At 36.2% G+C, this 72,089-nt stretch overlaps 5 protein-coding genes across 6 annotated transcripts; 2 read left to right on the plus strand and 3 right to left on the minus strand.

The window, feature by feature from the left end:
• Window positions 1–21,458: 21,458 nt before the first annotated feature.
• Window positions 21,459–22,958, plus strand: PFD6 (prefoldin 6). The gene is made up of 5 exons (XM_079036250.1): window positions 21,459–21,648; window positions 21,737–21,807; window positions 22,077–22,201; window positions 22,369–22,429; window positions 22,728–22,958. The coding sequence occupies exons 1-5, from the start codon at window positions 21,567–21,569 to the stop codon at window positions 22,782–22,784; spliced, it is 396 nt and encodes a 131-aa protein (XP_078892376.1). The 5' UTR covers window positions 21,459–21,566; the 3' UTR covers window positions 22,785–22,958.
• Window positions 22,959–23,073: 115 nt separating this feature from the next.
• Window positions 23,074–30,139, minus strand: LOC145098610 (primase homolog protein-like). Of its 2 annotated transcripts, none has more exons than XM_079036246.1 (14): window positions 28,179–30,139; window positions 26,256–26,445; window positions 26,012–26,163; window positions 25,679–25,734; window positions 25,480–25,531; window positions 25,307–25,408; window positions 25,105–25,185; window positions 24,933–25,016; window positions 24,755–24,820; window positions 24,541–24,657; window positions 23,806–23,853; window positions 23,593–23,678; window positions 23,404–23,464; window positions 23,074–23,325 (listed from the first exon to the last, which is right to left on the minus strand). In XM_079036246.1, the coding sequence occupies exons 1-14, from the start codon at window positions 28,233–28,235 to the stop codon at window positions 23,236–23,238; spliced, it is 1,242 nt and encodes a 413-aa protein (XP_078892372.1). In that variant the 5' UTR covers window positions 28,236–30,139; the 3' UTR covers window positions 23,074–23,235. The 2 variants fall into 2 exon arrangements, with proteins under 2 accessions (XP_078892372.1, XP_078892365.1); XM_079036239.1 differs by having other exon boundaries at window positions 24,749–24,820.
• Window positions 30,140–30,470: 331 nt separating this feature from the next.
• On the minus strand, window positions 30,471–33,217 carry LOC145098631 (uncharacterized). The gene is made up of 7 exons (XM_079036256.1): window positions 32,865–33,217; window positions 32,366–32,513; window positions 32,096–32,287; window positions 31,874–32,002; window positions 31,288–31,457; window positions 30,970–31,100; window positions 30,471–30,707 (listed from the first exon to the last, which is right to left on the minus strand). Exons 1-7 carry the CDS (start codon window positions 33,103–33,105, stop codon window positions 30,630–30,632), a joined length of 1,089 nt encoding a protein of 362 aa, XP_078892382.1. The 5' UTR covers window positions 33,106–33,217; the 3' UTR covers window positions 30,471–30,629.
• Window positions 33,218–46,559: 13,342 nt separating this feature from the next.
• LOC145070903 (uncharacterized) lies at window positions 46,560–47,889 on the plus strand. The gene has a single exon (XM_079017858.1). The coding sequence runs from the start codon at window positions 46,585–46,587 to the stop codon at window positions 47,527–47,529; it is 945 nt and encodes a 314-aa protein (XP_078873984.1). The 5' UTR covers window positions 46,560–46,584; the 3' UTR covers window positions 47,530–47,889.
• A 101-nt stretch (window positions 47,890–47,990) lies between these two features.
• On the minus strand, window positions 47,991–55,270 carry LOC145098641 (toprim domain-containing protein). Its single transcript, XM_079036265.1, has 21 exons — window positions 54,825–55,270; window positions 54,495–54,640; window positions 54,284–54,339; window positions 54,148–54,205; window positions 53,952–54,062; window positions 53,446–53,529; window positions 53,282–53,362; window positions 53,134–53,199; window positions 52,918–53,034; window positions 52,457–52,504; window positions 52,282–52,367; window positions 51,781–51,841; window positions 51,117–51,299; window positions 50,882–51,013; window positions 50,122–50,183; window positions 49,932–50,015; window positions 49,624–49,755; window positions 48,879–48,975; window positions 48,609–48,743; window positions 48,457–48,524; window positions 47,991–48,194 (listed from the first exon to the last, which is right to left on the minus strand). Exons 1-21 carry the CDS (start codon window positions 55,081–55,083, stop codon window positions 48,146–48,148), a joined length of 2,115 nt encoding a protein of 704 aa, XP_078892391.1. The 5' UTR covers window positions 55,084–55,270; the 3' UTR covers window positions 47,991–48,145.
• Between the last annotated feature and the right edge of the window lie 16,819 nt (window positions 55,271–72,089).

The following is a 72,089-nucleotide window of genomic DNA, read 5'->3' on the forward strand; positions in this document are numbered from 1 at the left end:
GATGTAACATCTGACTTAAGCCGGAAGATTGAAATAAAAGATAATCAAAGTGGTCAGTAAAGGTATCGCGATAGTTGCTTGTAGCTAGAAATGCTACCTTTTAAGATGAGATTAGAACATGAAGGAAAGTATAGTCTGTTCTGAAAAACTCTAATAGACATGAGTCTAAGCATTGCAACATACGATGATAGGTCATTAGAATATGATACATCGTTCCATTGTAGTAATAAAGGAACTTATCTTAAGTTCGTATCTAGTGAGGATCGAGATTGTGACTTGAAGGACATAATTTGGAGTCTAACGTGAGATGGGGAGCAAGTGCAAGATCGAGCACCGCCTGCAGTCAAGGATTCCAAGAGTTAGATACTCATTCAAAGAAACAAGGAAGTTACGATTATTACCTAGGATGAAGAGATAACGTATGGAGTCATTATACTACCCTTGTTTCGTTGATGATTCTGGGACGTAATCATCCTAAAGGGGAGATAATTGTAACGCCCGCAGATCCGGGCTAGCTAATTTAGAGACAATAAGCGTCAAAAATGACTTTTTAATGGAAGAATATTTAGAAGGATTAATCTTAACCAAGTTGTAGAATATGTCTCAAGGGTTCCGTACCTATAAAGAACGCCAAAATCCGAGTTATAACGAAGAAGTTATGGTCCGTCGAAGTTTTACGGCAAAATCAGCACGACACCGGGAGACATAAATAGTGAATTTTTGATAAAGTACTTTTTAGCCTTAGTTATCTAAACAAAATTTGCATTATACGTTAAGCCGAGAACATACAAAAAAAACGCCCAAATCTGACTTCGTATGAGGAGTTATGAATTTTCTAAGCTTTGGCATAGCAGTGCACGCCCCGAAACTCGAATTTTAGATTGAGCGGTTTCTAGCCTACGAGACCTAAATGAGAATTGAAGATCTCATTAATAGGAACTCAACGGTAAAAAGACAGATGAAAACAGAGTCCGTATGTAGAAGTTATGAATTTTACGCGGACATTTAACAGTATAATCTCCTCGTAGTTTTAAATTTAAGATCGATCGAGAATTAGCCGACAGAGTCAAATGAAAGTTGTAGATCTTATTTTTACCTACGCGTGGATATAAAGAACGTCAAAAATGGAGGTCGTATGTGAAATTTACGGATTTTAGAAGTCGGAAGTGTGCTGTGCGAAAATGGGTGATGTGGCACACAATCTTGGCCATTTCTTTCTCCCCAAGTCTTGCCACTAGATGGTGACATGTCGCACCAAGTGATGGGTTTTGGTCATAAGACATCCTATGTGCTCATACAAACCCTAATTCTTGGATCTAGGTTTCTTTATTGTACATGCTTTGAATCCAAGACTATAAACCCTAATTCTAGCATATGGAAATCAATATTAACATATAAATGGGTTTAAGAACATACCTTGATTGTTATATTGCAATAACAATCATAATCCTCCTTGAATTGACTTTGGAAGGCTTAGAGTCACAAGTGTCACTCCTCTAATGGCTTACAAACACCATAAGCAAGTGGAGAAGGTATAAAGAGAGAGGAGAGAGGTAGGAATTCGTCCTTAGATGCTCTAGGGATCAAGTACACGAAATCCTAAGGCCTTAGGGGTCTTTATATAGGGTTGGGATTAGGGTTTCAGTCCTTATCATTATCTAGTTACTTGCCCATCAAGCAACCATAAGATAAGCCTTGAAAATCCCTATCTCTTGGACCTTGGACGATTTTAAGGATATCCTTATCCTTGAATTCGTCCATCCTTTAACAAGGATAACCATTGCCCTATTTTGCAACTATCACATAATTACAATTCAGCCCCTCTAATTTAATTAATTACACTTGATCACAAAATTAATTCTTAATTAATTATTGACCAATATTAATTAAACAAATATGATTTCTCCTTTAATATATTATTCTTATAACATATTAATAAATCATAATAACCTCTCTCTCTTTATTTATTTCTCCAGTCAAGTTGCTTTGGTGAAGGCAACCTAAAAGGACCATGCACCATCGGGTCAAGTACATACCAAAATAGTTATGGACTTAGACACTAATCCAACAGTCTCCCACTTGGATAAGTCTAATAACTATTATGCGTATGACTTCAGATCCTGATCTGCAATCGTAGCTTTCCAAAGCCGCTGTCAACTCTGATCATATCAGATACGCGTGTCCTTAGATAAGGGATCATATATTCCTCCATTCTAGATATCATATGATATATGATTTCAAATCATTCTCTTTGTACTATATCTCGATTTCCGATTTATGACGACTGACTAATTGAACAAATCAAATTAGCCCTAGCCCGGCCGAGCATTTACGTTTGTCATCACTAAACCATCGAGGGGCCCAAAGATATCGCTTTTATTCTACTTTGAATAAAAGGAATGGATAAACTTTGATACAATGCTCGCTTGCACTCACTAACCAAATCACACACAACAATATGTTTTATAACACCAAGTTACTAGTGCGTTTACATATTATCAATGTGCAACCGATTCGCAAGATACAACTCACACATCTCAGTTTCAAGAATATAAGATGTTATCGTCTCACTAATTACTCGTGATACAATTCATTGAGTGATCCAAGTGAGCATGGGTTTAAACCAATGCTCAAATCATATTCATAAGCACTCATGAACGTTGCAACAAACATTTGCTTATGTCTAATGCTCTTTAGACAATCCACACACCAATTCATGACAGTTGTAACGACCCGTTTCCGGTATGATGATTCCTTGGTATTTATTTTGAAGTTTTGTTAAAGGGACTCGGCGAGTTCATAGCCTGACTCGCCGAGTAGGGGCGGGATTTCGAGTACGTGTTAGTTGGCGACTCGGCGAGTCCATATTCTGGACTCGGCGAGTTTGTCCGTCTGGGAGAAACCCTAAACCCCCGGGTTGCCCACTATTTAAGCCACCTTATAGCCCCCAACCTCGCCTCCTTCACCCTCAAATGCTGTGAGAAAACCCTAATTCGTTCTTGAGTGATTCTAAGTGATTTTGTGTGTATTTGTGAAGGCTTGAAGAAGGAGAAGAAGAAAGGAGCAAGGAGTAGGATTGTAGAGCAGAGATTCAAGGGAAAGCAAGAGCTCTTTGAGGTATTCTTCAGATTTCCTTCCCTTTTATGCTTTAAAACCCTTTCTAGATCTTGTTAATGCCTTTCTCAAGCCTTATGTTGTGATGGAAACTCTATTATGCCGAGATATCCTTAGATTTGTTCATTTAGGAGTTGTAGAGCCCAGATCTATTGCCTTTATGGAGCTATTTTGCATATTAACCCTAGATCTACCCTTTTAAGTGCCTTTTTAGCCTTTATTCCCTTGTTCATATGTTTGTACACGTTAAGTTGGAAACTTTACGTGGTAAATCAGCTTATTGGACTCAGATCTATCATTTGTATGTTTTGGATTCGAGCAGAATCGAGTGTAGAATAATTGCATGGCGGTGACTCGGCGAGTCGGAAGAACGACTCGGCGAGTCGAGTCCCGAGTCCCCGATTTCTTCCTTTTGAGCGGTGTCGAGTGGGACCAGTGAGTAGTGGAGTGGACTCAGCGAGTTTGAGGGTAGACTCAGTAATGGAACGACTCGACGAGTTGATCATACAACTCGGCGAGTCCAAGGCAATCTCCTTAGACTCAAGAACAACTCGTCGAGTTGTTCATATGACTCGGCGAGTCGGTTGAAGATTGTCTGAGTACTTGGATCGAGGGGGTACTCGTCGAGTCGATGCCATACTCGACGAGTAGCAGCGAGTAGGGTCGAGGAGTGAGAATAGGGACTCGGCGAGTTGGCGGACCAACTCGGCGAGTCAGGTCAACTGAGAGTTGACTTTGACTGAGAGTTGACTTTGACCAAGGGTAAAAGAGTCATTTTACCCAGTTCAGTGTTTAGTATTTGATTGAGTGTGTTTATGGACTTGTAGCCGGGGAGATACCGGAGCAGTAGCAGTTAGCTTCCAGAGCCATACACTCAGCAGCCAGTTCACGAGGTGAGTTTCCTTTCGGTAGGAACGGGTTTACGGCCACAATGTCGGCCCGTTTAATTATCAGTAGTTCCGAACTTTGGTCTGATGCAGTAGTTAGAGTGCTTGATGTCTTTGTGATACAAGCATGTTTGTGTTATGTGTTCCGGACTCTGTTCCGATGCAGTATACAGTTTATGTGTTTATAATAGTTGTTATATTTTATGCTATGCCATGATCAGTCAGTTCCGGACTTCGGTCCGATGCAGTCAGTTCCGGACTTCGGTCTGATGCAGTTAGTTCCGGACTCCGGTCCGATGCAGTTAGTTCTGGACTTCGGTCCGATGCAGTCAGTTCCGGACTTCGGTCCGATGCAGTTAGTTCCGGACTCTGGTCCGATGCAGGGGACAAGGTCCCAGTCAGTTCCGGACTTCGGTCTGATGCAGTTAGTTCCAGACTTCGGTCTGATGCAGTGGGCAAGGCCCAGTATGTGCTTTATATATGTATTGTATGGTATGTGGTAGTTTGGGGGAGCTCACTAAGTTTCGTGCTTACAGTTTCAGTTTTGGTTTCAGGTACTTCTGCAAGAAGAGGGAAGAGCTCGGGATGATGGCATCGCACACACCACAACTTCAGCTTTTATCCTGGGAGTTGATTAGTTTTTGATTTTGATATGACATAGATATGATACAGTTTTTCCACACAGTGTTTTTATTATGTTGGGATACATCACGTATGGTTTTATGATATGAAACTCAGATTATGGTTTTCGATTATATTGAAAAATGAAATTTTTGGGTCGTATTTTTGGGTCGTTTCAAGTTGGTATCAGAGCCCTGGTTTGAGGGATTCGGATACACTTCCGGGTGTATCTGAACTCAAACTAAGGGGAAATAAAAAAGATTTTTAAAAGGAAAATGTTTTCTAAAAGAATTTTGAAAGCACTTAGAAAGAAAGAAATTTTTTAAAACGAGATAAGGTTGTGGTGCATGCGATCAGCCGAGCTCAAGTAAGTACTCCCAAATTACCCATACAAGTTATTTGTTCAGTTTTAGTTTCAGTAGAACAGCATGCTAGTATAGGACTAAGGATCTAGGAGGATGCCTTATGTGCCTGCTATATGTGTTACAGCTTTATGAGAATTGCATGCTAGCCTTGAGTAGACAGCAGTAGGATAGCCTATATAGGTTATGCCTGATAGTATGAGCTTAGCTTTGCATGCTAGTACAGTTTCTCGTTATGAGAATAGTTTTTCCTGAGTATGTTCCCTTTATCCGAATGCTGCTTGCTTTGTGCTTTGTGGGGTTCTGAGTGATGGGAGTTAGCCATTAGGTGAACACGTCACACCACATGTGATCAGGGTTGAATAATCCCAGAGTGCTGGAACTGGCCCTATTGCGCAGCTCTTGTCTGAGTCCAACCGTTATAGGGACGGGTCTTTTACTTGAAGGATTATCTGATCCTCGTCACATGTGATGGTGTTCAGGTGGTGGCTAATTAGCATTATAAGGAGACCTTCAGCAGCTGAGGACTAGTTGAGTTGAGTCTGAGGTTTCCCTAGGGCAAGCCTAGGATGAGAGTGGCGGAGATCAGTAGTAGTAGAAGTGACCTGGTGGAGTCAAGGCAGTTCTTGAAGAAAGTACGGATAGATGTGGAAGGTAGTATGGGCCCGTACTACTGAAAGCAGAGGATCCGTACTCGAATCAAGAAAGGCTGAGACAATACCAGGAAACTAGTTGTAGAATCAATGATCCCTTGAGATATTTCCGTTTTCTGATGTAGTTGTGATGTGTTTCAGAATGGTGGTTTTGCGTTCGAGACCAGCAGCCGGCAACGGAGGTGCCGGGGAGGGATCAGGTTCAGGCTCGGGGGATGAGCGCATGGATGAGCAGACCCGAGAGTTTCTTTCTTCGGAGATTACGCGCATCATTATAGAGCAGACTCATGTGATCTTCGGTTCGATCAAGGAGGGGATTCTAGAGCTCATGGATGAAAGATTGGGCACCTTCCGTGCCGAGGTGGCGGCCATGATGGGGTCGCGCACCCTTACATTCAGGGAGTTTAGGGCATGTGGAGCTCTGGACTATCATGGGGCGCGGGACCCCATAGCGAGTACTAGATGGTTGGCAGATGTGGCCAACGCTTTCCGCACTAGCAGGTGTCCCGACGGGGACAAGGTCAGATTGGCGTCCTGTCTTCTGAAGGACAGGGCACGGGATTGGTGGGACGAGGTCGGACATGCCATTGGAGATGATGCAACACTGGACACCATGACCTGGGCTGATTTCTCTACCAGGTTCAGGGCGGAGTTGGCACCGGTTATTGAGGTGCAGCAGCTAGCTAGGGAGTTTCAGGACCTCACCCAGACTACAGAGACAGTGGCGGAGATCACCGCCAAGTTCAGGGAGAGGGCTCTTCTCGTTCCTCAGTACGTGGCTGATGAGGAAATGAAGAAGGACCGTTATCATGAGATGTTGCGGAGCGATATCCGCCTGTTTGTGAGCCGGTCCAGCTGTAAAACGCTGGAAGATATGATTGCTAGGGCTCGGGAGAGGGAGATTGATCTCGAGATGGAGAAGAAGAGGAAACCGGAGGCGGTTTCGGGTTCAGGCGGTTCGGGCAAAAAGCCCAAGGTTTCAGATCACAGATCTAGGAGTCAGCAGAGTCACGGTCGATGTGGCAAGTGTGGGAGATTGCACGAGGGAGCAAGCAAGGCAGGGAGTTCCGGCTGCTACAAGTGCGGTCGGATTGGGCATTTGAGTAGGGATTGTACGGCCCCTGCTACTGCCGTTGCAGCATCAGATCTGATTTGCTTTCAGTGCAATCAGAGGGGACATAAAAAGTCCCAGTGCCCGGGTTTAGCTGCAGCAAGGAAGGTGGCTGCACCTGCCCCTGCTACCTTGAGGATTACAGATGGCCGGCAGGGCCGAGCTGATGCGCCAGTGGCGAAGAGTAGGGCGTTTCAGATGACAGTAGAGGAGGCGCGAGCGACTCCTGATGTGGTGACGGGTATGCATCTTCCCTTTATCTCTTTATTATTATTGATTGAATATTGCTTATGATTGTATGTTTTATTCATGGTCGTTCTCTGTGAACGACATTTCTGCTATGGTATTATTCGATTCGGGGGCTACCCGATCATTCGTATCGCTTGCGCTTAGTAAGAGATTTAGTAGAGCTCCAGGGGAGCTGGATTGTCCGTTAGAGGTTGAGATAGCAGATGACAGGACCGTGAGGGTCGACAGAGTGTTTAGAGGGTGTTCTCTTCAGTTATTTGATGAGCAGTTTTCAGTGGACCTGGTACCTATTCCCCTGCGAGGGAATAAGGTTATTGTGGGCATGGATTGGCTAAGCCCCAATGGGGCGGTGATTGATTGTGAGCTTCAGCTAGTGAGGGTTCGCACTCCCAGTGGGGGAGAGTTAGTGATTCAGGGCGAGAGGCCACAGCGCGGACCGACCTTTTGTTCCGCCGCAAGGGCGAGGCGCTATGTTCAGCAGGGTTGCGCCGGTTTTGTAGCTTACGTCTTGGATGCCCGGGAGAAGGGCAAGACGACAGTTGATGATGTTCCTATAGTGCGAGACTACCCGGATGTGTTACCCGAGGATTTGCCGGGGATACCTCCTGAGAGACAGGTTGAGTTCAGGATCGACCTAATTCCTGGTGCGGCTCCGATAGCCAAGGCACCGTATCGGCTAGCTCCCCCTGAGATGCAGGAGTTATCTACACAGCTGCAGGAGCTGTTAGACAAGGGTTTCATTCGGCCGAGCAGTTCGCCTTGGGGAGCGCCGATCCTGTTTGTGAGGAAGAAGGATGGGTCGCATCGTATGTGTATTGATTATCGGGAGTTGAATAAGGTAACGGTGAAGAACTGTTACCCACTTCCGAGGATAGATGATTTGTTTGATCAGCTTCAGGGAGCGTCTTGGTTCTCCAAGATCGATCTACGCTCCGGTTATCATCAGATGCGGGTGAGAGATGAGGACGTTCAGAAGACTGCTTTCAAGACCAGGTATGGTCATTATGAGTTTGTGGTGATGCCATTTGGGCTCACCAATGCTCCAGCCGCGTTCATGGATCTCATGAACCGTGTGTGCAGGCCGATGTTGGATCGGTCAGTGATAGTATTCATAGATGATATCTTGGTGTATTCCAAGACGCAGGAGCAACACGAGGAGCACCTGCGGGAGGTGTTGGAGGCCTTGAGGAGGGAGAGACTTTTCGCCAAGTTCTCCAAATGTGAGTTCTGGTTGCGCGAGGTGCAGTTCCTGGGTCACCTCGTCAACCAGAAGGGTATTTTGGTAGATCCGGCCAAGATAGAGGCCGTGATGCAGTGGGAGGTCCCGAAGTCTCCATCTGAGATTCGGAGCTTCCTAGGGTTGGCAGGGTATTATCGGAGATTTATTCAGGACTTCTCCAAGATAGCAGTGTCGCTCACCCGACTGACCAAGAAGTCGGTGGTATTTCGTTGGGGGCCTGAGCAGCAGGCAGCGTTCGAGACCCTCAGGCAGAGATTGTGCGAGGCTTCGATCCTTACCTTGCCAAAGGGAGTAGAGGACTTCGTAGTCTACTGTGATGCCTCGATCACAGGTATGGGAGCAGTATTGATGCAGCGAGGCCATGTGATAGCTTATGCCTCGAGACAGTTGAAGCCTCACGAGGCTAATTATCCTACCCATGATTTGGAGCTGGGGGCAGTTGTGTTTGCCCTCAAGATTTGGAGGCATTACCTTTATGGGGTCCGTTGTACTATTTACACGGATCACAAGAGTTTGAGGTACCTTATGGATCAGCCGAGTCTGAATATGAGGCAGAGGAGGTGGTTGGATGTGCTAAAGGATTACGATTGTGAGATCCTTTACCATCCAGGGAAGGCCAACGTGGTGGCCGACGCCCTAAGCCGCAAAGTGTCGGCGGCCCCTATCAGAGATCTGTGTTTGAGAATGACAGTGATCACTCCGTTGTTGGAGCGGATCAAGGAGGCTCAGGTGGAGGGCCTCAAGGAGGAGAGACAGAAGTGTGAGAGGATCGTGGGCCGAGTAGCCTCGTTTGATTATGATAGTCGGGGATTGCTGACGCTTCACGGGAGGGTATGGGTACCGTATTGGGGTGGAGTACGGCAAGTGTTGATGGATGAGGCTCATAAGTCTCGGTTTTCTATTCACCTAGGGGCGACGAAGATGTATCGAGATCTTCGACCTGATTATTGGTGGCCCTGCATGAAGCGGGACGTCGCCTGGTACGTTGAGAGATGCCTGACCTGCCGGAAGGTCAAGGCGGAGCACCAGAGACCTCACGGCAAGATGCAGCCGTTAGACATTCTCGTGTGGAAATGGGAGGACATCACCATGGATTTTGTCACCAAGCTCCCCAGGACCGCACGAGGAGTGGATTCGATATGGGTAGTAGTGGATCGGTTGACGAAGAGTGCCCATTTTATCCCGATCCAGGAGAGTATATCGGCGGAGAAGTTAGCCGATGTCTATGTACGAGAGATTGTGGCACGTCATGGAGTGCCGGTATCGGTGGTGTCAGACCGAGATGTCCGTTTCACATCCAGATTCTGGAAGCGGTTCCACGACGAGATGGGTACTCGTCTCCATTTCAGCACCGCTTTCCACCCTCAGACGGACGGGCAAAGCGAGAGGACGATTCAGACTCTCGAGGACATGCTTCGGGCATGTGTTCTAGATTTCGGTGGCAGTTGGGATATGTATCTTCCGTTAGCGGAATTCTCGTATAACAACAGTTATCATGCGAGCATTGATCGACCTCCTTTTGAGATGTTGTATGGGAGGAAGTGTAGGACCCCGATTTGTTGGGGCGAGGTCGGTCAGCGAGTCATCGGGAGCACAGAAGTGGTGCTCAAAACGACTGATTTGATCCAGCAGGTCCGTAGTAGACTGCAGACTGCGCAGAGTCGGCAGAAGAGCTACGCCGACAGGAGGCGTTCGGACTTGGAGTTCTAGGTGGGGGATATGGTCCTTCTGAAGGTCTCACCTTGGAAGGGTGTCATCAGGTTCCGGAAGAGGGGCAAGTTGGGCCCCAGATTTATTGGTCCTTTCAGGGTTTTGGCCCGGGTGGGTCGGGTTGCTTATCGGTTAGATCTTCCTGAGGAGCTTAGTCAGATCCACAACACCTTCCATGTGTCTCAGTTGAGGAAGTGTTTGGTGGATGAGTCAGCAGTCGTTCCCCTAGAGGATATTCAGGTTGATAGCAGCCTGAATTATATTGAGAGGCCGGTCGCGATTCTGGACCGGAAGACCAAGACCTTGAGGAACAAGGAAATTCAGTTAGTGAAGGTGCAATGGCAGCACCGAAAGGGATCGGAATGGACGTGGGAGGCTGAGGAGGAGATGAGAGAGCACTACCCAGAGATATTTGCAGATTCAGCCGTAGCAGACTTCGAGGACGAAGTCTGAGATAAGTGGGGGAGAATTGTAACGACCCGTTTCCGGTATGATGATTCCTTGGTATTTATTTTGAAGTTTTGTTAAAGGGACTCGGCGAGTTCATAGCCTGACTCGCCGAGTAGGGGCGGGATTTCGAGCACGTGTTAGTTGGCGACTCGGCGAGTCCATATTCTGGACTCGGCGAGTCTGTCCGTCTGGGAGAAACCCTAAACCCCCGGGTTGCCCACTATTTAAGCCACCTTATAGCCCCCAACCTCGCCTCCTTCACCCTCAAAAGCTGTGAGAAAACCCTAATTCGTTCTTGAGTGATTCTAAGTGATTTTGTGTGTATTTGTGAAGGCTTGAAGAAGGAGAAGAAGAAAGGAGCAAGGAGTAGGATTGTAGAGCAGAGATTCAAGGGAAAGCAAGAGCTCTTTGAGGTATTCTTCAGATTTCCTTCCCTTTTATGCTTTAAAACCCTTTCTAGATCTTGTTAATGCCTTTCTCAAGCCTTATGTTGTGATGGAAACTCTATTATGCCGAGATATCCTTAGATCTGTTCATTTAGGAGTTGTAGAGCCCAGATCTATTGCCTTTATGGAGCTATTTTGCATATTAACCCTAGATCTACCCTTTTAAGTGCCTTTTTAGCCTTTGTTCCCTTGTTCATATGTTTGTACACGTTAAGTTGGAAACTTTACGTGGTAAATCAGCTTATTGGACTCAGATCTATCATTTGTATGTTTTGGATTCGAGCAGAATCGAGTGTAGAATAATTGCATGGCGGTGACTCGGCGAGTCGGAAGAACGACTCGGCGAGTCGAGTCACGAGTCCCCGATTTCTTCCTTTTGAGCGGTGTCGAGTGGGACCAGTGAGTAGTGGAGTGGACTCAGCGAGTTTGAGGGTAGACTCAGTAATGGAGCGACTCGACGAGTTGATCATACAACTCGGCGAATCCAAGGCAATCTCCTTAGACTCAAGAACAACTCGTCGAGTTGTTCATATGACTCGGCGAGTCGGTTGAAGATTGTCTGAGTACTTGGATCGAGGGGGGTACTCGTCGAGTCGATGTCATACTCGACGAGTAGCAGCGAGTAGGGTCGAGGAGTGAGAATAGGGACTCGGCGAGTTGGCGGACCAACTCGGCGAGTCAGGTCAACTGAGAGTTGACTTTGACCGAGAGTTGACTTTGACCAAGGGTAAAAGAGTCATTTTACCCAGTTCAGTGTTTAGTATTTGATTGAGTGTGTTTATGGACTTGTAGCCGGGGAGATACCGGAGCAGTAGCAGTTAGCTTCCAGAGCCATACACTCAGCAGCCAGTTCACGAGGTGAGTTTCCTTTCGGTAGGAACGGGTCTACGGCCACAATGTCGGCCTGTTTAATTATCAATAGTTCCGGACTTTGGTCTGATGCAGTAGTTAGAGTGCTTGATGTCTTTGTGATACAAGCATGTTTGTGTTATGTGTTCCGGACTCTGTTCCGATGCAGTATACAGTTTATGTGTTTATAATAGTTATATTTTATGCTATGCCATGATCAGTCAGTTCCGGACTTCGGTCCGATGCAGTCAGTTCCGGACTTCGGTCCGATGCAGTTAGTTCCGGACTCCGGTCCGATGCAGTTAGTTCCGGACTTCGGTCCGATGCAGTTAGTTCCGGACTCTGGTCCGATGCAGGGGACAAGGTCCTAGTCAGTTCCGGACTTCGGTCCGATGCAGTTAGTTCCAGACTTCGGTCTGATGCAGTGGGCAGGCCCAATATGTGCTTTATATATGTATTGTATGGTATGTGGTAGTTTGGGGGAGCTCACTAAGCTTCGTGCTTACAGTTTCAGTTTTGGTTTCAGGTACTTCCGCAAGCAGAGGGAAGAGCTCGGGATGATGGCATCGCACACACCACAGCTTCAGCTTTTATCCTGGGAGTTGATTAGTTTTTGATTTTGATATGACATAGATATGATACAGTTTTTCCGCACAGTGTTTTTATTATGTTGGGATACATCACGTATGGTTTTATTATATGACACTCAGATTATGGTTTTCGATTATATTGAAAAATGAAATTTTTGGGTCGTATTTTTGGGTCGTTTCAACAGTCTTCATTCATATCTACTTCCAACATATGAATGACTGTGTCCCGTTCGAATAATTCGATTATTCTTAATAAACTCAATTATTCTGGAAGTCAAAACATGCAAATGTGAAACACAAGAATAATACTAATCCCATATGGCCTCAAACCTTTGAGTATAAATAAAACACATTTTATTTATCACCATATTGATTACTCATTATTTGTCGTTTCGGGTAATCAACTTCTTACTTGAATTCCAACACTTGTCCCATGCTCCTAGCATGCACACAATGTTTACCTATGGTTCTTACTTTTGTGAAATAGACAAATTGAACACATTTCCAATCATTCTCATTTTACAACTCCAAATCCTTTTTCATAAGAATATCAAATTCTTGCTACTTATAGAATATGCTAGATTCTAACACTTTATGCAACGATCCTTTCGTAATGTCACTACACCAAAGTCACAAAGACTATTGTCAATGATATTACAAAGTCCTCTATCGGAGATTGTTACAAGACAATTCCTTAGATATGATGTCTCTCTCTCAAAGTACATTCCTTTGAACATCCTTTTGCAGAAAAGTTAATCTAGACATAGATTTTCAATATTTACTTCCTAATATGAACACGCTTCCATATTTTCCTCATGACAACTCATTCTTAATAGAATCTTTTCTATTTTTAATGATGTCGATATGATCCATCCAATATGGAAACATTTCCATAATTTCCAATACTATACTTCCAACTACTCACAAGCGACCAATTCTCGTCGAACTTTGAATTGTCCTTTGATAGTTGTTTAATTATTTTAGTCAAAACCGATTCTAGTCCCTTTTCCCTCTAAATGCGCTAGACATTTGGAAAATTTTAGAATGGTCAAACATTAAAGCATTTGCAATCGATCCTATACCCGAAGCATATGGGACACGACGCATAATGCTATGTTCTCAAAATTCGAATTGTGAAGAGGAATGCCGTAATCATAATCGAAATTTTAAGAACACACTATGTACATTTGACTAAATTTATTAACATTCCACAACCTAATCCTTTAGATTTGAAATGAAGCATAATATTCTCTCCCTTAATTATAGCAAAACAACTATTCCATCCTTACGACTTTGCAAAGAATGACTCTTGTTTTCTATAATTAATATTGCCAACTTGCAATACTTTCCATAATAATCATACAATCATAACTTTTATGCTCCCACTATCATTATGATTACTATAAAACATAACACTTATGCTCCCACTAGCTTCCACTTGTATTCAAAACATCTTAACTTCTAGAAAAAAATACTTATTGAATTTCTTAAGTTCATGTTTCTAATACTTAGTGCTTTGATAATCTTTTATCAATGCTTTTTGAACTTATACACCTTTGCCTTAGATAGTTCATATGTGTGTCTAAACGATTAAGACTAATTGCCAAACCTCACAATTCAAATTATGGAAAGGGATACCGTAACCATAATCGAATTCGAGAATTCAATTTTACAATCACTATCTTCTTAAAATCTTTCTTAGTGAAAGCATTTCCTCACAATCATTTTCATGAAGGAGGAAATCTTATGACACTTAGATTTAAACGGTGTATGTGTTCCTATCCATGTGAATTTGTTAAAACCAAAGTTTACGACAAATTCAAACTCATATGGACCGAACCTTTTCTTAATCTTGATTTCTTGCCTTATGGTAGCACAGCTGCCCACCATGTCTTCCAAGTAGTTAAGCAGCTCACCTTTTCTTATCAATGTACCTTTCATTGATTAAGGTGTTTTGCCTTTTATGCATTCATATGAGAACTCATAGGACTCACATGCATAATTAACTCGATTGGATTGGCATAGAAACAAAATAATGTCAGACCTCGTGTGCTAGTGATGATCGATTAGGTTTATTTGATTTGTTCTTGAAACCTTTCAAGACCATTAAGACTCCCACTGACTCCTTGACATATAATATTCTCTTATCATTAACCATTTCTTGACAAACAAATATTCAAGAGTTAGTGTAGCTTTTATCAAAACACTTCATAAATTGGTCCTAGTTGGTCTTTGTCTTATCCAAGACATCACAACTTACCACATTTAATGAATGTTATAAACCTTCTTAATATTTATCACTCAATTTCACAATCTTAACTCTAAGACTTGTTTTGGAACGAAGTATGATTGTCTTCTTGATTTAACCATTTCTTCAATTCTTGATTCCTCTTCTTAGACATACAATTGTACTAAGACTCACTTAGAGGATCAATTGAGATATGGTTCTTAATCATTAAGACCTGTCATAAAGCATAATAGCTACTCTCCCTTCTTCTTAGAATGGAGAAACTTTTATCTTTCTGCCTACTTGATTCTTCTTATTCGTTTTGCTATTGATTTAAACTTTTTCAATCAATTCATAATCATATTTACTAAACCTTTAGTAAATCATGACGAATATCATTGTTACTCTTATGGTGGACTTGATCAACACGCAACTTTGTGTATTCGATTTCCAAGTCCTTCACTTGACACTTTGTCAATGAATTAGTCTAATTTCCAAATATGAAATTTCTCATTCATCGTGCAACCAAGATGCATGATTCCAAGTTTCTGTCCAATTGAAACTTGGGCGATGAGAAACTCTCCCTATTTGGTAAATTCTCGACTTTCCATAAATAACATAATAAGAACCAAATTCATTATTGCTAATAATAGAAACATTTTAACATCAATTTTTCATACACACCATTGTAAGGATAAATAAATAAAATTTAAAATCAAAATTTATTTTATTGCGGAAAATTTTTTCCTTACAATGTAACTCATTGAAAAACCTATGCTAATACATCTTTCTTAGCAATCCAATTCTAACTCTAAGTAGTAGCTCAAGAATCTAATCTTCGAGAAACGCGATCGAAATCCATTTCTTCACGGTTAGATTCTGCTCACTTCTTCCCTTAAGCTTCCTTTCTTTTCTTTGATCCTACAAAACATCAAATGTAATCTCATCACATTATGTATTAAGAATCTAGAATAGAAGCTTAAAAGAGTTAGTCAATGGATTTTACCTAAATTAGAGCCATACGTTTCGACTCTCCCATCTCTTAGATCTCTTAGGTAAATAGGGCAGCTTCGTCTCCAATGCCCTTTCTCTTGGAAATAAAAGCAGATCGACTCTTTTGGAACAACACATGGAACTACTTCAGACATTGCCTTTCTCTTATGATCAAACTTTTCGATCATAGCATGTCTTTCGTTGACATTGTCTATATCCATAGAGGTCTCGAAGGCAGATCCACCAATCAACTTTGCTTTTCTATTGCGCCAAATCATTGCTGATTCAGCAGCAATAAGCATATAGGTGAGATCTATAAGGGTCACGTCGTAGTTCATCATATAGTACTCTCTTACGAACTCACTATACGAGTTAGGAAGTGACTGAAGAACCCAATCAACAGCCATTTCCTCACAGACAACGGATCCCAACATTCTTAACCTATCAATGTGTGACTTCATCCCTAGGACGTGTGCACACACCGACTTTCCTTCTTTATGTTTACTTGCCAAAAGGGCTTGAGTGATCTTGAACTTTTCAAGCCTTTGAACTTGTAGGTTAGGGAGAATAATTGGAGGAGGAGGAGGAGGAGGAAGTGAAGCATGATCTCTTGTTCCTCGATCGAATCGTGGAATATCATCTTCATGTGGAAAGCTTGTTCCACGGGATTTGGGAAGACCATAGTTGTCAAACTTTGACATCTACAAAACGGGAGAAAACGAATTCAAGTTAGTTGATAGATTGAGTCCTTAGTAAATCACCCAAATGAAATACTAAGGCTAAGACCCAACACAATATTCTACAACTCGGGAGAGGGATGCCGTAACCCTAATTGAAGAATATTTGAAGGTAAGTGAATGACAATTCACTAATTTCCACCACGAAAAACGAAAAAGAAATTTAATTTTTAAATCTATGAAAACTCATAGATCCTTTGAGATTCATTGAACTTTCAATGGCATGTTTAAATCTCGATATGCCCCTCTTGTTTGTGACTGGGATGCCGAGGATCACAAAGCGGGTGTGAATAACCATGCAAACTTACATGGTGCCCTCACATGTTACAGTCACCTATTCGATGTGCCGGTAAACCACATACGCTCCACCGAACTATGACAAACATTGAGTCACCCTTTGCTACCTTTGCTTAGAACCAATTAGTGTGCTGGTAAACCACACACGCTCCACTAACGTCTTCGCAAGGGCACAAAGTGTAATTTCATGGAATTGCATCAATTCAGTTTTGCCTAAGTAACTAAGATTGGGAATTTTATGAAAACATTTAGTTACTTTTATACTTCATCATACTTATAATGGAAGGTTTCGTCCTATCCTACCCATTTGGCTAACGACCCTTCACTAGTCAAGAGTGCGGTGGGTAAGAGTGGATACCCATTCAATCGCCATTTTATAGGCAATTTCCTTAAACACCCCTTATAGACTAGCTTCGTGAATGAGGCCTACTAACGGTAAGACTGACTTTTACTCATACATATATATAATGTTAGACTTTTAATGTTACATATAGTATAGGGTGTATTTTATACTTTCAAAATACCAGGTGGTCTAATTTAACAATTATACTTTTAATTCAATTAAATTGTAAACCTAAACTTTTATGGATTTATTAAACTTCTTTTAATTATAAACCTTAATTAATAAAACCATAAGGGTGTGATTTGAACTTTTTCAAAACTATACTAGAGTTATAGAATTTAACATTCCTAATTAAACTTTTAATTAACTTTTAAATTCCAAAACTTGAGGGCAAGTTTTGAAACATTTCAACACATTAGGGTTTAGAATTTAAATATACATCAAAATTAAACCATTTAATCAAAATTTAAATTCCAAAACTTGAGGACAAGTTTTGAAACCTTTTTCAAAACATTAGGGTTTCAACTATTTAAATTTCAAAACTACGAAACTTTTGGGTTCAAATTTAAACTATAAAACCTAAAGGGCAAAATATGAAACTTTTCATAACAACAAGGATCAAATAACAAATAATTCAAATTAACATTTAATCACATAATTATTCATATTTGATTTATTTAATGATTTCTTGCAAAACAATTTATCAATTTACTCAAAATAATTAATCAATTATCACATAAAGAAACAATTATCTTATTAATTGATAAATATCTTCAATTAGATCAAAATTATAGTCAAATATATCATATGATCGGATTAATATTGATCTAACATGAGAAGGTAACTATCCATAAGCAAAAACAGCAAGAAATCCCGGAATACCCTCCATCTGACGATCCGACTCGTCGAGTCACCTTGGACTCGACGAGTTCATCTATGGACTCGGCGAGTCCAACCTCTAGAAACACAAAATTCGAAATTTTCAAACATATCAAGCATCAATACAATAGAAACCAATCAATGCTCTGATACCACTGATGGGTTTTGGTCATAAGACATCCTATGTGCTCATACAAACCTTAATGCTTGGATCTAGGTTTCTCTATTGTACATGCTTTGAATCCAAGACTATAAACCCTAATTCTAGCATATGGAAATCAATATTAACATATAAATGGGTTTAAGAACATACCTTGATTGTTATATAGCAATAACAATTCTAATCCTCCTTGAATTGACTTTGGAAGGCTTAGAGTCACAAGTGTCACTCCTCTAATGGCTTACAAACACCATAAGCAAGTGGAGAAGGTATAAAGAGAGAGGAGAGAGGTAGGAATTCGTCCTTAGATGCTCTAGGGATCAAGTGCACGAAATCCTAAGGCCTTAGGGGTCTTTATATAGGGTTGGGATTAGGGTTTCAGTCCTTATCCTTATCTAGTTACTTGCCCATCAAGCAACCATAAGATAAGCCTTGAAAATCCCTATCTCTTGGACCTTGGACGATTTTAAGGATATCCTTATCCTTGAATTCGTCCATCCTTTAACAAGGCTAACCATTGCCCTATTTTGCAACTATCACATAATTATAATTCAGCCCCTCTAGTTTAATTAATTACACTTGATCACAAAATTAATTCTTAATTAATTATTGACCAATATTAATTAAACAAATATGATTTCTCCTTTAATATATTATTCTTATAACATATTAATAAATCATAATAACCTCTCTCTCTTTATTTATTTCTCCAGTCAAGTTGCTTTGGTGAAGGCAACCCAAAAGGACCATGCACCATCGGGTCAAGTACATACCAAAATAGTTATGGACTTAGACACTAATCCAACACCAAGTTCATCCATTTTTCACCCTATAAATAGAACCTCTCCCACCCTCATTTTCTTCACACATTTCCCATTCTTTCTTCTCTTTCTCTAGAACCTCTCTCTAGCCCCCCCCCCCCCCCCCCCCCGAAAAGCCTAGGGAACCTCCCTAGCACGAGGCGGAAGTCCCGGAGTGCTCAACAGCTCCGAGAAGAAGAGCTTTTCGGCTCAGGAACGCTGCTCCAAGCAAAGCCCAGTTTTCTATAAAACCCATTGTAAGTGAGCTACGCCTACGCTATTCTTAATATAGCTTTTATTTAATTATAGTAACGTTATTAGAAACTTATAATAAGTACTTGGACTATTATTATGGGTTATATAAGTATTGTTTAATGCTTATATAATAGTAATAATAGCTAGACTATTAATTAGTCTCGACGAATAATAGACTAAACTCTAGTGGTAATAATACTAGGTTTCGTCAAAGCAAATTATTTTTAACAAGCGAAGCGCTGTCTGAGTTCGGAATCACCACATTTTCAAGTGAGTGCATGGTCCCTTTCATCTTACACATATATATGAAGTATTTTATATAAACTCCGTATTATGTGTGCATATTATATGTATACTTGCTCTCTATGTTGGATAAACGATTTTATACAAGTTTTATATGATTTAAACTGTATATATGTATTTATATCTACGTAATATGTTGGGTAAAACATGGGTAGATAAAATATGAGTTGGATGATGAGTTGAGAGGTGATATAGACCATGAGGTAAGGGTGAGAGGTGGACGATGTGAGAAGCCTTGTTCCTAAATGCTGGCCCCTTCATCTAGCAGAGTATGGATGACAACCACAGACTATTCTAGACAGTCCAGTGGAACACTAGCAGACTCGCAACCTGTAGGTGTTGTGAACGATGTGTTCACCGGTGTACTCTAAAAACTCATTGACATGTATTGCGAGTGGACTCTCGAAAACGATACTGTCAATAAACGAGATAACCTTAGCAACTGTGCTCGAAGGACAATACTGGCCGCTGCGCCTCACATAGAATGTCACAATTCTGGCAGCTGCGCCTAAGTGATAGAACTAGCAGCTGTGCTTGACAGCTGTGTCATTTGTGTATGTTGTGTCATTAATTTGTTAAAAGAGATACTCTGGTTTTTATAAAGCATAAACAAAATCGGTCTTTTCTGGCCGTGAAAATGGGGATGTCACATTTGTGTATGATGTTATGTCGTTCATTTTTCATGAGTTTTTCTTATCATGATAATATTAAATATAATAATACATAAATAACACGAGACAACTCAACTTCACAACTAACAAATTAAGCTAGGCATTGAACGTAGTGTAGAAATTTTATTGGTTCGAATTATCCTACTGTAGGAATTGAAAATTATACTTTTAAATAAAACGTGACTTAGTATGAATGGAGAATTAAACATTAAAATGAAGTGGTCGGTTGAATTGGATAATGTGGTTTATTGGGTTTAAGCACCCAACATAGGTTGGAGGAGGAAAAAGAAGGGAGTTTATAAGTGTGAAGGCTTCGAAGCATTGTAAGACTTATAACATCAATGCTCTCTTGTGCGTGCACAGAGGGATGCAAATATGAACAAAATTGGTTTGGGTCGTTGAACTTGTAAGCGAGCGCACGTTCTATGGACACACGAATGCGTCACCGGCGACCATAAAAGTTCATGGACTACAAACCAAAAATGAATTGGTTCAATTTGAGGATGCTCGCGTCCTGGCACCGATGCCATCGATCGATCAAGTTCATAGATTATAAAACTTGCATTCAACATAGATTCTCGGTTTTGGTTCGTGATCTATGAATGTCATCGATTATTCTTTGATACATAATTGATGTAAGTTGTGCCAAATCTCATATATGATTAGAGTTCACGATCATGTGGGTCTTGCATGACCTACAAGGTCTTCTACAACTTATCATCTCAATTAAGTTATGATACCATGAACGAAGAGGTGCATTCTCAAGAACATCCAAAAGAAAATTTTTTATTCTTTAAAAATTTAATCTCTAATTCTTATAAATGTTTCCAAACTCATAAATTCACTCTCAATAATTTAAAGACAACTTAGCCTATTTATAGTATGATTCCTAATGTAGCAAGAAAAAAAAGACCAACTAATGAAAACCCGAAAAACAACATAAAAATCACATATTTCTACTCAAAAGATATAGCAAAATATGGTCCACTTGACAATGATTGACCAACCAGTCTCATCGACCTTCACCGAACTTGTAGGCTCTTTGTTTATATCCATATAATCGACCAAAATACAATAAGTCATTACATGTGTGTTCAAAAGACCACTTTACCTGACCTCCCTCATCAGTATATCGGTTTGATTGAATGACCCGTCCCGATTAACTATCGTTCTATTCATCATTTGTTGGCCATCTTTTATTTTCTATGTCGTCCTTATTATTATAATGTATTTATAAGATTTAAAAAGTATTATATTATAATCAAATATATTTTTAAGTACATTATTTTAATAAAAAAACCAATACTGTAACATCATAAAAAAGAAAATTAAATCTACATTGTAATTGTAATGTAGTATGTAATTGTGTAATACACAAATGAACAGATATGAGTTGATATTTTTCTGTATTAAGCCCATTAAACCCATTGCCTATCCAGGCCCATCATCAATGCAGCCGATCCGTTTTAGCGAGGTCGCCAATTCGCCATGGCCGAATAATGAATGCCCAATTCCACCATTAAAACTAAACCCAGCTCTTTCACGCCTCTTCAGTCTTCTCCTCCTTCCCCCATCTATCCTCGTCTCCAACCTTACAACACTCCGAGGTAGACTCACTAATGGCTTCGTCATCGACTGCTGCGCGAGAACTACAGAAAGAGTTGGAGGGGAAAGCAAATGATCTCAGCAAAATCCAAAAGGGCAAGTCATCTCCTGCGATTCATCAACCTAACATCTATTACTGAATTAATCATAATATTTTGATTTTTGGTTTGTCTACATCCTACAGATATATCGAAGAACCACCAAGTCAGAAAGAAGTACACCATCCAACTTGGTGAAAACGAGCTTGTCCTCAAGGTCCCCCTCTTTCCCATTATCCCCCTTTACTTTTTTCAAATTCGGGTTTCGTTTTTCTTTAGGATCTCTTTTAGTTTTAGCAATTGACTCTATTGCGATGCCATGTCGAGAGATCAAGAATCGGAATATGGACTTTTGGGGCGAAATAAGGAGTAGCTTTAGATATCTGATACTTCATTTTACTTTCATTTTATCACTGTGATTTGTGAAAGTAATAATCTTGTTAATTACTTGTATTCAGATTTAATGATTCTGTTTTTTGTTTATAGGAATTGGATTTGTTGAATGAGGATGCAAATGTGTACAAATTAATCGGACCAGTGCTTGTAAAGCAGGATCTTGCTGAAGCAAATGCAAATGTTCGCAAGAGAATTGAATATATTTCAGCTGAATTGTAAGTTTATATATATATGTTTGTATAACTAATTTCTCTATTAAGTCATTATTAAGTCAAAAAGAAACACTCATATCATATATATAGCTTACTAGAATAAGTCTTATCCTTCTTAAGCTCATATCATAGCCTCAAATATGACATTTCTACATGATTCTTTATAACAGGAAACGTTTGGATTCAACTCTTCAGGATATGGAGGAAAAGCAAAATAGCAAGAAAGAAGCTGTTAGTGACCTTTTCTCTCTTCATCTTGTTATATAATTTTTTTCAGTTTTGTTTTGTGGCATTTGATGTCTATAAAAAGAGATATATTGTTGGTGATTGTATGTAGAAAAACTGCTAAATGTGCATAAAAACAACAAATTAGTGAAAACCTTGTAAAAGTGGTTAAATAAAGTTAGTGAAAAGCTATACAAAATGGAGTTACAAATTTATCACCATTACCTCATGAGTTTTTATAATTTATGTGACAATAATTATCTAAGAATTGACAAAAGGTTTTTTACTTTTATACTTTTTACAGATTTATAAGTTACAGCAAAGGATTCAATCTCTTCAAGCTGGAAAAGCCAAGGCTTAATTTGCATTATGACAACAAGTGTGCACGTGATTGAAATTTGTTTCATCTTTATTATCATGTAAAATCTAGAAAATGTTGCATGTAGTTTGAGATTCTCGTAGGGTTTTTGCATAATTATATTTGGAATTGTCATTGCGATTTTCACCACAATGTTATATTTTCCATTTTCTTAAATCATTTTTATAATTTCGTTCTTTTGTTCTTAATAGATTTATTTTCAATTTGGATCAACAATTTATTGGGTAGTAAATCAATAAAATGGTAAAAATACGTTGTAGTTTTCTATAAATTTTCCAAAAGTAAAACAACATTTTTAATTTTTAATGCAATATAAACTGAATAATCCAACTACATTTTCTACCTAGTTTCAAAATTCAATTGCATTCAGCAACATTCACTTTCCAAAAATAGCAAAATATTCAACAGATGAGCTGATTATTTTTTTTTTATTTTATAAAACCGCATAGATTTTTTGTTCTTCGTATAACTTGGCATTTTCCACAATGTGTCTCAATGCTTCTGCCCCCAAATGCACAAGAACCTATGTAACAAACCATATTAATTAGTTACTATGGAAAAAGACTATTTTAACCTTTACAGAGAAAAAGACGATTTTAACCTCATTTGCATCCTTGTAATGGCTGACCTCATCTTTCTTTGGCCAAGTTACAACCCAACATCTGAAAAATAATTGTAAAAAAAGTTGGTTTTTTTCCAAACACCATGAAATAGCAATATATTTTCATTTATTCATTTAATATAATAATAATAATAATAATAATAATAATAATAATAATAATAATAAAACCTTTGTTTTCCAAGGCGACATGAAAGCTCTTCAGCTAAGGCTTGACCAGGTCCATCACCATCTGTAGCCAATATAATTCGAGATGCCTACAATAAATAAATATAAAATAAAAATAAAAATTCTCATTTTTTTATTTTTTTATCAGCATTGACTTTGACTAACATAAATAAAAATTAAAAATAATAATAATAATAATAATAATAAATTACACACCTTATCAAGACACCCGTTGCAATCCGATAGGTATTTAAATCTAGCCTCCTGATCATAAAAATTATTTAATAACAAACACTTTAATATATATAATTGAGTGGTCGTTTTATTTTTATTAAAAAATAAATATACTTTTTTGGGTTAAATGCAATAAATAGCAATGTACTTTTATGCATACATTTATTATAGCGCCTTACTTTCATTTCTTCTGTATTTTGAAAAAGTGAAATTGTCAGAAAAATCCTAATATTTTCAGAAAAGTTTCACTTTAGTCCTAAAATTCTTTTTTTGAACAGAAAAGTCCTGATTATTTGATTTTACACAATAATGTCATTTCCTATTAAAAGAAAAAAAATTGTTAATTTGAGCCAAAATAAAATAATCGGGACTTTTATGTTCAAAAAAAATCGAGACAAAAATGAAACTTTCCGAAAATTTTGGGACTTTTCTGACACTTTACCTTTGAAAAATCTACCAAATTTCATCTCTATAATAAGATTCTTTCATTTTTTTGAAAATACACTTGGGTAGAGTAAATTACACAAATGGTCCCTATGGTTTGGAGTAATTTGCATGTTTGGTCCCTAACTTATTTTTTTAACTCTATAGTTTGGTTTTGTTTCGCATTAAATCCCTATCAAATCTGAAATTACTATACCCCCCTTGATTGTTTCTTTTTCGATTTAATTATTATTTATAATTAAAAAAAGGAGAAATAAATGCACTAAATTAAACCTGTTTTTTAGAGGGTGATGCTTTTATTGACACGTGTTGTGGTGCTCCATCAGGAACACTAACACAATTTATAATTCCAGCTTCTTCCATTGAAAGCTTATCAATTTCACCTTCAACCTACTATCACCATTAAATTAAATTCATATATTATATTATATATACATTAAACTATTAGAGTAATAGATCTAAAATTTGTTAAAAAAATTACTATTACTATAACAATGTCATGTCCTTCCTTTATGCCATCAAGTCCATACAATATCCTTTCTCCATGCTTCGCCTGAATTTTATAACAAAACCTCTTTATTCATATATTTTTATATTTATATATAAAAAGAAAATGATAATGATATTGGATATATATATTTATTAATTAAAAGTTTAAAACCAACCTGCCAAAACTTTCTGCTTGTTATGCTGCGAAATTTACAGTTAACAAGTTCACCATTTCTTCTATATGTATAAGCTATCACATTCTGTTTATACAATTAAAGAAATGTTCTTCAGAAAATGTAGTAAATTTAAGGGAATTCAATTCAACATACTTATATTATAGTATTATACCTTATCATCAATCATTTGCATAACAGCATTTTTCTTCAAAATCTCTTCTGATATTTTTCGTGTAGCAAAGTATTCAATCAACTGAAACATATATATAAAAAATTGGATCATTGTGTGTGTGTGTGTGTGTGTGTGAGAGAGAGAGAGAGAGAGAGAGAGAGAGAGAGAGAGAGAGAACAAATTATAAATTACTGTGAAGTACCTCATCACCAAGGGGCTCTAAACGCAAGGTCTCTTCACTTGGTTTTTTGGGAACATTGACTTTGTTGACTTCTTCTTGTATAGGACTCACATCTGCCAAAACCTGCAATAGGATTAATTACATGACAAATAATTTAATAAAAAAGTGGAGAAACATAATTCAAGTGTACATACATGACCAGATAATCCACATTCAAAATTAAAGCATCTCCACATTGCAACTTTCCTGAATACAAAGAGAAAAAATAAGTCATTCATGAAGTTTGAGTGGATATATAATCATGGAATCAAATACTCTCGGGTTCTTTTTGAATTAAATGAAGAAAGAAGTCAAGAACAACTTTAAATGAACTAAAGACATAAGAATTTTTACTCATTTTGGTTTTTATGGAATGAAAGAGTCCTCCCTTTGGATTGCCCACCTTTGCACTGTTTCAACAGAAGGTTAAATTAATTTATGCAAAAATTTGCAAACAAATTCAATATCTATTACTTCATCTCTTCAACATTAGGGTTACTTGTAGCATCTTCAAAGTTCAAATCAAAGTCACCATTTTTGAGATTAATAAACATGTCTGATCCCACTCCATGTTTTCCTCAAAATTGATGCAAATATTTAATTTCAAAACCAAAAGGTTTCGATGTATGATGTAAAATGTCAAAGTAATTGGGGAAAAAAAAACCTAACAAATCAAGATATTCATACCAGTGGACAAATTAGGAGAGTGTATTGGCCAGGCGTACATGAATCGAAATTTATCCCAATCTGCTCAACCTTAAGCTTCAAAGCTTTATTTCCTCGCCCTACTTCATAAACACCATGTGCTTCCTTCTCCTCTTCATTAAGTTTCGCGAAAACTGGAACAGAATGGCATACGATTAAGCAAATGAAATCGAAGTTAGAATAGAATACGAAATCATTGAAGATTAAAGAAGAAGTAAATAAAAACCTGAAGATTTTGGAGGAAGTTGACGACGCAGAGAGAGGAGCTTGTAACGTGGAAGCAAAAAAACGAGATGTGCTTGAAATCGGTGGAGACGAGGCTCGTAAATTGCTGTTTGAATTGATCGGAATAAGCCTTGATGCAGGGAAATCATTTCTTCACCAACGACGAATGCTGGATGATCTTCACCTTCTGTCTGTCACTCGAAACCGAAGATAAGGAGCATTAGTTTAGCGGGAATACCATTCTTGAGTTTTGGGGAAGTGAAAGGAAAGCGAGTGGTATTTTTTAAGAAAAAATTTAAAAGATAAGACTAATTGGGAGAAGATTTAATTTTCATTAACACAAAATTGCAAAATTTGTTTTTGTGGTGGTAAAAAATACGTGGTTTTGATTTTTTTTTTTTTTTTTTTTTAAATTACTCTATATGGTTGATACTTTTGATTAAAAAAAATGGTTTTTGTGGTGGTAAAAAATAGATGGTTTTGAATAAAAAAAAATTACTTTTTAAAATCGAATGTCTTCGCACTTCATCATCATCTCCATCATATACCAGCATAGCTGGTAATAAAGGGTAGATTGATTTTCTCCTAAACAGGAACCTAGGGATTAGGCTGAATGGATATTGGATAATGGGGGACTGAAAGTCGAGTTTGGTGGCGAGGATAATGAATTGAGGGAACATAAAAGTAACTTTAAGAGTGTATCATCACTAATGTACCACCAAATGTTTTTGGAAACCATAGCTTTTTTGACAATCACATTGACATTTTTGTAATTTTATATTATATTAATTTATGGGGTTTCTTAGCTATTAACTAAAATGATAATATCAACATTCTTGTTACCGAAAAAAAAAAAATAATAAATAACTAATCTAATTAACCCCAAGAAACAATGAAAAATGGTCTAATTACAACATCTACAAAATGATGATGTCATCATAGAAATGTTATGAGTCAACCAAAAACAAGTTTTTTTTTTTTTTTTTTTTTTTTTTTTTTTTTTTTTTTGTGAAGGAAAAAAAAAACATTTTTCTACAATTTCATAAAAAACAAGTTTTTTGTGTTTGAAATCTTCAAAAATGGCAAAAGAAAGTTTGATATTATAGCTTTGGAATGAGAAAATGACAAAAATAAAAAATTTTTTTTACCATCTTTGAAGGATTTTTTGGATGAATTCATGAGTCTTTTTTTATACACATAGATTAATCCTTTTCATTCATGGATAATTTTAAGTTGTTTATTGGCATTATCTTGCTCACTAAACAAATAAAAAACAACTCATGAATTCATGGATGTTTTAGTAAATCACAAGGAGATCACAACATATATTTAGATGTTAAAACATATGTTGTGATCTCCTATTATCCTTTTAGTTTACTAAAACATCCTATTTGTTAGCTAAGTTATGGCATCGCACTTGTTAGCTATATTGTTGGGAGATGTATGAACGTTTAGCAAACATGTAAAAATCTCTCTTGTTTCATTGTGCAATAGTGATGAAGTTATTGTGTATCTGGCTTCATTCAACTAAATTTCCATAAAACTTATCCTTAAAAAAAAACATTTTTTTTTCACAAGTCCGATGATGGAGAAGTAAAGAGACAACAATCATGAACTTTAACACAAAACACGTACATTTAACATCCGTAGAGACTACTATATGATAGGATAAGAAAATCTAAAAGGGTACCCAAAAGGAATCCAAAATATTTGGATTAGCACGTGACTATGAGATCGGTTGCAAAGCAGTTCACAGCTATCAAGTTTTACTTTTTCATTTGGTAGTTAATTTTTATTGTCCCTAGTTTATCTAAGACGTGATAGTAAAAGTAGGAGCAGTTTTTTTATCTCTTGTATTTTTGATTTGTTTGAATGGAGAAGAAGGCAGCGAAATTCTTAGTAACTTCTTGTGGTTTCTTCTTACCCAAAGTAGAACTTGTTTAATCCTCGTAAGTCGTAAGCTTTGACTGGGACCTAACATTGGTATCAGAGCTTCATCACATGGCTACAAATAAAGAACGAATTGAGAAATTGGAGACAACGCTTGGATCGGTTCAGGACGATCTGAGTAGAATTGAAGTCGGTATCATGTCAAAACTGCAACAACTAGAAACCATCGTGAGCAAGACGACTGTAGATGGTGGTTCTAGCCAGGGCGCCTCATCTAATGGACGACCATCAGCAAGGGTGATTCGTTATTGAAGCTGATGCATCAGGTACGGGTATTGGTGCAGTTCTAAGTCAACATGGGCAACCAATTGCATTTATGAGTAGAGCATTAGGTGTCTCCAAACTGCAATTGTCTGTGTATGAAAAAGAGATGCTTGCGATAATTCATGCGATTCGAATATGGCGGCCATATCTGATGGGAAAAAAGTTCTACATTCAAACGGATCAGAGAAGCCTCAAGTATCTACTGGAACAACGGATTGGCACACCAGAGCAACAAAAATGGGTCTCTAAATTATTGGGCTATCAGTATGAGATCAAATACAAGCCGGGTCGAGAAAACAATGCTGCTGATGCATTATCTCGGGTAACATGTAGTCCTACCCTCAATGCTTTGTATGTGTCGCACACCCAACTGTGGGATAAAATTCAAAATGATGTTGTTGGTAGTCCCTTCATGAAAAAAATTGCTAAGACTGATCCCGGTAATCCATATCATCAGCATAATGGGTTAATTTGTTACAAGAACAGGGTAGTGGTGCCTCCTGAGTCTGATGTTGTCAAACTACTTTTGAAAGAATTCCATGATTCCCCTGTTAACAGTTTTATTGGCCATCTATGTATCAAACAGTGAAGAATTATGTTTCTTCTTGTGATGTTTGCCAACGCACAAAGAATGACACTCTAGCCCCTGCTGGGCTTCTCCATCCCCTGCCAATCCCTAGTCATGTTTGGGAGGATATTACAATGGATTTTGTTGATGGACTTCCACCTTCAAATGGTAAGAATACAATCATGGTCGTGGTTGATCGCCTAAGCAAATCAGCACATTTTTTAGCTTTGTCTCACCTGTATACAGCGAAAATGGTGGCTGAGAAATTCATCGATGGTGTTGTTAAATTGCACGGCATGCCACGTACAATCATTAGCGACCGTGATCCAATATTCATCAGCAACTTTTGGCGTGAATTTTTCAAGTTGTCTGGTACTCAACTGAAAATGAGTTCGGCTTACCATCAGAAGTTGTCAATCGTTGCCTTGAGCAGTACCTTGGATGCTTCGTTCACCAGCAACCCCACAAGTGGCACTCTTTTCTTTCTTGGGTTGAGTTTTGGTATAATACTACGTACCATAACTCGACCGGGATGACTCCATTTGAAGCTCTCTATGGTCGACCCCCTCCCGTACATGAAGTTGACAAAAATTTAGCCACCAGGGATACTATATTGCGACATCTTAAAGAAAATTTACAGGCCTCAGTCAACAGCGAGGAGGGACATTGAATTCCATGTGGGAGATTTGGTGTTTCTGAAACTTCAGCCATACCGTCAACAGTCGATCTTCAAGAGAGCATACCAGAAAAGCTTGCAAGTAGGTTTTATGGGCCTTATCCCATAGAAGAGAAAATTAGCAAAGTGGCTTATAAGCTTAAGCTACCGTCTACTTCACAAATTCACCCGTGTATCTCTCCTCAAGAAAAAAATTGGTGATGATACTACTGTTTGCACTGAGTTACCACATGTAGCAGATGAAGGGAACTTACTACTGGAACCTGAGGCAATCTTAGACAACCGATGGATCCACCAAGGTTCAAAATTGATGGAAAGGGCTACCTTTTGATGATGCGACATGGGAAAATACCAAGGAACTACGTGAGAAATTCGTTAATCTTCACCTTGAGGACAAGGTTACAGTTCCAGGGGTGGGTGATGATAGGATAAGAAAATCTAAAAGGGTACCCAAAAGGAATCCAAAATATTTGGATTAGCACGTGACTATGACATCGGTTGCAAAGCAGTTCACAGCTGTCAAGTTTTACTTTTTCATTTGGTAGTTAATTTTTATTGTCCCTAGTTTATCTAAGACGTGATAGTAAAAGTAGGAGCAGTTTTTTATCTCTTGTATTTTTAATCTGTTTGAATGGAGAAGAAGGCAGCGAAATTCTTAGTAACTTCCTGTGGTTTGTTCTTACCCAAAGTAGAACTTGATTAATCCTCGTAAGCTTTCCAACTAATATCAATTAACAGTAGTAAATAAGCATAAAAAATAACAACAAAATCTATGCAAATTTGGTCATAAAATACTATACAAAAAAAAAAGGTACCATTACCACATAATAGATACAACAATGAGGTGGTTTAAGATGTGTATATATATGTATACTTTAGTTCAATTAAAATTTAATAAACTCAAGAAAATATTGTGATCATATAACCCCATTCCTCTCCTTTTCCTTCATGTAGAAATTGCACCCCAATAAAGCCGCCCCAACTGCAGGTTCTACCTGCAACACAAGACAGAACAGAACAAGTTATACTGTGTTTGATACGCATTGAACTAAACACTAGTCTTTGTGAAAAGACGTAAATACCCCTACATCAAGTATCCCTTATTTGACCAAACATGACTTATGACATTAAGTCGAAATTCTTGACATGTGATGTAAGGCAGCAACAGTTATAGCTACGAGAATAAGAGCTTCCTATAACAAGTGAAATGACGGTTTTGCCCTTGTGATATAAAATGAAATAGAAAAGAGAAGTTACCTTTGGTAGAACAGGGAAAGCACCAGGGTAGGTCTTGATAAGACGGTCAACAACCTTTTGACCGATATCCCAGTTTTTGTTAGGTATGAGGACCCCACCAACTAACACAACTGGAAATTCACCACTCCCATCTGCACCCAATCATTAATTTTTTTAAATAAAACACTTTCTTCTCAATTAAATAATTATTTACATTTCAGATAAACCAACCATTTTTATTGATTTAGCCACTGAAATATTAGTTTTTTTATATTGATTTAGCGAACAGAGTGTTATTATAATAAGCAAAAATGATTAATAATAAAGTGATACTCATACCTTGACCACATAGACCAAGTTTGTGAACAACTGCTTTGACAGTTAGAGCCAATTCTTCCACAGCATCATTTAATATCTGATTTGCCACGTCATCACCATCTTCTGCACATGTCACCACTACTGGAACCAGTGCTGCAATGCGGGCCCACGATGGATCTGCATATGTCCACCTTGTCACAACACAACACAACCACCACTTGTCAATCAAATCTTTATCTTTTTCCCCAGTCCCAGTCACAGTAGACAGTATACAGTTGACAGTTGACACAGACAATGACAGACTGTCATATGAGTATTATGGGCAAAGAAAGCCTTGTCACATCTTTATCTTTTCCCCACTAACAGTGACAGCAGACAGTAGACAGTGAACAGTTGACAGTGACACTGACAGTGACAGACTGTCATATAAGTATTATGGGCCAAGATGGATACTCGATTGAAAAGATAATGAATTATGATCTAATACTCGAGATTGATATGATTGATTTACTTTGTGATCTTTGTAAGAAATGTTAGCTAGAAGAAAAAAAAAATTAATTTAATGGTTTGAAAAACTAGTTACAAGGTTTTCATGAGAGAGATATACCCAATGAGTTCATCTGGAGAAGAAAGGTTGAGTGATTTCAAGATAGAATCTGTAAGCATTGTGTGAGGACCTCTGCCATCATGAGCTCTAATAACAGATGTCAATGCTTGAGCAGCAATTCCATAACCACTGTGTACATAACAACTCTCATTCATCACAACATGAAATATTATTGAAAGATTCAAATCAGATATGAAAGAGAGAAGAAACACAGAAGATTACCTTCCCCAATCACCCAAAACGGGCCCACCACCAGCTGCCCGAGCCTCCTTTCCATCTTCAGAAAAGCCATAAGCAATACTTCCTGTTCCTGCAATCAAAACACATCCATGAAGTTTCCCCATGGATCCACTTGCAAGAGCTGCTACTGCATCATTCTGAACATAAAGCTTCACATGCCTTGGAAATATCTCCCTGCATCATACAAAGGATTATAGAAATAGAAAGATTTTGGTGGATTAAGAGTGTCAAGGAACTAAAGATCATTCAAACCTCAGCCAATTTAGTATCCTTTCTTGATCATTTGGATGATTGACACCTGATACGCCTAAACAAACAGCTTGAACAGCGGATTTCTTTGAGCCTGACGTTGAAAGGGCTTCCATCATCACCTGTTCCAGTGTATCTCGGGCTAAGGTCTCTGTGACAGTGAATGCAGATAACACAGGAAAAAACAATGTTAGATTCCATAAATGAAGTATGTTTGTTGCTTATGGTGTTGCCTTCTAAAAAAAACGAAGTATTAAACCCTAGACACTAGAAACTGAGAATTGCCACTTTCAACGGACAATCAAACACCTAAAAGTAGGAAAAGTAACTCTAAAATGTTTGAATTCCGTATTAATCTTAACGAATTGAAAGGCAAGTTAATTGTTCAGAAGTGCGAGAGAACGTACCATAATGGAGTTAAATCAAAGAAAAATGACGAATAATTAGCATATACATAAGATCGACAAACACGAAATGTACGATTAATCGGAAATTGGGGTACCTCCGACGCTGTTATGATTGGAGCAACCAGCAATGGCGCGACCAAGAACAGGAAGGGGATCAGGAAGATGATTGTGGGAATTGGAAATACGAAGAAGAGGCATACAAACACATATGGTGGATGTAGTGCCGCCATCGACACCCAAGACTACTGGTTCTTCTTCGTTGCATTCCGAACCCAGATGAAGATCAAAACGATCAATCGAAACTTCACCATTTTGGAAGTTGTTGGTTGTTGACATTTGTATTTCGCCAATGTGTGGATGATGGGGTTGACTCTGTCCACGGAAGAGGTGATCGGAGTGCCCACTCTCTATTCATTTCGACTTTGCCGCCCAAGATTCACAATTTGGTATATGCATTCTTTACCTAATCCAATAATTATATATATCAAATTCCAAACATTCATCAAATAAATTTTCAAGAAAATTAGTATGGTTTATATATTAATTCTGTTTAATAAAATTTATCCAAATTTAATTATTTTTGTATGTCCACTACTTTTAATATGCTATGACTTCTTATATAGATTAATTGTTAAGATAAAAAAAAAAAAAAAATTCAATGATTTTAGTAGAATATTTATGGTCAAAAGTTTAAGAGGAAAAAAAAAACTACCACATACTACTTTAAATGATGATAATAAGGTGTTGTTTGTTTTCCTTAAAAAATCTCTTCAAAACTCTTATTGCTGTGCGGCGCAACACACGCGCAGTATTTTTTGTCCCGCAGTAGTTTGTTTTTCGGAAGTCTTCGGGGCTTAAAACCTCTGCCCGTGTGCTTCTTGGGGAAGCACTTGTTATACCTCTTCTCACCTCTTCTCACCCCTTCAAACCTAAACTAAAAAAATCCAACCCCAAAAAACCATCGGTGTTTCCATCGGTGTTTTTTTTGTTTCCAAAAATTGAACGTGTTTAATAATACATTTCTCCATGTAGTATATTTAAATTTACATTTATGGTCTTTTACTTATATATTAAATTCTATTTTCATCCCTTTAACATTTAATACATTAAATTTATATATCTTTAATTCTTTTCTCCCATTTAATTTACATAAGTTAATTAATTTTAATGTTGTTTTTTAAATAAGTGTCTAGAATTTCATTTTTTTATTTTCTTTTTAAATAAGTGTCTATTATTTAGTTTATTTTAATTTTTTAATGTCTGCAGCAGTCTGCAGATGTTAATAAAACCAAACACGTTTCTTATTACAGTCTGCAGCCGTTTGGTCCACCTCTTCTGCTGCAGAGGTTTGCAGAGGTGGTCCGCAGACTTTTTGAATTTTTGCTTCGAAAAAACAAACAGCACCTAAGTTTAAAAGTAGTCTTTGGCTTGGCTGCTCTCAAACCAAATATTTCACATAATGTTTTTTTGGAGAGAAAGTTTGATTTAATGATTTGTTATAAGATTAATAAATAGTAATAAATAATTTATTAAAATAATATATTAATTAGAAATAGTATTATTTAACTAATAACTAATAAGAAATTAATTGAAATTAATTTTTTGGATTTCCTGGATTAATTAAAAGTATAAGGACTAGATGTGATAATATTCAAAGTTAAGCATTGAAGGATTCCAAAACCTTCCCATATGAGGCGATAGTTTTGGAGGTTCCTAGGGCTTCTTGGGAGCCTTAAAGAACAAAAAAGGGGATAAGGGTTATCTATATAAACCTACCTTATCCAAGACTCCTTACTCACCTTAGAGCCGAAATTTCCATTCCCTCTCATCTTTCCTCTCAAGTCTTCAATTGCTAGGGTTTTGGTACAAACCATTAGAGGCATGAGATGTCTAGAGTTTGCTTTCTGAAGCTTGTTCAACAAGGAAGTGTTTGATTATTTACTACAACAATAAGTAGTGGCGGACGCCTTAAGGGCCAGGGGAGGCCATGGCCCCCCAATTTTTTTTGACTAAGAACAAGGAAGATGTGCTACTAGAAAATGATATCCTATAATATTACTGAAATATTTTAGATATTCTTTAGTTTTTAGGTGAAATATAAGATTGTACTTCTAGTTTTGAGAGGGAACCACTAAAAGTTTTTTAATCCGATAAAACTTACAAAAATAAGTAATTTAAATCTAAAAATCAAAACTTAACAAATCCTAATCCTCATTTAAACTCATCTTATTCAAAATTAAATCCCACGAATTCTCTTCAATCTAAATCGTTTATGGAAAACAAAGCTTGAAGGTAAAAACAAAAAAACCCTAGTCACGCCTCTCCAATCTATAGTCGTCGCTTTAGAGATGGCTATGGTTTCTGCCAGAAATCTTTGCTCCACTGTAACGTCCCAAAAATCAGGGGTAAAATTTTCATTTTTAATATAACTAAAACATTGATACCATTTAATTTAAACAATCAAATCATAGTCACTCAAATCGTTTATCAGAGTTTATCCCAAAATCATTCATTGTGGAAATCATAGGTGTGTGCACTGCGATCAACCCGAGCTCTTCCTTTCCAAAACGATGATACCTGAAACCATAAACAAACATGTAAGCACGAAGCTTAGTGAGTTTCCCAGAGCATACCATTCACACAAACCACATATCACATATCCTGTTGGCTATAAAAGCTACACATATATCATATATATTGTTAGCTATAAAAGCTACCACATATCACATAAGCCCTGCATACATAAAACCTGTAATAATGTCATGGGCTACCCCACATGGTCTTTACCTAGGACTGCCATGGGCTCCCCCACATGGTCTTACATCCAATGCCACTGGCTTCCCCCGGGGTCTTCCCTGCAAATACCATATATAACCAAGTAGCATATCATGCATCACATAATTATCTACACATAACACGTACATAAACCTGTAAGGATGTCGTGGCTACCCTAGGATCTTATATCACCGTGCCATCGGCTACCCCACATGGTCTTCCATGCAAGTATCACAAAGACAACTAGCATATCACATAATTACCAGCATACCCCATAGCATAAAGCTAACTATCATATCACACAACACAAGATGGGCCGACCTTGGTGCCTTAGACCCATTGGTATGGTGAGAAGACTCACTTGCAACTGTCGGCTGAAGAAATAAGATCACGCTGCTCCAACCACAAAGACGAACTCCTCCACTGGTCAACACCAAAAACTGAACTCAATAAATACCAATAATTACCAAAATACCCCTAGAAGTCAACTGGTCAACTCTTGGTCAAAGTCAACCTTCCAGGTTGACCCTACTCGCCAAGTCAGCCTACTGACTCACCGAGTTCATAAGCTCAGAAACCCCTTTCAATCGCGACTCGACTCGCCAAGTCAAACCATGACTCGCCCAGTCTACTGATTTCCGACTTCTGTCCTGACCAACTCACTGAGTTTTCACTCCACTCACTGATCCGAGTCTTAACTGGAAGGGTTTGGGGTTTCGCGACTTGACTCGCCGAGTACAAGAACAGACTCACCGAGTCCAAGGCAATCTTCAACAGACTCGCCGAGTTGTTCTTCTAACTCGTCAAGTTGCTGCCTAACTTCATCCAACTCGTCGGGTCCACCCATGTGACTCGTCGAGTTCCTATGTGACTCTAAGTCCGATATTTGGCCCGACTCGCCGAGTCATCTCCCAGACTCGCCGAGGCCTTACGTGTATTCTCATAATCTCGAGTCACAGAGCTACTCTTTTGCTCCAAACAATAGATCCGGGTTCCTAGAGCCCATTAGCAACATAAAGTTGCTACCTTTACGTGCTTCTTTCCTCATAATACCAAAAACCAAGCTAGAAAGGAGCTTAACTCATGGGGAATGGCTTTTGCATAGCAACTAACAGGGCTTTCTGCATCTATGATCCAAATACAACTCAGATCTAGAGTTTCAACTCCAGATCTAACTTGTGCACTAATTTCTCATCACATACTCCCAAAGAAACCCTAAAACTCCATGAAAGATGGATCTAGAAAGGAGAAAGCCAAAGATAACGATTCATTACCTCCAAATGCTCTAAAAAGTTCCACCAACTCTGGATCCAAGGCCTCCTCTTGCACCACTATGAATCTCTTCTCTTCCAAACTTCAAATTACTTCACCACGAGTAGATATTGCTCCAAAAACGGTTATGGTGGCTAGGGTTTGGTGTTATGGGTGAGAGGGACTGTAAAGGAACCCTAAGGAAGAGAATGAGACGTTTAAATAGTGCACAAAGTCCCGGATTTAGGGTTTTTCTCTTCAGACCAGACTCGCCGAGTCCACTTGCCGACTCGATGAGTTGGTCGCTTACTTTACACCCGGATCCTGCTCCGACTCGTCGAGTTCCTCCCTGGACTCGACGAGTCGACCATCTTTAACTTATGGTTTGCCTTTCCTTTCTTGACCTTTCTGATTTCGGGTGTTACATCCACCATGCCCCTGTGTAATTGACCGAGCGCCCCACTCGCCTATTTCGACTATGAGATCTCGTCATCACTGTATGTGCATTACTCATACTCTCTCTCTAACATTTTTGTTTTGCTTTTGCATCTATATTTGAATGTGCTTTTAGTATTTCTCACCAGATAATCCCTTGTTTTTTTGCTTATTTAAAATGCTCCAAAGATGTAGAAGGTAAAAGGTAAAAGGCTAAAAGCCTTTTCTGTTGTCAGCTTTTGTTTTTGTCACTATTAATATATTAGCAATTAAAAGGTGTTTGGTTTATTTTCTTGGTTAATGTGTTAGAAAAAAAAGGGTAAATAACACAAAAAACACTCTTTTTACACAGAAATTCGATTTTGACACCGTGTTTTTTTTTGTGTCAATTTTGACACTGTGTTTTCCAATTTGTTACAATTCTGACCACTTGACCGGTTAACCAGGTTACATGCTGACGTGGCATGATGACGTGTCAGTTTTGATGACATGACATGCTGACATGATATGCTGACGTGTCAAAATTGAATTTTTTTCTCACAAAAAACACTAAGTTTTCATTTTTTTTTTTTTATTTTGACACTAAATTTAATTTTTTCTTTCAACTTTGACACTATGTTTTTTTGTTCCAAATCGAACATCATTTTTTCCAATTTTGTTCAATATTGATAATTTTCTATTTGAAACCATATAAATATTTTTTTAATACATTTAAACCGTATAAATATTTTTTTTTCATTTAAAAACCATAGTTTTATACAAATACAATTTTTTTTGTACACTCAAACCATTTTTTTATATATAAATATGTATTAGTTATATAAAAATTATATTTTACATTAAATATGCAACTTAAAAATGTGTTTGGAGGTTTGGAGGCGTATAGTCGATCAAAACTCGGATATCAAGTTTGCAACTCATCAAATTCTTATATTTTATTAGAAGCTTATTGTTAGTTTGATTCTCATGATATAACTAATGCTTTGAATGTAATAAAAAAAACACCTTGTATTTAAATAAAAATGTGGGTTTTAAACCAAAAAATATATTTATACGGTTTAAAATGTAATAAAAAAAATATTTATACGGTTTCAAATGGAATATAGACAAAATTGAACAAAATTTGATAAATAATGTTCGATTGGAACAAAAAAAACATAGTGTCAAAATTGAAATAAAAAATTAAACTTAGTGTCAAAATCAAAAAAAAAAATGAAAATTTAGTGTTTTTTGTGAAAAAAAAAAATCAATTTTGACACGTCAGCATATCATGTCAGCATGCCACATGAGCATGTAACCTGGTTAACCGGTAAAGTGGTCAGAATTGTAACAAATTGGAAAACACAGTGTCAAAATTGACACAAAAAAAACACGGTGTCAAAATCGAATTTCTGTGTAAAAAGAGTGTTTTCTGTGTCATTTACCCTAAAAAAAAAATCAAAAAATATCAACAGCTTCTGATTTTTTTCTTTTACATAAATGTATCTCTACGAAAGAATATGACTTATTTGCTAAATTTATTTAGAATATGACTTATTTGCTAATTTTATTTAGTTTTTGTTTTATGTTAGGGTCTATATTATATACTAGGTGAATGTCCGCGCGTTGCGCAGAAACACCTATATAGTTAAAATCTTTACAAATATATGCTTTTTAGATATAATAATAACGTTGTTATTAAATTTGATATAATAATTCGTATACTAAATTGATATAATATATTGATTATTTGGAATTGTATGATAATATATACATCTATTATAACTACATAATCTCAACTGTTTGAATGACTTCTACACGCGAGATACTCATGAATAAAATTAAATATAATATATTGTTTAATGTTATTTATAGTTGTTGTTATTGTTAATTAATTTTTTGAAATTTATTTGTTTAATGTTTTAATTTCTATCATTATAATTATTTAAAACATCAAACATTTTCTTTTGATTTTAAAGGTAACAATATAATCATTTATATAGAGTTATATTTAACTATTGTAATTGTAAGTTATTTTAAGCTACTTATTTGAAAACTTTTAACGATTATACAAATATCTTTAGGAAATATTTTAGTTAAATTGAGATTATAATTCAGTTTTCACATTTAGCACTACAATTTATCACTTTTAACTATTCACAAAATATTCATTGGGTTTTTTAAGTGGAACTGAAATTTATATTTAAGTTGACACTGTAATGTTATATTATAAATTAACAATTTAAGTATTTTGTCGAAACTGTTCAAAAATTATAGCTTTAAATTGATAATGGTTTACATACGACAACATTTTAATCTAATAAATTAAGTATAATCTGTTCAAAATTAAAGACATAACTTTATAAGTAGAAGTAAAGATGTTATTTTAATATTAAAATTTAGATTATTTATGATTACACTTTAGGTTTGATATTAATTTAACTTTATTAACTAACTTATAATCATTATTAGAAAGACACTATAATTTATCGGTTTTAACTATTTATAAAATATTATTTGGGTTATTTAAGTTAAACTAAATTTATATTTAAGTTGATCATGTAGTGTTATATTTAAATTTATAATTTAAGTATTTTATACAAATTGTTCAAAAGTTGTAGCTTCAAAATGATAATGGTTTACACCCAATAATATATTAAAACTAATAAATTAAGTATAATATGTTAAAAGTTAAAAAACATAACTTTATAAGTAGAAGTAAAGATATTCTTTTAATATTGAAATTTAGTTTGTATGTGATTACACTTTATGTTTGATATTTATTTAATCTTATTAACCAACTTATAACCATTATTAGGAAGAAATTGAAAAGTTATGGGAGTTTCAAATGAATGTAGTGAAATGAAAAATGAATGGAAGTTTCAAATGAATGTGGTGAAAAAAAAATGCTAGTTTTATAAGATATATAGATAATATATATACTTGTAATGTAATTTAATTATTTTATAGATATTTTAAGATTTTGAATTACAATAAGTGTCCTTTTGAAAACTCATGTATTTCTGATTAAAAAAGGACTAATCAATAATATGGATGAATATAATATATGTTGACTGACTTCCAAAACTTCATAGATAATAATTGTAAAATATGATTTTGTTTCTCATTTCTAATAATAGCTTATTAGTAAAAGTATAATTTAGGTGTTGAAAAATCAAACAAATATCTAGTTTTAGTGTCCGTGTTCCGCCCGTGGTCAAAAGGTATGTAAACCCTAAAACCATTTATGAATTTCGATTATTGTAGGGTATTCATAAGGTTCTTGATGTTCAATTGTTTGTTGCAATCAATAGATTAAACTGAGATCCAATAGGTTGCATGTGAACTTAGGGCTAAGTTTTTCCACTACATATTTTTTTTGTAACCTATAAAACCTATCATATATAACTTTATAGACCTAGGTTTTGAGTCTGTGCTCTTTGTGACCATGTAAATGGATAAATTCTGAGACTTTATCCATTAAGACATCCATTTGGTGTAGAAATGAAAGTATAAGGATCTGATAACCTGTTTTAATGACTTAATGATTAAGATAAGTCATCAAGGAGCTACGTTGAGCATAATCTACCTTGTGTGGGGAGTAATCCTAATTTTTATCGTTTTACCGCCTTAAGCTCTACGCAGTACATGGAATTGTATGTTACACGGGGCGTAGGTTGACTGGAGTTGACCATTGACTTTTTGACAGTTGACCGTTGACTTTTACCAAGTTTGACTATAGGTCAAATTGAGTATTTTGAGTTGTAGATTGAGACTTGATCCCTATTTGTTGCGTAGGTGACCTGTAGAGGTGGTTATCAAATCAGTGATCATTATTGCTATCTTCTAGACTGCAATGTGAGTTTTCCTCACTATACTCGTGGGTCGAAGGAACCAAAACCGATCAACTAGATTGTATTATGTATCCTTGTATATAGGATGTTGTATTGTTGTAGTGATATGTTAGATTGGTATATCTGTATGATTAGTTCTACTTGTTGGTTATTATTTATCTGTTGCATATGTCGACATAGTGCAGTTGGATTGAGGCTTTAATGCTCTTTGATGTAAACCAACAAACACGGGGCAATCCAGTCCGATGACTATGGTTCGAGGGAAATCCAGCCCAATGAGTGTGGACTCAAGGGTAATCCAGTCCGATGATTGTGGACCTAGTGTGCATGCTTCCATATGCATTGTTGTATGGGGTATTTAGGGGAACTCACTAAGCTTTGGCTTACGGTTGTTGATTTCATTGCTTTCAAGTACTTCTGATGATCGGGGCAAGCCGAAGGTGTGATTGTACACATCCTCTAATGTTTTATGTCTTGAGAAATTGATTTGATACTTGATTTTATGGGATATAATTTGAAAACACTGGTTATGTATTTATGGTTATTCGGAAATGATTTTTATAAAAAATGAAAAAAATTATCATGGTTTTTGGGATGCTACATATTCATTTGAATGGAATGAGTAGGTTAAATAGTTTCACTCTACCTTTATGTTTAACTAATACAGTTAATCATAACTTCGAATTAAATCGAAGTCTTCTCATACAAACAACTGACCACATTTGGTAATTTCTTTATATCCCCCAACAATCCCCACAAAATTGTTTCCTTAGTTAATGATGGTGGTAGATGTGTGAAGAAAAGAGGAGGGGGGGTCTCTTGTACAAGAAAACGGAGAAGTTGGGAAGGCTAATACCTTGCCATAAGAAAAAAAGAGATATAATGGGGTGTGGAGTAGGGATGAGATTTAAAAACAGAAATCCAGATCGGAACCATTAGAATCGAAATATGTAGAACCACTATGGGTTTTAGGTTTAAAGAATGTTGATAGTTTCATTTTATTTACTTCTTTTTATAGTTTATTTTAGCATATTTCATCCATAATCTAGTTAATTTTCATGCATATTTTCCTTTTTGTTATTTTATGACTATTTCGGGCACTTTCTAGTTTCGTGAGCTTTATTGCAGATTTCATGGAGACTAGTGGAGCGGGAATGTTCGGGACGTATGGAAAGCGATGGGAATTGGTGGAAAACAAAGATCTTAGGCTTGATGGGTGGTGGAGATGATGCATGGAGCGAGCTTGATGATTATTTGAAGGCTTGGAGAGAAATAAACATTTAAATTTGCAAGATGCGGGAGTATATTCAAGCATGCATAGATTATTAATCGGGCGAGTTTGCGAGCTTTGGAGGATTTGGAGAGGTCAAATTGGGCTTAAAATAAAGAAAAACTTGAAGAAAATGGGCTAGGAGGTGATTGGATTCGATCTGGGCTAGTGGGATATGCTTTGGAGGCCCAAAATCTCAAAGAAGCCCATGTCAGGCACCACCCGCGCAACCCACCCGCGCAGCAGCACGCAGGTCGCGCAAGGCTCTGCAGGGGTAATTTCGGAAATCCATTTGGAAGGCTATTTGAGGAAGGTTGGTGCCCATCTTTTGGGGACTCTTGGACATCCGATTTTTGGACATTCTCTCTGGAGTTTTGAAGACTTTTGAAGGCCAAGAACACTAGAAGTACATCATATTTTTACCTCTTGATTCTTGCTTAATGTTTGGTACAATTTTCTCTAACTTTGTTTCTTTGGGTTTAGCCATGCTTGGCTAAACTAATCTTGGTTGACTTTTGGTTAATCCTTTGAACTTTTGTTGAATGTTGAAGAATCCATGAACATGTTCTTGAATCTTTATGGGAATGTTTTGTGTTTTAATATCTTATCATTACTTGTATGTTTTAGTTCATGAGTTTAAATGTGTTTGTGGTGATTAGTTGGCTAATTTCTTGATTAAGTAAAGGATCCTCAAATTAGCAAGCAACAAATGATTTTTGTGTTGTTTTTGCTTCACACAATCATAAAAACATTTCCTCCAACATGGTGGTGAAAGCATTTGACCCCTCTTGGATTTGGTGACTTTTTGGTTCTTAATGCTAGTTGACTTTCACTAATTACATGCTATTTGGAATTAGTGACTTTGACTAAGGAAATTGTTATGAGATTCTCTAGCCATTTCAACAATTAAGAAAAGTCTAGGTAATCTCAAGCTCCTTGGATTACTATAGCCAAATTAAGGATTAAAATCAAAGTATTGCACCATTGGATTCTAATGATATGTTCATCAAAAGTCAAAGTGAGGAAACTTTAAGTCAACCATCTCTCCCTTATTGATTTTACATCAAACTCTTATTTTTGTTGCATTTGTCTATTTAAATCATAGTTAATTCTAGTTTGTTTCAAGTATTTCAAAACACCAAAACCCCCCATTTTATTTTTATTGTCATTTTACAAGTATTTTTACAAAGAGATTTTTCATAGAGTTATAAATTGAACCAATCTCCGTGGACTCGATCCCTTTACCACTATACACTATTTTAGTGTGTAATATTTAGGGTTATTATTTGTGTTGGCCTCGACAACCACCAAATGTCTTTATCCGGGTTCCGAGTAACATGGTATTGGGTCTGGGTAAACCATGTTTAAGAACCGGAACTGGTTTTAGGGGTTGGAACTGATTTCTGTGAACAGTTTAGAACATACATATCTCATTCGTTTGAAGTCGGATTGGCATGAGGTTTTTTCTAGCGTATATTTTATAGTTTTTTGATGATTTTAGAGTATAATTTTTCATTTTTGGTTTAATATTCATTGACTTATAGTCCCCTAAATTCAGGATATGAAAGCAAGAAATTTTCTGTTATTTAGTTTTTTTTTTTTTATTATGTGAAAGTATTAAAACATACATATTGAATTCGTTTGAAGTCAGATTAGCATACATATTTTTCGAACATGTCTTTTAAAGTTTGTACATGATTTAAAGTATTATTTTGTCATTTTTGGTTTCACATTCATTGACTTACAGTCTTCCAAAGTCGGGATGTCAATGTCGGAAATTTTCTGCTTTTTTGTTTTTTTTTCTTTTTTTTGTATTCTTTGAAATTTTTAGAGCATACATATCTAACTCGTTTGAAGTAAGATTAGTATGCTGTTTTTTCCAACAAGTATTTTAGAGTTTGTACCTGATTTTAGACTATAATTTTGTCATTTTTGGTTTCATATTCAATGATTTATAGTCCTCTAAAGTCGGAATATCAAAATCGAACATTTTCAAAGTTCAACCCACTAAGTAATTACCAAAAACTTCCGGTTTTCCCGGATTTTTCGGCTCTAGACCCATTTTACCCGGTTTCACTAGACCCACTTTGACGTTTCCGGGTTTTTCGGTTCTACCCACTTTACCTGGTACCTTACCCAAACCGAACTGGAACCTACAAAATTTTGTTAACCGGTTCCCGGGTTTTCCAAGTCCAAGTCTATCCGAGTCGGGTTTGGACCCACTTTAATCCCTAATGTGGATGGCCTCACTTAATTAACAATAATATAATATTAATCAAATAATAATCAACGTTAAAAATGGCAAAATAGACATTTCACATCAACTTTAGACCAAACTCGAAACAAATGCCATAAGAGCATAAACAGAGGAGATGTTTTCCTTATTGGTAATTTTCGCAATGTGATTTAGACAAAACTAATAAACATAAGGGTATCACCCAAAATCTATATAAGTTAAAAAAGTCCAATACTTAATATTTTAGTTTTTGTATTAAAAACAAGGGTAATGACTTAAAAAAGGTAACTTATTTTTTGATTTGCACACATTTAGTCATTGAGTTTTTTTGTCCATATTTTTCCATTGAACTTGTTGAACCATTCAAAAAACATCCTTATGACCTTCAATCGTAGGTTTAGCCAATGTACAATGTATTTGACAACTCCGACGATGCCTCAGTCATCTTCTCCGATAAGACTCTAGCGTTCATGATTTTTTCGGCGATGATCCGATCTGTTATTGTTCTTGTGTGTTTATATGTATTCATTTGATAATAAAAACCCAAAAGTTCACGTTTGTATGCATTCATCTGTAAAAACACAAAAGTTCATGGATCTAGGTTTGTATATACAAGCAACCCTTCATAGTTACCTGCTACTACATGTTCATCAACTATCAGATGAACACAAACCAACGAGAGAAAATATGAGATCCAATCCACAATTTTCTCCCTTTTAAGTCATTCTTAGTAGCATGTTCATCAACTATCAGATGAACACAAACCAACGAGAGAAAATATGAGATCCAATCCACAATTTTCTCCCTTTTAAGTCATTCTTCATTTGCATCTTTTTTATAAGTTGTTTCTTCAATATCAGATGAACTCATAATCAAATTTGATGAAAACATAAACTCAAGAACCCCATATCAGATGAGAACACACACATATACACAATCTTCAACACAGACATAAAACCATACTATTACTCTGTATGTTTTCCTAAAACACAAAGACCAAAAATCGAACTCGTGAATAACCCTAAGTCGAGTTAGGGTTTTCAAACCCATAAATCGATTTCCAAGAACAAAGAAGACATTGATTTTGTGTGTGTGTTTGGATTCCTTGAAGATGAACACACTCACATGGGAAGTTTTCTCAAAATCGAGCTTGAAAGTTTGATGAGCTTGAAGATAAACTCGAGTTAGGGTTTTTAAAACCAGAAAATTGAGCTTGAAGATGAATTTGAATCCGGAATATATATGATTTGTGTTAATCTTTGTTAGAGAAAATAACACAAAAAGGGAAGGAGAGAATAAAAATATGAAAAATGTGTGTCATTCAAGAACTCATACCGTCAGAAAAATCATAATCACGTCGGAATTGTCAAATATGTCGAAAACAAGCTAAACTTACGATTGCATGTCATAAAGATGGATTTTGAACGGTTCAACTAGTTCAACGAGGACAAAAGAAATTCAGTGACTAAATCCTACCTAATAAATGAAAATAATTTTGTCACTTGTCAATCTCTCATGAATTTTGACACTTGTCATTTTATGATATTTTTGAAATATATAATAACCACATGTCAATTTCTAGGTTTTTTCAATTTTTAAAATTAAAAAATCCACTAAATACTTATGGACCTATATATATAAACTATTAAATTTAATAAATGTAATAGTAAATTGGAATTAATACGTTCATTTATTCCTTATTTCAAAATTTTATTTTAAAAATATTTATTTTTTACATTTTGATCTTTAATCTTTTTTTAATCATCCTGTGTATTTACGAGTTTTACACATAGTATATACAAATCGAAAAATAAGTTACTCTTTTAAGACATTATCTCTAAAAACAATACCATATGTTATAACTTATAAATTAATCAGAATTTATATTAAAAATTACATATTTTTGATAAAAAAAGAAATGATATGGTTATGATCTTAAAAATGATACAAATATCGCATCTATTTGTGTGATAAAACATGGGGCCCTAATTTAAACGAGTATAATACAAATACAAATGAGAATCTTGATTGGGCGGCAAACGCTTAATCCCTACTACCGTCTTGCTTACGTCATGTCAAAGTACGTTTCTCTATTCCTCCTCTTCACGGCGGTGGCGGCATTCAACACCACCGCCGTTACGGCCGCTGCTATTACTACAACTTCCACCAAGTCCCGCCACCTCTCCTCCATAAATTCCCCGTCGCCGGGACCTTCCCCATTGATTCAACCCCAACACCCTATCCCTCGTCCACCAATTTCACCACCACCACCACCGCCACCCATCTCTATACGATCACCGCCTCCTCCGCCTACACGACCGGAGTATATGCAGCAACAACAACTCAAGAACATAATCGACGCCCTAATCGGCGCCGGCGACTTCGCAGCGTGGGCAAATATCCTCTTTAATCCAAAGATAAATTCATCGATCCCCACTAGCACCACCGCCGCACTCATCCCAACCACCGCCACCATGTTTGTCCCCGGCAACGATGCTCTGTCCCACCTCTCGGCCTCCGCCACCGGCGCCTACAATTTCGACCCATTCATCATCCCTTACCACATCCTCCCACAACGACTCACGTTCTCGGAGCTTCAACTCTTCAAAACCCAAACTCGACTCCCCACACTATTGCCCTCAAAAACAATCATAATCACGAACAATACCCCTTCCAATTTCACCATTGATGATTCCTTGATCATGCAACCTGATATTTACCAAAACCCCGCCGTCTGCGTCCATGGTATCGCAGCCATCCTCGACTATACAATGTACGGCGAAGCTCCTCCGGCTCCTCCTGCTTCACCTCCGCCCCCGGCGTCGACGCTTGATGAAACGTTAACTCCGTCACCAGAAGTTGCAAGAAATTGTAGTTCAGATCTTGTGTTTTCCGACGATGATTTCTTCTTCTTTATGATGGTAATTCTTGCTTGCGTTGTTTTTATCCCTAATTGGTAGAAACCCCCTTTTCAATTTTGTTAATATCAAATATTCGGTGGAGTTCTTCTCAAGAACTGAAAATTGTTTGAAATCACCGGTTTACCGGATAGTTGTGACTGTACATTGTACATGACATTGGTCGATTTGTTAAAAGATTGTAATTGTTTGTGAGAATTACATAAATAGCCCCTGAAGTATTCTTCAGTTACAATTTCTTTTATTTCTTTTAATCTATTTCTATGCAAATCTCAAATTGTGTATATTTCTTGTGGATTTCATGTTTCCCTTCGTCTATTTGATTCTTGGATACCAACGGAATAGAATCCAAGATTCTATTCCATTACATGTTTGGATAAGTTGAATGAGTTTCATCTCTTTTTAACATTAAAAGACCAAAATACCCTTTTTAAAAACAAAGACCAAACGCACCCATGTGTTTGGAGTCAACAACGATGTAAATTGACCAAATATGATAGACATTAGTATACAAATCAAGATTTATATATATATAAATTCAATGTCTTTCAACATATTTGCACATGATGATAATCAAATTACTATGCTTACAAAGTTTTAAAAAAATACATAAAAGTAAAACAAAAAAGATGGATTAGAATTAGAATAGAAGTGTTCTTCAGTTCCTGTTCATTGTCTCCTTGATGTCCAAATATTCACCAGTTACTCTGCAGCAATAAATTCAACAAATTTTATAATATTTTTCACACCAAAAATATATGTTTAATGAAGAAAAAAAAACAAGAAAATAGATGTTTGTTTTTGACTTGATGCATAAAGAAAGACTTAATAAAGAAAGCCAGTGAAAGGAGACATTCTCCATTAAGTTATAGCTTTTTACAAATCTGCCCTTTATTTTTTTGTTCAAGAAAGCCAGTGAAATTAGAGATAATTTATTAAAAAAGTAAATAGAAATTAAAAGCAACATACCTATTATATTTCAAGTATGCATCACCTATTGTTCCCGAGACTTTATTTCGTACCTTTCGCACGCAAATCTAAAAAGAAATGAATAAAAATAAAGTAAAAAATAATGTATATTTAATAAAAAGAAAAATATTAATTTATAAATATCATAGTACCTGCACTCGATCCATTGGACCTGCCTCTGGATCCCGATTCCGGTGAATAACAATTCCAGTGTCACATTTGTTTATGAAATGTGCACTTCCACTAATATCATAAAGATTTGGAGGTTTTCCATTCCATTGTTGCAACTATTGAACAAATTTCACAAGTTAGATCTAGAAAAAAGAAAAGATTCATCGGGCGTTTCGTTTGCAGAATGTTTTTGGAAGGAATGGAATTACATTGCATGCCACGGAATGGAATCAGAGATTCCAATTGCTAACCTGTCTAGGATGTGCCACAAACCAAACATGGCATGAATGGTGTTGAGCAAACCGTTTGATACTTGTCAGCATTTGACTTACATATTCTGTTTCAGTCCTGTTTTACACACAAAATATAAAAAATAAAAAAAAAAACAAATGATTAATTTGTAATAACTAATAACTATTAACATCTCAAGTGTCATGAGTCTGAAGAACAGGTTGTACTGCGTTTGACATGCATTGAACTGGGACAGAGACCGATGTCAATGGGAGAACAAAAATTGTAGTTTTTCGTCCCACACAAAAAAGTGGGACACGGACACGCTCTTGATCTTTCGTATGTGTAAAAAGACGTAAATGCCCTTTTCATCATCATCATTGAAAATAGCCATAGAAAGCTTGTCGAGTCGTGTCTTGTTTTGTTTGACAAACGCAGCCGTAGGCTGCGTTTGTTACACACGACTCGACAAGCTTTCTGCGGCTACTATCAATGATAAGGATGAGAAGGGCATTTACGTCTTTTTACACATACGAAAGATCAAGAGCGTGTCCGTGTCCCACTTTTTTTGTGCGGGACAAAAAACTACAATTTTTGTCCTCCCATTGACATCGGTCTCGGTCCGAGTCCAATGCATGTCAAACGCAGTACAACCTGTTCTGTCTTGTCATGTGTTGTGTGACAAATGCGACCTTATAGGACAAATTAAGACAGAAAAAAGGTCGGATAAATAATTAATAATTTTTTATTATTAAAAATACTTACTGGTTGGGAGGTCGTTGATGATCAAGCTCATTATATGGATCAATCACAAGGCCATTGACACCGTGTCTAAGGACTGCAGCTTTTGCAAGGCGAAGAACCCATTCAATACTTGGTAGGCAATCATTCTCACACCTATTACATCCTTCAACTTTTTAGGACTTTGAAAAATCTATCTAATTATAGCAATGAAGTTTGCTTTGTATTTAAATCACATTGCTATAAGTACAATGTTGTAATAGAACAAAATGAAAGTAAGATGCTAAAATAAATACATATATGCAAAGACATTGCTATTTCTTGGAACTCACCTTATGAGATGAAAAGTATCACTCAACCATTTTTTTCCTAACTCCAAATCCTCCAAACTCATTCTTTCAACAGATTTTCCATACCTGTGATTATTATGTGCAATAAAGAAATATTAGAAAAACAAACAAAAGAACATTAACATCTAAAATCTTCATAAATAACTTTAGAAAAAGTTAAAAATTAGCTAACCTCACATCAAAGAACGGCTTCTTCACGTGCTTTTCAAGAAGTTTCCTTGCATGCTCTCTAACCTAATAAAAGTAGAAAGAAAACATTAAAATTAAAACACTTAAACAACACCTATCAGTAATTAATATTTGTATAATTTATATAATCACTAATTCATATTTCATTCATGCATGCATCATTGCATAAGTTATCAAGTTTAGTTTGAATGTAGGAATGAAATGAATGGTCATATAATTTTGACAAAACTTCATAAATGGTCCCTATGGTTTTTCAAAATCCCTAACGATAAAAAACTTCATGGAAAGTCCATGTGGTTTCCAATTTATATCATGGTTGATCCCTCATCCACCTAAAAAGACTTTTATACCCTTTTCATTTCTTTTTTATAATTAATTTTAACTAAACCTATCTAAAAGAATCAAGAAAAACAAAATAAATACAAGAGAGAGAGATGTGGGCCCCACTATTTATTGTGTTTTTCTTTACTCTTTTAGATAGGTTTAGTTAAAATTAATTATAAAAAAAAGAAATGAAAAGGTTATAAAAGTCTTTTTAGGTGGGCGAGGGACCAACCATGATATAAATTGGAAACCACATGGACTTTCCATGAAGTTTTTTAAAGTTAGGGATTTTGAAAAACCATAGGGACCATTTATGAAGTTTTGGCTATACTTTCATATTATACGTAAATGTAAAAGTATAGAGAATGAATTTTTTTTATTATTTTAAAAATAAAAAATTGAACACAATAAAATCTCACCTTATTCTCCATAGAGCAAAGTGCAAATTTCCAACCAACATTTTCATTAAGATTACATAACAATGCATCAATCCACTCACTCTTTCCTGAATTCGGGACTCCAGTGACTAAAGTCAACTCTCCAGGAACAACCTGGTCAAAAGTCAACACAAACATCCATGCATTTTTCATTTCTATAATTAGAAAAAAAAATTAAGAACAAGTTTGTAGAGATATAAAGTGTGTGTAAACTTACATTATATAAATCATCTAAAGCCTTCCATCCAGTTGAAATTCCAAGCTCATTACCAAGGGTTTGATGATAATATGAATCAATTTCACCAAAATAATCTCTAAAATTAAATAAACCTTTAATTGGATACAATTCTGCATTTTCAATAACTCCTCTTAATACAGCTGGACCCATGAACATCAGAACCTGATAAAAAGATTCATCAATTGTAATAACAAGAGTCATAATAATTAGGGTTTAGGGTTTGGAGTTTAGAGTTGACTTTTTTTCAAAAATGGGTAACTGAAAATTTGGTTTTTTAGTGGTTGAAAAAAGTAGAATTACAAAAAGAACATTATATTTTAGGCAATTTTGTGGTTTAAACACTAATAGTTTATTATTTTTTCCAATCAAACCATAAAATTTCAGGTATTTTTCCATATTAATTAATTAATTAACCATGTTGACCTGTTGTATCAGGTCAAAGTAGTTAGATTGGAAAAATGTCTGAATCTCTTATGGTTTGATAGGAAAAAAAATAAAGTATAAGTGGTTATAAGCCACAAAATTGCCCAAAATATAGTTTTTTTCCTGTAATTTGCCCAAAAATAGTTAACTAGCTAAATCGATAAAATGGAAATTCTGTAACTTGCCCTTATGAAAAAAAGGAATTTAAATTTTAACAAACCTCATTAGCATCTTTAAATTGCTCTTTTTCATTTTTACTTGGCCATGTAACTCTCCAACACCTGTTTAAAAATATAAAAACTTGAGAGGCATTAAAAAAGGGTTAATCTCATAAAAAGACCTTATATTTTGTCTTTTTTCGGGATCAAACCTCAAATTTATCTTTTTTGCCTGAAAAAGACCTTGTACTTTTTCATTTTTCCCAAAAAAGCCCTCAACTTTGTATTTTTTTTTTAAAACCCTGAACCTTCTAAATGCTTCAAATAAACCCTCAGCTTTTTTAGTTTTTCTTGAAAAAACCCTCACATTTTACAAAAAAATTTTGAAAAAAAAAACGACTAAAAGGGCCAGATCGGAAAAAATGAAAAAATACAAGGTCTTTTTCAGGCAAAAAATAAATTTGAGGTTGAATCCGAAAAACACAAAAGATAAGATCTTTTATGAGATTAACTTAACCCTTTAAAAAAATTAATAAAAAAATAAAAGTAAGGGCAATATCGACCTTTCTCTTCCAAGGCGACGTGCAAGTTCTTCAGCTAAGGCTTGACCAGGCTGATCCGCATCAGTAGCAAGTATTATACGAGACGCCTGCAATTTGTTAAAAAAAAAATTAAAATTTATTACACTTATAATAGTAAAAAAACAAAAACAAAAAGATAGAAACTAGTTAACTATACCTTTTCCAGATACTCTTTGCAGTTCCATAAATATTGGTATTTCACATCCTACATTCATAAAACACAATAAATTATTATTTAAGTGAAAAAAAAGGTTAATCTCATAAAAGACCTTATATTTTGTGTTTTTTCCAGATTAAACCTCAACTTTATTTTTTGTCAGAAAAAGACCTTGCATTTTTTCATTTTTTTCGGTCTGACCCTTTTAGTCTTTTTTTTCCAAAAAAGCTTGTAAAATGTGAGGATTTTTTCACAAAAAGTTAAAAGGTTGAGGATTTTTTTGGAAAAAAAAAAGACAAAGTTGAGGGTTTTTTTGGAAAAAATGAAAAAATGCAGGGTTGTTTTCTTGCAAAAAATAAAGGGGAGGTTTAATTTGATCCAGAAAAAACACAAAATATAAGGTCTTTTATGAGATTAAACCAAAAAAATGATGGAATTAAAATTTAAATAAAACTTTAAACCTGTTCTTGAGAAGGTAAATCTTTAGAGGAAGCTTTTGGAGGAGCTCCATCAGGAACACTCACACAGTTTCTAAAACCAGCTTCTTCCATTGCAAGTTTGTCCATTTCGCCCTCCACCTTTTTATAAAAAATATATATAAATATAATATTTTGATGAATCAAAATTAGAAACACCAAAAAAGATTATGTATTTCAAGATGAAAAGTGAAAACTTACTATGATGATATCACTTGCTCCTTCTATATCATCAAGTCCATATAATATCTTTTCAGTATCACTTTCCTAAAAGGGTAAAAATGTCAATTTTGACTTTAGTCAACTGATTTTTACCATAAATAGTAAGTTTTGATATATAGATTTTCACCTGCCAGAATTTCTTTGAGATATCTCTGTATTTGCAACTAACAAGTTCTTTTTTTCTTCTATAAGTAAATGCAATAACAATCTGCATACACAATTGAATAAAAGTTAACAAAAAAAATAGCATTGTACTTTACATGGAGAAAAGGGGTAGTTTTGTAATTTTACCTGTTTTTCATATCTTCTTTGCATGACATGATTTCTCCGTAATGTCTCTTCAGATATCATTCTTTCGGAAAAATATTCAACTAACTGAATCATAAAAACAAGATATAGTGTCAAGTGTCTGAATGTGGGTAAATGAGTAAATGACCATTTTACCCTTCTGTATTTAAAAAAAGAAACACCCATGCATGTATGTATCCTCCAGTAAGTCAAAAGGAAAAGTAATATTCAAGTAACTGAATCACAAAAATGAGGTATAATATCAACTGTCTTAATGTGAGAAAATGAGTAAATGACCATTTTACCCTTCTGTATATAAAAAAAAAAAAAAAGAAACACCCATGCATGTATGTATCCTCCATTAAGTCAAAAGGAAAAGTAATATTCAAGTAACTGAATCACAAAAACAAGGTATAATATCAACTGGCTGAATGTGAGAAAATGAGTAAATGACCATTTTACCCTTCTGTAAGTAAAAAAGAAAAGTGAATAGGAGAGAAGATTTCTACATCTTTGCACAAAGGTTCCAAATTCAATTCATGCTCTGAGAGTTCCTTAATCTTTTTCACTTTGGGGAGTGCATTCATCCTTTTGTAACTTGATTTAACATCTGCAAAAGCCTGAAATTAAAGAATAAAGAGAAATATTAGGTCAACATAAAAATCAAATGAAGAAAAAAAAGTAGTGAAAAATGAGAATATTTACTCGTGTGCTCCCTTTCCATCCACATTTGGCTCGAAAACAAGTCCACACAGCTGAATTACTAAAATGTTTTATAAAAATCCATGTCAGAATTTTAAAAAACAGTATTGGTTTTAAAAATATGAGGCAATTTACATACCCATCATCAGAAATGAAGAGAGAGAGCTTCTTCTCCCCTGAGTCACCACCTTTGCACTATTGAGTAGAAAGATGCATTTAGAATGGAATGAAAACTACAAAGTAACCGATTTTTTATTTGTGTAATCTTCAATCACATTGATTCTTTTGAAAGTTTCATAATGGAATTGAAATGAAGGAAAAACTATAACCTAAGCAATATGTATGCTTACCATGGGGCAAATCAAGCCATTTTTCTGTCCAGGACTAAAAGATTCAGAGACTATTCCAATCTCCTTCAATTTCACTTCAAGTGCCTTTAGCTGTGGGGTATCGATTATTATTTCATCATCAGCCTTCTCCAAATATGCTTCAGAAACTATATCAGAAGGAAAAAAAACAACAATACCATTATTATCAGTTATCCAAAAGAGAAATTCTTCAAACATAGACCACGAACAACAATTTCAACACAATCGAGAAGCAGATATAGAGTTAATTTACTGATAAACAGAGAGATAAAAGCAGGGTGTTTTGAACTGAATGATGGTTGATGAAATTACCTGGTCTGGGGATACTAGCGTGGGAAGAAAAGGATAAGTTAGATGGTTTAAGGGATAAAGGAACCAATTTGGGGGATGATTTTGAGGGAAAAGTAGAGGAAATGAATTTGTGAGCAGGGTAGAGGTTGGTTTTGTTGTCGGGATAATTGAATGAAGAGGTTGTGGGTTTGAAGTTGAGGAAGTGCTTGGAGGTCATAATGGGACAGGGGGAGTTGGAGACGAAGAGACCACGGAGAGAGGTGCGATGCCTAAGAAGCATCTCTCGGAGCTACGACTTTGATTAAGTAGGAGTATAAGTAGCGTTCATTGCGGCGTTTGGGGTTTAAGGAGCTTCAAGCCTTCAATGGCGGAAAAGGGTGTCGGAGGTTGGTGTTGGGGTTGGGGTTGGGGCTTAGGGGTTTTGGGAGGGAGAAAAGCTACCAACACAAGTGGGCGCGAGATATTGCTCTTGTGTTATGTGAAGTTAACTTTTATCATATACAAGTCTTTAACATAAATATTCAATTTTTTTTTGGTTATTGGGTTATTTAAAATAAAATTTGATTAATTATAATGAGGATTATCTATTTAATTAGTAATTATTTATCCATAACATATGTCTCCAAACAATTTTTAAAATGTTTTTAATATATATAGATTGAAAATGGGGTTAATGTCATAAAAACCCTTAAGTTTTCAGGGTTTTGTCGGTTTTGCCTAAAGTTGAACTATGGTCGTTTTTACCCTCACATTTTCCAAAAATGTTCGGTTTTACCTTTTTATCGGTGATAACAGGTTTTCATGTTACCATTATATTAATTTTGCAAAAAAACTCTGAAGTTTATATTTTTTTTAATGTTTTTACCCTTAAGTTTATAATTTTTTTTATACTTTTACCCTACGTATTTTTTTTATATTATACGTATTCATGCGGAAAAATCATATTTATATATAAAAAAAAATAATTAAATATTGTATTTATATTTTTTAATGTTATTTCTATATGTGTATGTGTGTGTGTGTGTATATATATATATATATATATATATATATATATATATATATATATATAACATCCGGATCCCCAGGTATTCTATATTGTTCATTATTTTTGAGTTAGAGAGAAGGACTCGACGAGTTGGCGTCTAGACTCGTCGAGTAGGATCGCGATTTGCTGACTGTATTAATGATTGGACTCGACGAGTCTGCACTGGCAGCAGAAACCCTAAATCTCGGAGTTTGTGTCATATTTAAAGGTCTTTATGGCCTTCATTTGCGGCCACTTCACCCCTGAGAAACCCTAGAGAGCAGAGAGAACGTTTGTAGTACAAGAGGAGGGCTAATTCATCATTATTTGGTGTGTTTTAGCAAAGGGGAGGGAGGATTTCGAGCTAGGCAGTCTTGTGGGACTTAAATCTTCCATCATTTCGTGCAGAGCTGCTATGGGAGGTAAGGATTCATGTCCATCTTCATTGAGTAATAGATTTCATAAATCTAGGGCTTTTTCTCTTCTTTTTGGTAAGATATCTAGTGTATGTGATGTCCCCTTGTGTCAATATCATCCGATCTGGACCTTGAGAGGTCCAAAGAGTCCCTATTCTCCAGCTTTATGCAGTCCTTTATGAGTTTGGGGCTTAGGTTATCATATGAAGGGTTATTTTGGCATATAGAGATGATAGTGTGATGCATGGGCCTAAAGTTCGAACATTTACGTGATTATCATGCTTGGGAAGATCAGATCTATAAGTTAGAGAAGCAGATCTGATCTCAGAAGGTCATTTGAGTGTGATTATGGAAGCAACTCGACGAGTCGAGTCGGGGTTGCCCCGCGATTCGTGGCAGGTGTAACTCGTCGAGTGAAGGGGACGACTCAACGTGCCAAGCGAGGCTAAAAGGATTCAGAGGACTCGTATGGACTCGCCGAGTCTCCCATGTGTACTCGACGAGTCGGGTCAAAGTTTGATCGTTGACTTCCGTTGACCTTAGGGTTTTGGTCAAGATTGATTCAAGAGAGTTCAGGGAGGGATAGAATGGCCTTCTACCTAATCTTTAGAGATGAGACTATAAGAGAGTATTGATTGGGAATGTTATTTGAATGATAGGAGGAGGCTATGTCAGGACATTGAGCACGAGAGTTTATTTGACTTCATTTGAGGTGAGTCTTCTCACTATATTGTACCTGGAAGGGTACATATGTGTGACCGGAAGGTCTTATATGCTATGAGATGTATGTGCTATATGTTGATATGTGATATGTATGTTATGTATGATAAGGACCGGAAGGTTAAGATGATATGGACCGGAAGGTCAAGATGACATGGACCGGAAGGTTAGGAGGTTACAGACCGGAAGGTCGATACGAGTAGGACCGGAAGGTCTACCAGGATTCGGGACGGAAGTCCTCTGAGACACTTGGACCGGAAGGTCCCACAGAGTTATGGCCTGGAAAGGCGTATGTGTTGTATGTGGTATTTTGGGGGAACTCGCTAAGCATTTATGCTTATAGTTGTTGTGTTATGTGTTTCAGGTACTAGCGAGGATCGTGGGAAGGCGTTGACATGATCCGTACACACTCATAGAGATTATGTTTGAGATTTTGTGAATTGTTTTGTTATGATAACATTGGATACATTATGTTCTGATATTGTTTTTGATGATTAAAAGTATAATTTAAGAATGAAAAATTGTTTTGAAAATTCACGTCGTTACAATATATATATATATATATATATATATATATATATATATATATATATATTATAAATGTTAATATGTATTTTAGAAGTGCAAATATTTATTTTTATATTTATATAAGTATATACATATATTTTTAGAAGTGTACATATGTATTTTGATATATGTTCTTATATATATATATATATATATATATATATATATATATATATATATATATATATATATAACATTAAAAAAATATATAAATACAATATTTAGTTAAACATTTTTTCGTTTATAAATACGATTTTTCTACATGAATACATATATTGTGAAAGAAAAATACTTAGGTAAAAGTGTAAAAAAAATATAAACTTAAGGGTAAAACGTACAAAAATAGTAAACTTAAGGGTTTTTTGCGAATTTAATATAATGATAACCTGAAAAACTTGTTATCACCGGGAAAAGGTAAAACCAAACATTTTTTAGAAATATATGAGGGTAAAAACAGATATAAAATTCAATTTTGGGCAAAACCGACAAAATCCTGAAACTTGAGGGTTTTTATGACATTAACCCATTGAAAATGGGTTTGAGTTTTTAAAATGTTTTTAATATAACTTTTGAAATTAAAAAATATTTTATATAACTTTTGAAATTAAAAAGTATTTGGGTGTAGGTGTGTGGGGCGGGATGTGGGATGTGTGTTTATATTTTATATAACTTTTGGAATTAAAAAATATAAAAGTTAAATAATTATCAATTTTCAAAGTCCGATTATAATTTAAACTTTTGAAAAATTCTTTGTTATTGAAAAAAAATAGAAAAAGGATTATAAAACATAGCATGTGTTCCAAAATTTCACTTCTCTTAGAATTTTAATCGATCCGTATGTTATACGGGTTGATTAAAATAAAATATTAAATACGAATGATTAAATGGAAAATATATTTTAATTTGAAATTTAAAATAAGTATAAAATTATAAGAAAAAAAAAACGTGAAAAAAATTAAAATTATTTGTTTAGTTGTTAGACCCGTGTACTGAACGTGTTAATTATAACAAAATGTTAAATATAAAGGTTTAAATCGTAAATTTATTAAAAATTTAATTTGAAATTTCACATTAGTATAGTTTTTATGGTATATTTAATTTATAGAAACTAAATTAGTGATATATTGAATTGAAAAATGAAATATGAAGTAAATGACAAGTGAAAAATAAATATTTTAAAATTATAACAAAATGACATGTGACATAATGCATAAGAGAATGACACGTGGCAAAAAAAACTTTCATTTATTAGGAAAGATTATAGAACTGTGTTATGTCGACGATTAAGTGTTGTGTTATATCAACGATTAAGTGTGATCCGTTTGAAAAAAATTCTATTGAGCAATTGAGAAAAACGGAATTCAAATAAGAGATATTAGTATCTCTTAGGTAGTATTCAAAGTAAATAAGAAACATTATCAACATAAAAACATATAATGACTAAGTATGTGAAATAATATGAGACATTATGGAAACAAAAGTATAAAAAAAACATTTTTCTCGAAGGTTTCATTATTGTTATTGTATATGTGCTTTTCAAAGAACCAATGCATTTAAACATGGTTTCTCAAAAAAGTTATTAGAAAAAATAAAATTGGAAACTTATATGTAATTAAGTGAGTAGATTACTAGCTTGGTCCACGTTGTATACAACTAGTTGGAATATTCACGCTTTGTTGCGCTGTTATACGTGTCAAAATAAAATGCCAAAAAATGATCCGTAAATGACATAACACTGAAATACATATAAATGATAAAGCTTGAGGGGTTAAACTTTTCAAAGTAATAAAAAATTAACGATTAGTTTTCGAGTTTAACAAAAGAAAAGAAAAAAAGAGAAAATAAAATCAGAAGAGAAAATAAAAAAAAAAGTAAAAAGAAAACAAAATTTTCTTTTATGTTCCCGAGATGGAGATAACTGAAAAGAAAATTAATCATTTTGTTCTTTGTTTCTAAATACTTCCTAAACAGAAATAAAGATAGGAGGGAAAGTGATCATTCTATTTCCCTCCGCTTTTTTCCACTTTTTATATAATAAATTTTATAATAAGTTTGTATAAATATTGTTTGTGTAGACATCTTTGAAAAATATATAATCTCAATTATCTCAATGGCCTCTACCTGCATGTTATTCATAAATAATATTAAATATAATATATGGTTTAATGATATTTATAGTAGTTGTTATGATTAATTAATTAAAAAATTTATTTGCTTAAGATTTTAATTTTTAGACAAAACTACAAATTTGGTCCCCGTGGTATTCAAAAAACTTTGGATAGGGTCCAAAAAAATTTCAACTTGCATTAAAGGTCTAAAATCAAGGTTTTTTCTAGGTTTTTGGTCCAAAAAAACTTAAAATGACGATTATTCCCTTTTGATTTCTTTTTTCCTTTTTCTATAAGTATTTTAATGCTATTTTAATTTTAAAAAAGAGTAAATTACACGAATGGTTCCTATGGTTTGGGGTAATTTGCGCGTTTGGTCCCTAACTTATTTTTTTAACTCGGAAGCTCACTACTGTTTGTTTTTATCATGCGTTTGGTCCCTACTATTTGTTTTTGTTACGCGTTTGGTCTCTGCCTTACCAAAAAAGACTATTATTTAAATAGGAAAAAATGATGAGGTATGTAAAGTAAGGTGAGGGGGATGAGGTTGAGGATGTGTTTATTCAAATAAATTAAAAAATCAAGGGCAAAGTAGTCTTTTTAGGTAAGACAATGATCAAACGCGTGACAAAAACAAACAGTAGGGACCTTCCAAGTTAAAAAAAATAAGTTAGGGACCAAACGCGCAAATTACCCCAAACCATAGGGACCATTGTGTAATTTACTCTTAAAAAAAATTCACCCCCACCCCCATCGTTCTCTCTCTCTCTCTCTCTCTCTCTCTCTATCCCCCCTCTCTCTCTCTCTCATTTCACTAGTTACTCCACTAATTCCCGATGAACAAACATACACACGAAAATCTCTCTCACAAAATAAAACCCATAAAATCCAATCTACAATCGATTTATGTATATGTGTATATATAGGTTTCCTTCTGGAAATTGTTTCCCCCATAAGATCCAAATCAAAAAGCTTTGTTTGCCTCTTTCTGAAACTAAAATCGAAGTCAACACCCGCCTCTCATCTCTCATATCCACTTCTTAACTTACTCTGAACCGAAGGAGACTGAAGCGATTTCGTCATTGAAGCACTTCAAGTGGGAGTTTTCAAAGGATTTTGTTGTTGTTGTAGGCTAGTTCTTGAGAAATCGAGTTTTCTGATGATTATGATTTCTTGGATATGCTAAGAAGGGTTAGAGCTTCAAATTTAGGGGGTGGTTGTTGGTGATTAGGACATAGCATTGGGGGAGACAAGTTGATTTATGGGTTCCATTAAGTATGGTCAAAAATGGGGAGACTACAGAAGAGTGTTTGATACTCAGAACAAGAAATGATTTCATATGAATTTGTATGTTCATACCTAGAAATCTAGAAGGATAGAGAGGCTATGGTGGGTTTAGGTGGGGTCGAGTGGGCGATTGATGTCGACAATGGGAGAGGTGGCTGGAGATTGGCGAGGTTGCTGGAGGTGGGTGATGATTGATCTGGTCAGGTGTATTCATTTAGAAATTGCAGGTGAAATGTCGGGAGGAAGAAGAAGATAAGAGAGAGAAAGAAAGAGAGAGTAAAAAAAGAAAAGGAGTGAGAAAGGGTGAGGGGTACGATCGAGAGGGATAAGGGTGTAGTTTTATTTTTTTTAATTTTTTTTATAATTATTTAAATTCTGAGATAAATAAAAAATATAAAAAAGAAATAATAAGGGTAAAATGGTCTTTTCATATTTATTTGGACCAAAACCACAGAAAAGTTTTGATTTTGGACATTCAATGCAAGTCGGAAACTTTTTGGACCCTATCCAAATTTTTTTGCAAACCACAAGGACTAAATTTGCAGTTTTGTCTGATTTTTATCATTGTAATTATGTAAAACATCAAACATTATTTTTGTTTTTAAAGGTAACAATATAATATTTGTATATAATGTTTGTAACATCCCAAAAATACAGGACAAAAATTTCATTTTTAAATAAGTTATTATAAAATCATAAGCAATAAAACATCCATAATAACATCTCATGTCAAAAACCAAAATATAAATAATAAAAACATGTTATCATAAAACAATATCAGAGTGTAATCCCCAAGATCTCATGTGCGGAAATATAATGTGATGCGCTGCGATCAAGCCGACTCCTTTCCTTTGAAAACGAAGTACCTGAAACCAAATCTGAAAACCGTAAGCACAAAGCTTAGTGAGTTCCCCCATCATACCGCATACCATACAAATCACATACTGTCGGGCATATCTAGGTGTCCGACCTACCCTGTCAGGCATATCTGGGTGCCCAACCTACCCTGCTGAGCATACCGGGGTGCTCAACCTACCCCACTGTCAGGCATATTTGGGTGCCCGACCTACCCTCTGGTGCATCTCAACCGGTTATGGAGACTATTTCACCCCTACCACTACCACATAATAACATAACATAAACATAAACATACAGTCTAGCATATTTGGGTACTAGACTACCCCTTTGGCCCTATCGACCGGTAACCGGGGGCTATTCCCCCCTACTACCACTATAACATAATGTCATATCATGCTAGCACATAAAAAATATCAGATAGTAGCAAACCTATATAATTATCACAAAGACAATTATCTATCAAACAACTCCAACTGATGGACCGACATTGTGGCCTTAGACCCATTTCTACTAGAAGGTAACTCACCTCACACTGTTGAAGTCCCGCAGACCCAACCCCATCTGCTGGATGACAAATTCCTGAACTGTCAACAATAAAAATAACACCCAATTAATAATTGGGTTCCAACTCATAATCATAAGTCCATGCTTGGGGTAAAAGACTACTCTACCCCAAACTTGGTTTGATTCAAGCCCAAGGCCCAATCCAAAGGCCCAAAAGTCCAACTATGGCTCAAAGCCCAACATATGGTCCAATTTTCCAAATTGGGCCCAAGCCTTTACATGTCTTATTCAAAGGCCTAACCAAAAAGTCCAGTCCAACATTTGGTATTTCTAATGGCCCAATATCTCATGATGATAAAGGCCTAAACTATGGCATATCTATGGCCCAATTTTCCAAATTGGGCCCAACCCCTTACATGGGTCTTACCCTAAAGCCCATTTAATTATTCTAGTCCATTCGCTTGCTCTTGGATGACCCGTTAATAGTCAAATCATCAAAGCCCAATAGAAAGGCCCAACTTAAGGACCAAGTGAAATTAGGGTTTCACATAAAATGATGATTAGGGTTAAGTGTCCCTACTTAACCCATTAAGGACTTAATTCATTAAATCCCACATGGCCTTAGGTTAATTGCAAATGGTTATTAATTACTATTTTAAGTTCATTAAATAATTATGATGCGGTCCCGATAAGTCCCAAATTAGGGTTTCATGGCATTAGGGTTTTCCAAACCCTAATTAGGGTTTCCAACCCATATTAGCCCAATAGCCCCAATAACTAGGTCCTTTTGACTAATTAGGGTTCATTAGGCCCATTATGATTTCACTAGGCCCATTAGGGTTTCACTAAGCCTGTTAGGGTTTCAAGCATCCCAACCGAATCAAACACACCAAGGCAAGGCACACCGCCACCCGACACGAAGGCCGGTGGCGGCAGCCACCCCTCACGGTGGTGGTTTTGAGATTTATATTACTATTCCAACATGATTACAGTTTACAACGCAAAATCCAAAAATAACACACACACTGATTAACATAAACACACACGTGGCGGCACATGGTGGCGGTGGCTAATCCCGATTTTCCGGCTAGACAAAACACACACAACATACGATTCCGATTTGTTCAAGGATCCAGCCACCCACCTGGCGGCTAACGGCCGTGGTAGGAGTTGTTTCACGACGGCAGCGACGTCGGAAGTGGAAGCAACAGCGACAGCAAGGTAATGGCTACCATGGTGGGCTGTCATGGTAGTTCATGATGGGTTTTGAGCATTCTAACACTCCTAAGTGTACATGCAACCCTAAATACCTTGGATCTATGTTTTTTTATTATACATGCAAATATGAACTCTCCAAGGTATTCATCCTAACAAACATAATAGCATTGATTCAAATGAATATATCAAGTTAGAATTACATAACTCTTTGATGTAGATTATCTTCATGAAGCTTGAGTGCCTAGTGCCCCAAGTGTGACACCTCAAATGGTTCACACAACACCAAATACACTTGGAATAATGTCACAACTAGAAATTTTTGTGCCTTGTAACTATAACAATTAAGCCAAATTACGAATCAAAGACACCAGAGCATGTATGATGCATACTCTATGACAATAAAATTTCAAACAAACACTCCATGCAAGCATTTCAAGTAGTCAATAAGCAATTGGAAACCCTATGAGTTCTTGTTTAAGTCCATTTTGGATTAGGACTTCCTTATTGGGCACAATGGACCAATAAGCTTCCAATTTGACCATCTTGGGCTTAGAACTCTTAAATGGGTTCTAATTGGCCCACTTTCATTTATTTCAATATTTTGGGCCATATTGGGCCTAAAATGAAATGAATTAATTACATGAACCATTTTGGGGCATAATTTACCTAATTTAGCCCTAATAGGTCATAAAAACTACACTTTGATTTATTTAGGGCAAGCATCATCTAGCTTAATTATAATAAGGGCTTAAGGGAAAAAAGCCCAAAAATCTCCTCTTTCCCTCCCACTCTCGGCCCAAGCCCAAGGGAAGGAAGAGTTGACTTTGTGTGTGTGCCACCTCACTTTTACATCAAGGTTTTCCATGCAACTCTCATACTTCCATGCAACCATCTTATCAATCCTCTCTCTTCTCTCCTTTCTTCTTGATTCTCGGCCGAGAGCTCCCAAACACACACACTTCATCCAATTTTTATTAAGCAAGCTCTCTCAAAGAACACCCTCACCTTTCTTCATCAAATTTTCGAGAATCAAAAGCTTTTCAAGGAGGTTTTTCCCACAAACACATGATCTAAGGTAAGTTGATGTTAAATCCATAAGCTAGTTATTTCATTCCATTCAAGAATCACCTCTTAATCCATTCAAACTTATGATTTAGCACCTTAGAAGCATCCAAGTTCGAAATCTTCCAAGGAAGGTTGCTAAGGCCGAATTTCTTCTCATTTTTCCTTCCAAAACCGAAACCACACCCAAGGTGAGCTTCATACCCCCTCTTTTTCGGTTTTATGAGTTTTTATGGGGGAGAATACAAGCAAATGTGTAGATCTATGAGTAAATGTATGCCTTGTGTGATTTTTATGCTTGTATGTATGATCTTATGTGATTTGTGATGAATATGTTAGCCAAAAGAACCTAAAAACCGAGATCTACAATATGAGGAATGAAATAAACATAACTTATATTATTTTACAATAATCAAGTCTAGAAAAATAGTTTAGTTGGTTAGAATGAACATTATTGGACTTAAAACCCATTTTTGGGCTCAAATTGTCAAAAATACAAAAGCTAAGGGCCCAAAATGACAAATGATAATTTCTGAAGGTTGAAAAGAGTCCAAACAGTTTTTAATATAATTTTTCTGAATAACAACACTTTTGAGGGGCTTAAAATGTAAATTTTGAACATAATGGGCTAAAAATGGACTTTTCGGCCCAATAAGCCCCAAATTGTGAAAATTTTGAAATAGAGGGGCTGAAACTGCAAATTTCTGTAAAACAGGGGATTACTAGTGTAATAAAACTAATTCAAGGGTCAAAAATGTTTTCAAAGTCAAAAGGGATCAAAAATGCAAAAATTTTCCATTTTGGGCCAAAACTGTAAAGTTGCGAAAATGAGGGTTCCAACCGAGAGAAAATCATTTTTGAAGGACTTAAGTTGTTTATCAAGTAAATCTAGGCTGAAAATGTCTTTTTAATAAGTTTTGATACTAAAGTGTCAAGAAAAATGGTTTAAGGACTAAAATAGAAATTCTTTCATATAAAGGGTTAAAAGTGTAAATTTTATCCAAGAAGGGTCATAAAAAGGTAAACTCTTATTTAAAAAAAAAAAACAATAAATCCCTTAAGATAAAATACGAGTACCACGACTACCGGCGAAACGTAATAACAAATACGCTTTCAACACCAATATCGTTACCAAACGAATTGATTCGGTCTCGAATCAATAAGGAATCAAAAATCAATAAACAACAAGTACTTCAATAAACATGCGAAATTCACGAGAAGTCAATATTCAATCTTTGGGCTTGAAAGTTTCAAATCGTGCTTGTTGGGCCTAGCTAGCCCAATAACATGATCTTTGGGCCCGAAGGGAACGCGCTTACATGTTATTGGGCCTTCTATGACCTAATTCCATGTAAAAGGACTTTCAATAGCTTTATTGTGCTGTTGGGCCCCAATGGCCCATTGGTACTGCTAGCAAAGTCGAGAAGTCAAATGCGAGTCGGGCCAAGTGCCTTTCGCATTCACGATAGCCTTGAACGACTTATGGAAATAACGGGGGCTTCATACCCTCTTTTCTTCTCAGTTGTGGGGCTATGAGAAGTCAGGGTGGTTGGATTAAGTGAGTCTTACGGACGACGCCTAAAGGATCGTTTGTAATTGGTAGTTATAAACTAGTCATTTTCGTTAATGCGTGATTATAACGACTCACAACCCATAATTAATCCAATGTCACCTGGAATTATCGGAAACAATCGTCGAATCGGTATAACAATAAACAAGACACGAAATTTTATGTACGAGGAAAACATCGGGTTTTCCCGGGAAGTTCAACACTTTTATCTATGTGATGTATACAAGGTTTAACAATTATACACGTTCACAAAAATCGACAAGCATACTACGGATCTCCACACTTTTTATAAACAATACTCTTTTCAGAAAATATCGGATTTTCTAGGTTTTCAAACTACACAAAAATCATTATTTTTCAAACATGACTTATGAACTCACCAACATTTCATATGTTGACGTTTTCCAAAATACTTGTATTCTCAGGTAACAGGTAAATTGAAGAATATGTATCCAGTGATGTCACGGTGTTTTGTTTAAATTAGTATCGAACGGTTTAAGTTATGGAAATGTAATGTTTAAAACAATGTATTGAATGTAAACAATATCAGTTGTAATATTTCAATGCTTGGTGATGAATGATGTTATGATTCATGTATAATCATTGTGATGGTATTCAATTGAGTCACAATAGCCCTCGGACGTTTCCGCCGTCTGGTTCGGGGGTGTGACAGGTTGGTATCAGAGCTCTGTTTATAGTGAACTAGCATATCTAACCACACATTGATATGCAACTATAAACCAAAAGAGGGACTAACACAACTCTGAACAAAACAAGTAAAACATAACAATAAAACACCCTTGCTTGCATTAGGAACAAGAACATAATGTCGAACCAAACAAGATAATGCTAGTATCCCGGTTAATCCAGGACTGTTCTTAGTGGTATCAAGGAGTGGATGTAGCATGATCAACTACATTCCCTCCAAGGTATAACTATCACACGTTCTGATGAGATCGTGATAGCTAGGGAACCTAAAAACATACCCCTTTAGCACCAAAAGGAGATCCTCCGTTTAGTCTGTACAATAGTTGTAGCGTCCTAGGAATAATGTAGCATATTTATACACTTTCGCAGACAGCATGGCTGGTTTCCATCACCCCGGAGATCCTTACTTCCCTAACCAGGGAAATAACGGATGGTTAGACGAGGAGCCTGAGGAAGAGCCCGAGGAAGACCCCGAAGAGGAATCTGACGGGGAACCGGAGGCAGGAGTCGAGGGCGAGCCTGCCGAACCAGAAGAAGAACAGGAGGAGGAAGAAGATGAAGGAAGCTTTGAGGAGGAACTCGACGACAACGAAGGGGGTGATTCAGATGCGGAGTCTGAAGTCATCAACCCCCCTTACCCGATTAGGGTGCACAGGGTAGGCCCCACTGGTCCTACACCTCCCTGGGGTATTGATCTTTGGAGATGGAGCAGACAACAGGGACAGTGACCCCCGTTCGGTATGTCACGCGAGTTCTTTGACCTAAGGGACGGAGGACCGGCCAATCGAGCCCTTTCGGTCATGGTGAGACGGCTACGGAACACCGACGACCTCGCGCAGAGCACCGCCGACCAGGTATGCCAACTGTGGACTAGGGTCGAGCGTGTAGAGCAGGAGACACGTGACGTTCTTCGAGAGTTCCATATGAGGCAGGTGAGGTGGGAGTCTCGACTCCAGGATGCAGAACGACAGGTGGCTCGTCTTCAGGGAGCATCCACTTCCTCAGCACCACCCCCAAGCACAGCTCATCGCGATTAGGGATGGACATATCCTACTATGTCATTAGGATCTATGCTATGTACCCCGACTCTATGTTTAAGTGACTACACTACTCATAGAGCCGTTATGCTGTCGAACTAATATCACTCATGTATGCTCTTATGAGCAAAATTTTCATGTATCAAATGCGGATAATATTATTAAACTTTTATGTGTTTTATTATGACATTATAATCTGCTATGTGTTGCGAATCGATGATTGTATGCTAATCTGTAGAAGTACTTAAGTTCGTACCATGCACCTAGTCGGTAGGATCACAACCTCACAGAAACCACATACACTTAACATCTTTCCGTTTCATGACAGAAAGATGCCTCGCCGACCTACTCGCGGAAACCCTGGACCAACCCTACCCGAAGTTGACTCCACTGCATTCCAGGCAGCCGTATCTGCTGCGGTCGCCACAGCAATGGCACAAATTCACCAAGGGAACAACGAAGGAGCCAACGGACAAGGGGCCGGGAGTTTGAACAACAGAATTGTGACATCCCCAAAATCTCGGCCAGAAAAGACCGATTTTCATTTATGCTTTTAAAATAATTTCAGAGTAAATCCTTTTGATTTGAAAGAGTTGCGGAATTTGTTCCCAAAAAAAAAAACGTGATAAAACAATGTTTACCAAAGCATTTCATAAAAGAAATGTATTTTCATTATATAATCAAAAACTCGGGATGTCATGTTCCGATACAGACCATAAAGCATAAACGATAACATTACAAGTAATTCAACAAATATATACATATACAGACTTGTAAACAAAACAACTTGATGGTTCATCCATCTTATGCCCTTGCGCCACTTCCTGTAATACAAATAAACTGAGTGGGTCAGGCTTGGGAGCCTGGTGAGCATATATGGTTTTCAACCCATAATAAATAATTATATTTAATTTCCACCAACCAACAATAACCCAATTACCCATTCCCATTATTCTCACTTTACGTCCCTAAGACAACTAACATAAGGGACCTAGTCTAAGAATATTTCATCGGGGCGACAACACATGCTTCGGGGGTTCCTCAGCAATATAAGTCAAATAAGGCAACCATGAGGGGGATGGAATACAACGAATGAACACCCAAATTCATTAACACCTACAGGTTATGAGCCTGCTAGCGTTCCACTGGACTGTCTAGAAAAGTCCGTGGTCGTCATCTAAATTCCGCTAGATGACTGGATCAAAACAACATCGAGGCCTCTCATCTGTTTATTACACACCAACTATCTACCCATGTTCTACCCAACATATTAGTAGATAAAATATACATTTTTATACATAGTTTCAAAACCTGTATAGCATGCTCAATCAATACATTTTCCACATAACAGATGAGGCACACGCACATAACACGTATTTCATAGAGAAATAATCAGATCTATAAGATAGAAGAAAGTGAATATACATTCACACACATAACAACAAAATATACACATAACACGTATTTCGTATGAAATACTTCATAATTATGCGTTAGAAGAAAGTAACTACACACTCACTTGATCAGAAGATGATCGGACAGCACTACGGCTTGCAGAAGTAGTAATCCTCAGCAGATCTGGAAGATCTCTACAAAAATCGAACTTCTCGTGGGCAGAGCTTCGGCTCGGGAATCGCACTTCTCGGGATCCCGGGAGCGTAAAACTTCCTTCTTAACTTGGATATGAGATCCGAGGTGTCGGGATGGCTTTGGGGGTTCACACGCAGAGCTTCGGCATGAAAAAGAGAAGAATTGAGCAAATATGCCCGGAACCCTCGCATCCTATTTATAGGAGGCTGAGGCCTCGCAGTACGATGGGCGTACAGCAGTACGCGGGGCGTACGCGTCCGAATTCGTCACTGCATGCGTCATCCGAAGAACTCGAGTGCGAGGGACGTCACGCTTCGCTGTACGCTGGGCGTACCTCGGATCAGATCGGTGACTCCTTCGGATATACATCTGTGACAACCGTCAAAATTCGAGTCGGTTCTAGATTTGACTAGACTTAGTTGCACATATAGGCACTACACACACTAGACTTAGTAACTGGAAGCTAAGTTATAACCTACTAGAAACCTGGAAACAATTAGAATCAATGGATAGTGTACTTAGATTTCACATTGATATGTGAATTCTACATCTACTGAGCTGTAGTGATTATCCATATTTGGGTCTCTCTTTGACTCGAACAACATTTCATGAATCATATACACACATCATGCACTTGACCTAGTAGTAGAAATTAGGTCAAAGTCACATAGAAACTTAAGTCAAAGTTGAAGACTAGGACTAGTATACTTGATTCCTCAATTTCGCTTGAATCTCGGAATGTCACACCCCCAAACCAGAACGGCGGAAACGTTCGGGGGCGGAGGACGTCATATTCAGTATCATAACAGTTCATAGAAAGGAAAGTACACACCACCATATATATTAAAGTTTCCAAAATGTTTACATAATCGTATTCGTTACTTGTTCAAAAGATAAATACAAAACATCCTTCAAAAGAAGTAATTAACGTCAGCACGTTAATCCCCAAAAGTTGATTTCCAAATCTGCTTAGCGGTTCCCTGAGAATACAAGTTATTTCAAAGAAAAAGTGTCAACAATTAAGTTGGTGAGTTCATAAGTAGTGTTTTCAGAAAATGTACGCCATTCGAAAGTTCGTGTATGTTTTCCAAAAAAACGCAGTGTTTCAAATGTAAGGAGTTACGATTTGTTGTGTTGAAAATGAATGTATTAGATCCAGAAAATCTCATATTTTCCCCTAATGGTTGAGGTATGATTTGTTGTGTTTTCCAAGAAAAATCCTTATTTTCTTATAAAAGTATGAAATGCATATGAATGTTCGTGTTATAAGTTGCAACTAATTGTACCGAGAAAATCCCTTATTTTCCTATTAGTTGTTTGGTTTGTATACAGGAAAAACCCTTATTTTCCTGACATAACTGGCAGTCTCTAAGACCGAAAATCGCAAGCAACCGACGTGCTCGAAAGGTGTGGCATAGTTTTATATAATAAAGCTATACGAAGATCGCATTTGCTAGATGAAGAATAGTTTTAATAGCTACTCTTTCATAAAAGCATAATACCATAATAATTGTATATCCGATGAGTTTTATAACCATACTGAACATAATATGCCTGTAGCGACGTTCTTCAGGCGTCGTAGCGTTATGACAACTGTCACCCCAAAAGACGGACTGTAGCTAACAGTCAGGGCGCGGGATCATGACTTCCCGTATAGATCTATACACATTTGACACGTTCTCCGAACGGGAGACTCTGGTTATAGACAGGACTTGCAGCATTACTTTCTAATAAAGAAAGTAACGTTTGAAGATATACACGTCTCATGGATTCTCAACTAAGTCTGTATTAAAGTAGTAGTTTTGTATGCAAAGTTTATCCTTTTTCACAATGTTTGACAAAGCATAAATCATAAGTTTTTAGAATGTATAAAACAGTTTAGCAACGAAGAATACTTTGGAATTTCTAAATACTTTGTATAAATCTAGTGCATGCGAAGTTTGACAAGAGTTTTCACATAGTAGTAATAAATCACAAGTGATTCATTTGTTAAAAACGAGTAAAGTGAAATTTTTGATGTAGAAGACAAGTTTGTAAACAAAACATATATATGTATATGGTTATATATATGTATAAGTTTTAAAAGATGATTTGGTATGTTTCGTAATTGTTGTTCATATTCTTACGTTTTTATTAGAAACTTTGCATGAAATAATCCTTAAGTTTGATACTAAAGACCTTTTTGTACTTATCACTTTTGTAAAAATGGTAATTAAACATATTTAAATGATTGTGTCTTAACTTCCTTAATGTATAAACATTGCTCAAAAATGTTAGAAGGTGTTAATAAATCCATAAACCACTTTTGACAGTTTTACCCTTTACTGTCCCTGTTTTTAGAAAACTCATAGAAAAATCATGGTAAGTCAAAAACTGAATCCGTCACCTCTGAGAGTTTATAAAATGAGTCTACTTTGTTCCTAATTTTTATTATGATTTTTAGTGGTCTCAAACTAGTGTGAAAATGAACATCCTCACAGACTGGTCCGAAAACACTTCTGAAATGACAGGCAGTTTTATAAAAATCGCCATAAATTGTAGAAAAATCGTATGAACGCGTGCGAGTAGTCCTTAGAAAGGTATAAACTTGAACTATTTGCATATTGTACAGTTT

This window comes from Lactuca serriola, chromosome 1 (assembly GCF_051521515.1).
Source record: "Lactuca serriola cultivar US96UC23 chromosome 1, Lser_US96UC23_V15, whole genome shotgun sequence".
Lineage (NCBI taxonomy): Eukaryota > Viridiplantae > Streptophyta > Magnoliopsida > Asterales > Asteraceae > Lactuca > Lactuca serriola.

Bases quoted from the DNA above. Each gene is read 5' to 3' on its own strand.
- PFD6 (XM_079036250.1), top strand. From the start codon at position 21,567: ATGGCTTCGTCATCGACTGCTGCGCGAGAACTACAGAAAGAGTTGGAG. The intron at 21,649-21,736 runs GCAAGTCATCTC...TACATCCTACAG, and splicing joins TCTCAGCAAAATCCAAAAGG to ATATATCGAAGAACCACCAA. The intron at 22,430-22,727 runs GTTAGTGACCTT...TACTTTTTACAG, and splicing joins AAAATAGCAAGAAAGAAGCT to ATTTATAAGTTACAGCAAAG.
- LOC145098610 (XM_079036239.1), bottom strand. From the start codon at position 28,235: ATGTTAGGTCCCAGTCAAAGCTTACGACTTACGAGGATTAAACAAGTT. The intron at 25,017-25,104 runs GTATAATACTAT...TTGTATAAACAG, and splicing joins TGCAAATGATTGATGATAAG to AATGTGATAGCTTATACATA. The intron at 24,821-24,932 runs GTTGGTTTTAAA...TATAAAATTCAG, and splicing joins CAAGCAGAAAGTTTTGGCAG to GCGAAGCATGGAGAAAGGAT.
- LOC145098631 (XM_079036256.1), bottom strand. From the start codon at position 33,105: ATGTCAACAACCAACAACTTCCAAAATGGTGAAGTTTCGATTGATCGT. The intron at 32,288-32,365 runs GTTTGAATGATC...TGTATGATGCAG, and splicing joins AGGATACTAAATTGGCTGAG to GGAGATATTTCCAAGGCATG. The intron at 31,458-31,873 runs GTATATCTCTCT...TGTTGTGACAAG, and splicing joins TCTCCAGATGAACTCATTGG to GTGGACATATGCAGATCCAT.
- LOC145070903 (XM_079017858.1), top strand. From the start codon at position 46,585: ATGAGAATCTTGATTGGGCGGCAAACGCTTAATCCCTACTACCGTCTT.
- LOC145098641 (XM_079036265.1), bottom strand. From the start codon at position 55,083: ATGCTTCTTAGGCATCGCACCTCTCTCCGTGGTCTCTTCGTCTCCAAC. The intron at 51,842-52,281 runs GTCGATATTGCC...ATTTTTAAACAG, and splicing joins CGTCGCCTTGGAAGAGAAAG to GTGTTGGAGAGTTACATGGC. The intron at 48,976-49,623 runs GTAAGTATTTTT...TGTGTAAAACAG, and splicing joins CATCAACGACCTCCCAACCA to GACTGAAACAGAATATGTAA.